General features: G+C 40.8%; 1 protein-coding gene across 1 annotated transcript; it reads left to right on the top strand.

Annotated features, from left to right (window-relative positions):
- The first annotated feature begins 29,561 nt into the window (after positions 1 to 29,561).
- LOC122557554 (ADP-ribosylation factor-like protein 6) lies at positions 29,562 to 57,948 on the top strand. Its single transcript, XM_043705301.1, has 7 exons — positions 29,562 to 29,684; positions 36,863 to 36,924; positions 37,359 to 37,427; positions 45,638 to 45,732; positions 46,397 to 46,526; positions 57,784 to 57,839; positions 57,911 to 57,948. Exons 1-7 carry the CDS (start codon positions 29,562 to 29,564, stop codon positions 57,946 to 57,948), a joined length of 573 nt encoding a protein of 190 aa, XP_043561236.1.
- Positions 57,949 to 72,089: the final 14,141 nt, after the last annotated feature.

The following is a 72,089-nucleotide window of genomic DNA, read 5'->3' as shown; positions in this document are numbered from 1 at the left end:
TCCAGCATCTGCAGTCATTGTTTTTACTCCATTTATCTGCATTTGCTTTTTCAGCCTCACAAATAACCAATGCAAACACTGCAAAGGCCACATGGCTATCATTTATGAAAAAGCATGGTGTCTCTTATATTAGTTCCTGTCAACAGAAAGTTTTCTTTTCCATTCAAAAGTGGAAAACACCATTATATAATCCTTCAGCTTCTTAGCCCAACCACTGGGCAGCTGTGGATTTGGGAAAGGTTCCTGGTATCCAATAGTTCTTGAATTCTGTTAATTTGGTTCTGAAACTGGTCAGTTTTAGGATGCTGCTGATTTTCAGCGTTGAAGACAGCCTAATCCTGACCTGTTGCTGATACATGTTCAGAAGTGCAAAGTGGTGACTTCCTCCTGTTTGCTCTTGAGTTTCATGTCATCATACTCACTGATGTGGACATGGTCTTCCGTTAATGGGAGAGTAGCAGAGAATAGCATGGGAACATTTACTGGGTTCATGCATAGAAATCATTTATGAAATTCACCAAAATTGACACAATCAATTTCCAGTAAAATCCAGCCCAGGTGTCAATGTTTTAAAAATAAAGGTTCAGCCATTTATGATAGAGAAAGAAAGATTTTTTTTTCTTAGAGGGTTATGAGTCTTTAGAATGCTCATCTTCCAAAAGATAATGGCAGCAAAATCTTGAATATTTTTAAGGCAGACATAGGAAAATTCTTCATAACTAAGGGGTGAAAATTTTTCATGGGTAGGTGGGAATGAGTAATCAGATTAAGCAGAGCAAGTTCAAGGATCTGACTGGCCTACTGCTGTTCCTAATTCATGTGTTTGTTGACAAATAATTTGGAATACTTCCAACTCCATTTTGATTTAGACCCCCACCCCCTCTTACCACCTCTCCCTCACCTTTTATGGTTTGTATTGCCCTTAAAAGGCTTTACACATACATTATTCAATTGGAAAATAAGTGATTTACTGGTGATGGTTAATAGATGGATAAAAATGCCACTAATGATTGGTGATGGGGAAAACTGTTCAGTCATGTAAGACCATTTCTATATAAATGAAAAAAATAAAGAGCACGGTGGCTCAGTGGTTAGCACTGCTGCCTCACAGCACCAGAGACCCAGGTTCAATTCCCACCTCGGGCAACTGTCTGTGTGGAGCTTGCACATTCTCCCCATGTCTGCATGGGTTTCCTCCGGGTGCTCTGGTTTCCTCCCACACTCCAAAGATGTGCAGGTTAGGTGAATTGGCCATGCGAAATTGCCCTTTGTGTTAGGTGAAGGGGTAAATGTAGGGGGATGGGTCTGGGCGGGTTGCTCTTCGGAGGGTCAGGGACTTGATGGGCCGAAGGGCCTGTTTCCACACTGTAAGTAATCTAATCTAATCTTTAAAAAAAAGTTACATGGCCTCCACCTCAAATGGAGCCAGAGGACTCAAAGCTGCTGCTCCCCATCAATTTGCTGATATCTACCCACTATTACATCTCCTCCTATTACAATTCTTAATTGTGACCGACAGTATGAAATCTTCCTACTCCCATGTGTTGTGAATAATCAATGAATGGTGCAGCCTTTTACAAAAGGAAGTGAAGCTGGCAAAATGTAAAATACTGTTGTGGGAACCAATGGTATTTCGGGAAGGAAATCTGTCATCCTTACCCAGTCTGGTCGATAGATAACTCCAAACTCAAAGCAATGTGCTGACTCTTTTTAAACTGTCCTTTGAAATAACCGAGTTAAGATCCTTTTGCTCATACTGAAAAGGTAAAAAGGAAAATAAAAGTGCACAGACCACCTGATCAGAAATGTTATTACACATCTATAAAGCAGGCAGGCTTGGACACATGCCTCCTGGTGTAGAGGTAAGGACACTACCACTGCACTACAAGAATTCAACATTTCTCAGGGCAATGTTCTAGTCTGATAATCTTCAGCTGCTTTATTAATGATTTTCCTTCCCATAGGATAGAAGTTTGCACCTGATTTGTAGATTCCAATGTAATCTATGACCAGACTTTCAACATTTCAGATGTAAATTGCATATTGACAAATAGCATTCATTCTACACAAGTATAAGGGTACTGCCATTTCAAACAAGGGACAATGTAACTATCAACCGTTGACATAATGGCAATACTGAATCACCCAAAACATCCTGGGTGTCATCATTGACAAGAAACTTAAGCCAACTAGCTTATGTACGCTGCCTACAAGTGCAGGTCAAAGGGTAAGATATTCTATGGCAAGTGATTTGATTCTTAACTCTCAAAAACATCATCCACAAGAAGCAAATCATGAGTGTGATAGAATACCGCTCACTTATCTAGATGAGTACAGCTCCAAGGACATTCAAGAAGCTTGACACCATCCAGGACAAGCAGCCCATATGATTGGTGTATATTCACAAACAATCAATCCCTGATGTTCTGTAGTAGCAGTAGTACCACCTACAGGATGCACTGCAGATTAACACCTAAGCACATTATACAGCATCTTCCAAAGCCATGACCAATTCTATCTAAAAGGGCAAGAATAGCAAACACATGGAAACACCACCACTCGCAAGCTCCCCTCTAAAACCCTCACCAACCTGATTTGGAAGTTGTAGTGATTGGGACCTGGTGGACCTTGTTGACATTGAGGTTTTTGATTGGGGCTGTTAACCTGGGCCAATCAGGAAAACCCTGGCTAACCAAAATAACCAGGAGGCTCCCTCATTCACCGCCCAGACATGTCTTGGCATGCCCATTTGCCACCGGATGATGGAGACCCCCAACAGAGGAGTGGAGGGTGCTGCACACAGTGGTCCTGCAACTGCAGTTGGGCTGGGAGTCACGGACCCCCAGCCCAACCGCTTATTCTATGGTGCTGTGGAGTCCGTGGACCACATATATATTGGGTGTGGGCGTTTGCACTGCCTTTTTGATTTCCTGAAAAACCTTCTCCTCTGTTTTTGGCTGCACTTCAGTCCCACGCTCCTGATCTTTGGGCACCCGGTACGGAGGAAGGAGGGCAGGTCTGAAGACCTCCTCGTGGGTCTGCTCCTGGGCCTGGCCAAACTGGCCACCAACAGGTCCAGGCAGCGGGCCGTGGAGGAGGTCGTTAAGGCCGACTGCCTGCCCCTCTTCCGCGGTTACGCTAGAGCCCGGGTGTCCTTGGAGAAGGAGCACGCGGCGTCGACCAACACCCTGGAGTTGTTCAGGGAGGTCTTTCACTGTGTCTCACACCTGCACACACACACCATGGGTGCTGGGGATAAAATAAGCACAAAGGAAATACAAAAAAATAAAAATAAGAAAAAAAAAATAACCAGGAGGCTCCCTCATTCACCGCCCAGACATGTCTTGGCATGCCCATTTGCCACCGGATGATGGAGACCCCCAACGGAGGGGTGGAGGGTGCTGCACACAGTGGTCCTGCAACTGCAGTTGGGCTGGGAGTCACGGACTCCCAGCCCAACCGCTTGTTCTATGGTGCTGTGGAGTCCGTGGACCATGTTATATTGGGTGTGGGCGTTTGCACTCCCTTTTTGATTTCCTGAAAAACCTTCTCCTCTGTTTTTGGCTGCACTTCAGTCCCACGCTCCTGATCTTTGGGCACCCGATACGGAGGAAGGAGGGCAGGTTTGAAGACCTCCTCGTGGGTCTGCTCCTGGGCCTGGCCAAACTGGCCATCAACAGGTCGAGGCAGCGGACCGTGGAGGGGGTCGTTAGGGCCGACTGCCTGCCCCTCTTCTGCGGCTATGTTAGGGCCCGGGTATCCTTGGAGAAGGAGCACGCGGTGTCGACCAACACCCTGGAGTTGTTCAGGGAGAGTTCGGCGCCGCAGGGAGTGGAGTGCATCATTTCTCCCTCCAATTCTATTTTGATTTAGTCCCTACCCTCCCCTTCACTGTTTTGATCACACAGCACTAACCTTTGATGTGAAGGGCAGTGCTTGTCACTGGCCACCCGGGTGTTTTCCTATCTTCCTGGTGGTGGAAATTGAATAAAGATTTGTGCACTTTGTGTCTTTCACTGTGTCTCACACCTGCACGCACACACCATGGGTGCTGGGGAAAAAAATAAGCACTACCGCACTTAGGTGGTAGTGTGGGGGTTTTAAAAAAGGGGGAAAAAAAAAACTGGCTAAATAATTCAGCCAGTTCAGGAATCAGGTTTCCCCCACACAAAAAACAAGCAGAAACCAACAGTAACACACTAACTGTGACCCAGCCAGCACAGAGTCAGTTCCCTAAATTGAGAAGACCGCTGAATCTCCTGTTTATAAATTTTATTAAACAGTTACAAAATAGTTTACAAAAACAGTTAACAAAAAGAAAAAAAAAACCAGGAGGCTCCCTCATTCACCGCCCAGACATGTCTTGGCATGCCCATTTGCCACCGGATGATGGAGACCCCCAACGGAGGGGTGGAGGGTGCTGCACACAGTGGTCCTGCAACTGCAGTTGGGCTGGGAGTCACGGACTCCCAGCCCAACTGCTTGTTCTATGGTGCTGTGGAGTCCGTGGACCATGTATATATTGGGTGTGGGCGCTTGCATTCCCTTTTTGATTTTCTTAAAAACCTCCTTCTCTGATTTTGGTTGCACTTCAGTCCCATGCTCCTGATCTTTGGGCACCCGGTACGGAGGAAGGAGAGCAGGTCTGAAGACCTCCTCGTGGGTCTGCTCCTGGGCCTGGCCAAACTGGCCATCAACAGGTCGAGGCAGCGGGCCGTGGAGGGGGTCGTTAGGACCGACTGCCTGCCCCTCTTCCGCGGTTACGTTAGAGCCCGGGTGTCCTTGGAGAAGGAGCACGCGGTGTCCACCAACACCCTGGAGTTGTTCAGGGAGAGGTGGGCGCCGCAGGGAGTGGAGTGCATCATTTCTCCCTCCAACTCTATTTTGATTTAGTCCCGACCCTCCCCTTACTGTTTTTGATCACACAGCACTGCCCTTTGATGTGAAGAACAGTGTTTGTCACTGGCCACTCAGGTGTTTTCCTGTTTTCCTGGTGGTGGAATTCGAATAAAGATTCGTGCACTTTGTGTCTTTCACTGTGTCACACACCTGCACACACACAGCATGGGTGCTGGGGATAAAATAAGCACTACCGCACTTAGGTGGTAGTGTGGGGGTTAAATTTAAAAAAGGAAAAAAAAAATAACCAGGAGGCTCCCTCATTCACCGCCCAGACATGCCTTGGCATGCCCAATTGCCACTGGATGATGGAGAACCCCAACAGAGGGGTGGAGGGTGCTGCACACAGTGGTCCGGCAACTGCAGATTGCAGTGGTTCATGGACTCCCAGCCCAACTGCTTGTTGTATGGTGCTGTGGAGTCCGTGGACCATGTATATATTGGGTGTGGGCGCTTGCATTCCCTTTTTGATTTTCTTAAAAACCTCCTTCTCTGATTTTGGTTGCACTTCAGTCCCATGCTCCTGATCTTTGGGCACCCGGTACGGAGGAAGGAGGGCAGGTCTGAAGACCTCCTCGTGGGTCTGCTCCTGGGCCTGGCCAAACTGTCCATTAACAGGTCCAGGCAGCGGGCTCGTGGAGGGGGTCGTTAGGGCCGACTGCCTGCCCCTCTTCCGCGGTTACGTTAGAGCCTGGGTATCCTTGGAGAAGGAGCACGCGGTGTCGACCAACACCCTGGAGTTGTTCAGGGAGAGTTCGGCGCCGCAGGGAGTGGAGTGCATCATTTCTCCCTCCAACTCTATTTCGATTTAGTCCCTACCCTCCCCTTCACTGTTTTTGATCACACAGCACTGCCCTTTGATGTGAAGGGCAGTGTTTGTCACTTGCCACCCGGGTGTTTTCCTATCTTCCTGGTGGTGGAATTTGAATAAAGATTCGTGCACTTTTTGTCTTTCATTGTGTCTCACACCTATACACACAGACCATGGGTGCTGGGGTAAAATAAGCACTACCGCAGTTAGGCGGTAGTGTAGGGAAAAAAAAAGAAGAAAAAAAAGAATAACCAGGAGGCTCCCTCATTCACTGCCCAGACATGCCTTGGCATGCCCATTTGCCACCGGATGATGGAGACCCCCAACGGAGGGGTGGAGGGTGCTGCACACGGTGGTCCTGCAACTGCAGATTGCAGTGGTTCATGGACTCCCAGCCCAACTGCTTGTTGTATGGTGCTGTGGAGTCCGTGGACCATGTATATATTGGGTGTGGGCGCTTGCATTCCCTTTTTGATTTTCTTAAAAACCTCCTTCTCTGATTTTGGTTGCACTTCAGTCCCATGCTCCTGATCTTTGGGCACCCGGTATGGAGGGGGAAGGGCAGGTCTGAGGACCTCCTCGTGGGCCTGCTCCTGGGCCTGGCCAAACTGGCCATCAACAGGTCCAGGCAGCGGGCCATGGAGGGGGTCGTTAGGGCCGACTGCCTGCCCCTCTTCCATGGTTACGTTAGGGCCCGGGTATCCTTGGAAAAGGAGCACGCGGTGTCCACCAACACCCTGGAGTTGTTCAGGGAGAGGTGGGCGCCGCAGGGAGTGGAGTGCATTATTTCCCCCTCCAACTCTATTTTGATTTACTCCCTCTCCTCCCCTTCACTGTTTGATCACACAGCATTGCCCTTTGAGGTGAAGGGCACTGCTTGTCACTGGCCACTCAGGTGTTTTCCTATCTTCCTGGTGGTGGAAATTGAATAAAGATTCGTACACCTTGTGTCTCTCACTTTGTCTCACACCTGCACGCTCACACCATGGGTGCTGGGGAAAAAATAAGCTCTACCGCAGTTAGGGGGTAGTATGGGGGTTAAAAAATAAATAAACAAATAAATAAATAAATAAAAATAACCAGGAGACTTCCTCATTCACCACCCAGACATGCCTTGGCATGCGCATTTGCCACCGGATGATGGAGACCCCCAACGGAGGGCTCTGTACATGGGAGCCCTCCCCCTTTCTTTCAGGGATCTGGGGTGGAGGGTGCTGCACACGGTGGTCCTGCAACTGCAGATTGCTGTGGTTCACGGACTCCCAGCCCAACTGCTTGTTCTATGGTGCTGTGGAGTCCGTGGACCATGTATATATTGGGTGTGGGCGCTTGCATTCCCTTTTTGATTTTCTTAAAAACCTCCTTCTCTGATTTTGGTTGCACTTCAGTCCCATGCTCCTGATCTTTGGGCACCCGGTATGGAGGGGGAAGGGCAGGTCTGAGGACCTCCTCGTGGGCCTGCTCCTGGGCCTGGCCAAACTGGCCATCAACAGGTCCAGGCAGTGGGCCGTGGAGGGGGTTGTTAGGGCCGATTGCCTGCCCCTCTTCCGCAGTTACGTTAGAGCCCGTGTGTCTCTGGAGAAGGAGCATGCGGTGTCCACCAACACCCTTGAGCTGTTTAGGGAGTGATAGGCACCGCAGGGAGTGGAGTGCATTATTTCCCCCTCCAACTCTATTTTGATTTAATCCCTGCCCTCCCCTTCACTGTTTGATCACACAGCATTGCCCTTTGATGTGAAGGGCACTGCTTGTCATTGGCCACTTGGGTGTTTCCTTTCTTCTTGATGGTGGAAACTGAATAAAGATTCATGCACCTTGTGTCTTTCACTGTGTCAAAGAATAAAAAAGAAAAAAGAAAAAAGGAAAAAGAAATAACCAGGAGGCTCCCTCATTCACCGCCCAGACACACTTGGCATGTCCATTTGCCACCGGACGATGGAGACTCCCAAAGGAGGGTTCTGTACGTGGGAGTCCTCTCCCTTTCGCTCGGGGATCTGGGGTGGAGGGTGCTGCACGCAACGGTCCCCTGCAGCTGCAGATTGCACTGGTTCACAGACTCCCAGCTCAACTGCTTATTCTATGGTGCTGTAGAGTCTGTGAACTATGTATATATTGGGTGCGGGCATTTGAACTCCCTGATTGATTTCTTTAAAGATCTTCTCCTCTGTTTTTGGTTGCACTTCAGTCCCATGCTCTTGATCTTTGGGCACACGGTGTGGAGGAGTGAGGGTAGATCAGTGGACCTCCTCATGGGTCTGCTCCTGGGCCTGGCCAAACTGGCCATAAACGAGTCCAGGCAGTGGGCTGTGGAGGGCTCATTATGGCTGACTGCCTGTCCCTCTTCCATGGTTATGTCAGAGCCCGGGTGTCTCTGGAGAAGGAGCACGCAGTGTCCACCGACACCCTTGAGCTGTTCAGGGAGAGGTGGGCACCGCAGGAAGTGGAGTGTATTATTTCCCCCTCCAACTCTATTTTGATTTGATCCCTGCCCTCCCCCTCACTGTTTGATCACACAGCATTGCCCTCTGAGAAGGGCACTGCTTGTCACTGGCCACTTGGGTGTTTCCTTTCTTCCTGGTGGTGGGAATTGAATAAAGATTTGTACACCTGCTGTTCTTCACTGTGTTCTACACCTGCACACACACAACATGGGGCTGCGGAAAATATAAGCACTACCGCAGTTACATGGTAGTGTGGGGAATTTAAAAAGAGAGAAAAAAAACATATATCCTCAGTCAAAAAAATTAAAACTCGGAGACATCTCTTTTATCCACTGCCCAGACACACTTTGGCATGCCCATTTGCCACCTGGTAGTGGGGATCCCCAGTGGCGGGTTCAATATGTGGGGTCCTCTGCCTTTCTCTCGGGGATCTGAGGTGGAGGGTGCTGCCCCTGCAACCTCAGATTGCGGCAGTTCATGGGCTCCCAGCCCAACTGCTTGTTCGGTGGTGCTGTGGACCATGTACATATCGAGTGTGAGCATTTGCACTCCTTTTTGATTTTCTTAAAAACTTTCTCCTTTGCTTTTGGTTGCACTTCAGCCCCATGCTCCTGATCTTAGGTCACCCGGTGCGGAGGAGGGGGTGATGCTAGGTCAGAGGACCTCCTCGTGGGTCTGCTCCTGGGCTTGGCCAAACTGACCATAAACAGGTCCAGGCAGCGGGCCGTGGAGGGGGTCGTTAGGGCCGATTGCCTGCCCCTCTTCCGTGGTTGCGTTAGAGCCTGGGTGTACCTCGAGAAGCACGTGGTGTATTCCAACACCCTTGAGCTGTTCAGGGAGAGGTGGGCACTGCAAGGAGTGGAGTGTTTTATTTCCCCCTCCAATTCTATTTTGATTGAATCCCAGCCCTCCCCTTCACCTTTTGATCACACAGCATTGCCCTTTGTTGAGAAGGGCACTGCTTGTCACTAGCCATGCTATTGTTTCCTTTCTTCCTGATGGTAGAATAAAATAAAGATTTATGCACTTGTTGTTCTTCACTGTGAAAAAGGATATAACCAGGAGACATCTCTTCTCTTTTATCCACCGCCCAGACATGCCTTGGCACTCCCATTTGCCACCTGGTGGTGGGGATCCCCAGTGGAGGGCTCTCTATGCAGAGGTCCTCCCTCTTTCACACAGGGATCTGGGGTGGATCAATGCAGACTATGGGATTCGCAACAACGCAGAGTGAACAAACAGAGGCTGATAGCCAAGTTTGGTAGCCGAAGATGGCCTCAACCGGAACCTTAGGTTCATGTCACACTACAGGTGACCCCATTACAGTATACATACTCACACTTACATACTCTCACACTCATGCAGACCCTCTCTCATATACATGCTCTCCCTCAGACAGACACACACACCCCCCAAACTGTCACCCACACACACCCTCTCACTGACATATACTCCGTCACACTCATGCACACACTCTATCAAGCATGCACACATTCATACACATACACACACAACATACACACCCTCACATGCACGCACACACACATAGAAGTCTATGGGGTGAATTTGCATTTGCAGAAACATTCTATTTGTGTGCTTTTTGAACAAATCTGTATACAGTCAATCTGATATTTTATAAATTCCCACTTTGGAAATACAACCAGTCTGACTCAAGATTGGAATACAGACAGATTCTAACCACACACCTTTAATACATCGCCTGAGCTGAGATGTCTTTTTTTTAATAAAACCTAATGTTATCTCAAGAATGTGACTTTAAAGAAGTTCAGGGTTTACATACTAATGAATTGAAACCTGCAACCTATTCTAAAAGATGAAAGATTTAACAGCAAACTAGGTTTGTTCAATATATCACATCAATTGTATGACACTATGATCTTTTGCTATAAATTCTGTGTTCTGTGACCTATCCCACTAGCTACCTGAAGGAGCAATGCTATGAAAGTTTTTACTTCCAGATAAACCTGTTGGACTATAACCTGGTGTGGTGTGATTTTTAATTTCCTATGATTGTTGCTCCTAGATTCTCACTATCACTCCTTCTTCCACCCCCCCATCAGATGCTTCTTACATGCCCCTGAATGTGTCTCTGGTCACAAGCCTCTTACTAACTAACTCTGGATAATTTGATCAAACCACTTCTTGATCTAATTACCTACCTAAAGAGTATTGTGTATTTCTTCATCTAATCACCGGCCTGTTAGGAGTATTGTAGTACATCATCTTGTAGTTGCAGCTGGAACCTTGTTTTATGTCTGTAGGACAGTTCCTCATTCTGGTCTAGGTTGAGCTAAGCTATTAAGTTAAATTCTTGGTTCCTCTATTGCATGCTGGTTAGTTTGGTCAAGCTAGAACTATTCCTTCCAATTGGTGCCCTGCAGTCGCCATGTCTACCATGGCTGCCATGGATTGCTACATGTGATAGGTAGATTGGTGAGCACCACGCTTGGTAGGATTTCCTTTTTATAGAGGCATACAACACAGAAACAGACCTGTTAATCCAATCAGTCCATGACTAAACATAATCCCAAACTAACTAGTTCTACTTGCCTGCTCCTGGCCCATATCCATCCAAACCTTTCCTATTCATGTACAATTCCAAATGTCTTTTAAACATTGTAATTGTACCCACATCTACCACTTCCTCAGGAAGTCCTTACCAATATGGACCACCCTCCTTGTGAAAAAAAGCCTTTTTAAAATCTCTCTCCTCTCACCTTAAAAATGTGCCCCCCTTGTCTTAAAATCCCCCATCCTGGGGAGGAAGCAACTACCATTAACTCCATCTATACTGCTCACTATTTTAATAAACTGCAGGGTCACCTCTCAACTTCCTAAGCTCCAGCGAAATAAGTCCCAGCCTATCCAGCCACTCTTTATAACCCAAACCTTCTAAACCTGGCAACATCCTGGTAAATCTATTCTGAACTCTCTCCAGCTTAATAATATCCTTCCTGTAACTGGACAACCAGAACTGGACACAAAATTCCAGAAGCGGCCTCACCAATGTCCTGTCCAACCTCAACATGACTTACCAACTCCTATACTCAAATGACTGAGCAATGAAGGCAAGTGTGCCAAATACATTTTTAATCTGTCCCTCAATCATTTGCTGCAGTCTGACAACTATGTTCTTCATAATTTGGCCAATTGGAATAGAGCAGGTGTTACAGCACCATGACCAGTGATAAACAATGAAGGCACTTTCCATGTTTCCTCCACATGGTGTTTAACATGGAGGACTACTGATTCATCAGCTGAGACAGAATGGCAGGAAGTAATCAATAAGAAATTTCTTCAGTATATTTGATCTAATGTGATGAGATTTCACAGTGTCCAGAGTTGTGTTTGCAGAACAAGACTCAAATGAGGCGAAGTACAGTAATTATAGATTTCATTCAAAAACATGTACTGCGTAACAAACTTTGCCTTGGATATTTTTTCCACAAATACAAAAGTTTCAGCACTGTTTATAATTCTGAACTTAATGCATGGACACCCTCTTATGTCAATCTCAGACTTGGGTTTGTTGGTTTTCATGCAACTCAACATGCAATTTCCTCTTATCTCCATGGTCTGTGTAGCAATGGATGATTAATAAAACTTACAGTCTTAATTAGTTTCCCCACAGGAATGGAAACACATCCTATTTTTCCTACAATTTTGGTTACATTTCCTATCAAGCATGAAGAAACTAATCAGTTACATTGTCTTCTGTAAGATGTTAAAGTGTATTTGAAAATCAAGCTTAATCAATTGTCCATCAGTACAGTCAAGTTGAAGACTTCAAGAGCAATTCTGTTCATAAGTATATAACTCTACCCCATCTTAGATGGGTCTGTTCCATCAGCGGGACAGGTGGAGTTGTGAGAAATTTTCTGACATTTGTATGGAGAAATTTGCAGCAACGAGAGAGTTGGGTATGCCCCATTTTACTTCCAATTCTTACTGAGCGAGGGTCTGAGAGCTAATAATTTAAACACCCAAAAAGAGCAATTTGCCTCATAATCTGTTAAAAAGTGTGGTTAAACAAAAGGAATCCTTGATACTCATTTTATAAACAAGCAACAATTTACTTATTTTACCCCAACAGTGAACAAATTAACAGAATTGCTAACAAACCAGACAATTCTCCCCTAATTACTAACTATTCCCTTACTGACTAAATTCTACGGGGTATGCTGTTTCAATAAACACAAATCCCACTTAAATCCAAAGAATAAGAAAACAATAAATTAAAACTTAGTCTCTCAAAACTCATACAGAATGTATCTTCCAGAATGCTCTGCCTTCTCCTTTTCTCTGGGAATTCTTCTGTTCTGAACATCTGTCTATCTAACAGAACCATGTACCTTTATGAATAGGTAAGTTTTTTAAGAGCATGTGGAGATTTCTGCAAGAGCAAAATGGCATGTGCTCTCTCTTCAGATGGCTATTGGTTCTCCCTGATTTTCCAAAAGACCCTCATCTTTATACCCTTGATATCCAATTTTGTTTTACAATCAGATTGGTTCAAGATTGTCAACACCATCAGATTTAAATTTGATATGCTTTTAGTATCTAAGGGCTTGGTTTAAATTGATTAGCTAAATTTGAAAAGCCTTGTTGCCTTGGTAAAAATGTTGCTTGGAAGTTCGGTACAAAATGTTTCAATTTGGACACTCTCTGTATCTGCACTTTGAACTGTTGTTCAGACATTCATCCTTTTCAAATCGCTAAGCATGGAAAAAAAAACATCTTTTATAGGGACCACACATTATTCCTCCATTTTACAATTTTACACACAAATTCTAGCTTCCTGCCTTCCACTTCATGAGTACACCACACAACTCTAACACAATGCTAATTTGGTGTCACCTAGTCCATCCATTGGATTTTAAAAAAGGGAACAGCTTGGTATAACTCAATGGCTTGCCTGAGGCACTTAGAAGACAGCCACAGTGCTGTGGGTCTGCTATTTTCAATGCTATTTGTCACCTCTTGTACTTTTTTTTACTCCTTGCTAAGAAGCCCAATAGCTGTCATGGGACAATACTTCACAAAATGCATATCCTCCAACAAAATCTCTATTGCATTACCAAAAAATGGAGTGAAGACCAAAATACTGTGGATGCCAGAAATCTGAAATGTAAACAGAAAATGGTGAAGAAATTCAGTAGGTCTGGCAGCATCTGTGGAGAGATAACAATTAACATTGAGGTCAATATGACTTAGTTGTACAGTCAGAGATATACAGCACAGAAACAGACCCCTTCGGTTGAACTCCATGCAGACCAGATATCCTAACCTAATCTCATCCCATTTGCCAGCACTTGGCCCATATCCCTCTAAACCCTTCCTCTTCATATATCCATTCAGATGCCTTTTAAATGCTGCAATTGTACCAACTTCACCACTTCCTCTGGTAGCTCATTCCATACAGACACCATTCTCTACGTGAAAAGTTGACCCTTAGGTCCCTTTTATAGCTTTCCCCTCTCACTCTAAACCTATGTTCTCTAGTTCTTCAGAATTTTAAAATATGAAACTCTGCTTCAGATATCTCTGCTAAGTAACAATGCATATTTAATTGTTGCAAACGGCCCATCAATGTTGTCCCTTTGTTAGTTATACACTCAGACTCCAGTGGTACTATACACAGTATGATGTTGAAAAATTTCTCATCATTAAAAAAATGATTTTGAGAGAGCTGCTTTTAGCTCCAAGTTTTAACTCTTACTGACAGAGAGTGAGAAAGAGAAAGGCAGAGCATGCTCCAGAAAAACATCTCCAGCAATTGCTCACAGCTTTAAGGTGAGCTTTGAAAAAAATACCCATCAGCTCAGTCCAGATGCTGATGCTAGTTGACAGTAGCACAGATACATTCACGTTTTCAGATCTGTTTATTAACAAGCAATAAAATTCTACTTTTATCTTATATCCCATAAATGTACATGTTTAGTTGTATAATCTGTTGTGGGTGCATATTTCAAATAAAACATTTTTTCCGAAGGTGAGAAAAATAACCTCAGAAAAATAAAAGAGAATATAAATGATTTGCTGTACAAATCTACTTTCAAAATGTAACTGGAAATTCTACAACTCAAAAATCACAGGCATTTATTTAAACACTGGTATCAGCAAATAGTTCAGAATGGAAGGCCACTTGGCTACAATGATGTAAAGTCAAGCCTTCTGCAAATAAATTCTTGGGTTCATAAATGTTCCCTCAAGTGGTCTGAGATCCTTTAGATTCAGAATGCCAGGATGCAAGATTAGCACCCTCTTTTGTTCAGGACTAGATTCTCACCTCTTTCACATGTGAATTTCTTCTGTAAACTCACCATCACCAAGTGGTGAGACAATGCTTGGTTTGTATCATAAAATATACCTTCTTTACAATAAGATAATGATATTAGGCATTCATTCACAAACTCCATCAACAAACACATCGACCTGGACCCAATATACCAAACACTACAGCGGACAGCTGAAACTGACAACCGGAAGTGGCAGGGACAGACCACTATAAACACCGGAGGAAACATCAAAAAAGCGCTTCGCAGGAGGCTCCCAAGCACTGATGATGTCGCCTCGCCAGGGGACGAAACGTTTGCAACAAAAACTTCCAGCTCAGCGAACAGAACCACAACAACGAGCACCTGAGCTACAAATCTTCGCACAAACTTTGATATTAGTTCTATTCAAGCTGTAGGTTCTATTCAAATTTGTCTATTTCCATCAAAGAACTTGTCTGAACAACACAGCACAAAAACAGTAAAAGCATTTAAAAAATACACTGAACTGGGGCAGTATAATTTGTCCAAAGGACATATGTCACTAACAAGGCCAGTATTTATTGTCAATCCTTGTTTATTTTTCATGGCACGTGGGCTATATTGACAGTATTAGCATTTATTGCCCATCCCTAGTTGTCCTTGACAAGGTATTAATGATCTGCCTTCTTGGATCATTGCAGTCCGTGCACTGCAGGTAGATGCACAATGCTACTTTGGAGTAAGTTCCAGGATTTTGGCCTGGCAACACCGGACAGGTGCCGATATATTTCCAAGTCAGGATGTTGAGTGGCTTGGAGAGGAACTTGCAGGTAGTGATGTTATCATGTATCTGCTGCCCCTGTCCTTCTTGATGGAAGTAGTTGTGTGGTGCGAGATGCTGTCTATGGAGCCTTGATGAATTTCTGCAGTTCATCTTGTAGACAGTATTCACTGCTGCTGTGGAGCATCAGTGGTGGAGGAAGTGGATGCTTATGGATGTGCTGCTAATCATGTGGGCTGCTTTGTTTTGGATGGTGTCGAATTTATTGAATGTTGTTGGAGCTGGTCTCATCCAGGCAAGTGGAAGATATTCCATCACACTCCTGACTTGTGTTTTGTAGATGACCATCAGGCTTTGGGGAGTTAATGAGTCATTTGCCATAGCATTTCCATCCTTTGACTTGCTCTTGTAGCCACCGCATTTATGTGGCTGGTTCAATTAGGCCGCCTCTAGACAAGTGCTTCTGATATGTTTCTCCTTTACCTTAACTTCACTTCACCATAGCAAGCATCTCTGTTGACCATATCTTCTCAATTTATTGCACTTTTAGAATTCAGTTCTTCCCCTTTCTCCTGGAACCATGACAGAACTCTTGCCATTATTTTCCATGCCACAAACCTCCATGAATTATTTACTACTACCTCCAACATGATTTTACTAACGTTTGCTTCCAATCCCTTTCAGCACTCTGCAGGGACCATACATTCTGTAACAATTTGTTTCATTCCTATGTCTTCCTACAGCATTTTCCCATGCAAGCACAAGAGATGCAGAAGCTGCCATTTTATTACCTCCCTCTTCACCATCCAGACCTTAAACTCTTCTAGCAGTGAGGCAATGATTTTCTTGAACTTTTTTCAACTTAGTACACTGTATTCACTGCAGATGATGCAGTCTCCTCAAAACTGGTGAGATCAAACAGAGAATGGCTGTTTGGCTGCTTTGTTACAATCAATCCACAAGTGTCACTCTAAGCTTCCACGTGTCAGTCATTCTCAGTGTCAGTTCCACTCAGTCTGATCTCTTTCAACCTCCTATACTCTTCCCAAGAAACTCAATGTAAGCTTGAACAGCACATAATTTTTCCACTAGGCATGTCATACAATTAATATTCAATGATTTCAGCTGATAATTGCTGACCCTATTTTTTCAGATCGTAGCTGTTGCTGATAACGTTGCTTTAAAAATTATACCTCCTCTGCAGCTCTAGGATTTTCTTTGTTTGGTCCAAGACTACTTCTTTCAGTTTGCAGCATCAATTTTGTAATTTCAACCTGCCTGCCTTCATCCTATCACAGACATTTCATTTTGGCTTTTCTACCTTTCTTGCACTTGTTAAGAAGTTGAAGTGGGCACTGGTGTACTGTAGCTTTGAGAAAGAATGCTTTTCTGAACGGAGAGATTACAAGCACCTGTGTCAACGACTAAATGGTAGTCCCAGAGTGTACCGGAAATTTGAAAATGTATAACATTTGGCTGTGAAATGGATACCTGAGTTTTGGTTGCTGTTTTGACAACAATTTGAATTTAACCAATCAGTTTAAATTCTGCCCCAGTATACTAAAACCCAATCGGGTTTGAATTTATTGTTTTGCCAACATTGAACCAATGTGACAATCCTGTGCTGGGGAAAAAGAATGTGGACATCTTGAAAATTGGTCAGAGAGCAACTGTCGTAGAGCCAGAGAGCTAACTGCTAATATAATATCTTGCTCTCAAAGAAATTAGAAAACACTCTCTATCAAAGGTATCTTTTCACATGAAACATACTTGCAGTAAAAATAAACACAATGACCTGGGGAGATCAGCTGGAAGACTGAAGACACAGAAGAAGATTTTGAGATTAAGTTAATGTAACTTTAATAAGTGTCATATTGGAACAGCCTATTCTTACAGAGTTGGAGTCAGATAGTAAGCAGTTAAGACTGCCAATTCCAGCCTTGGGTGACTGTTGGTGTGGAGCTTGCACATTCTCCCCATGTCTGCGTGGGTTTCCTCCCACAGTCCAAAGATGTGCAGGTCAGGTGAATTGGCCATGCTAAATTGCCCATAGTGTTAGTGCATTAGTCAGGGGGGAATGGGTCTGGGTGAGTTACTCTTCGGAGGGCCGGTGTGGAGTGGTTGGGCCGAAGGGCCTGTTTCCACACTGTAAGGGAATCTAATCTATCTAATCTAATCTAAAACTTGTTACAGGTCTTACATTTCCGTTTCTGAAGGGTGAAACATCAACTTTTTCTCTCTCCATAGTTGTTACTTAATCTGAGTATTTCTAATCATTTCCTAGTTTATTTCAGATTGGGCTTGCATTTCTATAGCACTGTTAATAATCACCAGATATAAATGCCAATTAACTCCTTTTTGGGAATCCTTGCAGTAATACAGAAAACACAACAGCCATTGTGTACATAAATTTCCACAAGATTCGAATGACCAGATCATCTGCATTTTCTGATGTGATCGAGGGGCAGCCCAGTATTTTTTTTAAAATCACTGAGACTACCTGACTTTCAGGCAAGCCTAGAATTGGATGGCCAGCATTCTCACCAGAAATAGGAGAAGCCTACTTAATGACAACTTTCAGCATCAATGGATAGTGTATGCCAGTATATATTTCACAAATTGCTATGAGGCATCAAGTGACTTACCTTTAAGGTTAGAGGTTGTTTCAATAGATTTTGAAATACTGGGAAATAGTGGGATATGGGAATAGTGCAGGTAAGTAGTATTAAAAGGTGGATCAGCTAAAATCTTGTTGAATGATGGAGCAAGCTTGACAGGTCAAATGGTTGATTCTTGCTCTTATTCATTATGTTCACAACATGGTCACTGAAAATGAATGCATATCAGGACAGAAAACTCTCCACAAAACACAAAAGTATCATTATCCACAACTGACCATTTAGTGAGTTGTCCTGGCAGGCCTCTCTCCCTTGTCTTTTAAAGTTTTCTTCTGGCTTGGCTTTAATGTGGTATTGCCAAACTTTTTGTTCTCTTAATTCAGTGAATTGTCCATAACATCATTCAGTATTCTTGACAATATATTTTGCAAATTATGTCCGAAGTCCAAAATGATTTATGTTTCTTGTTACTGTGGATGGTCCACCATCACTTCCTGAAGCTTTCCTATGGATCCCTGACCTGGATCCCAATATTTCTAAAGATTTCCCAGGGCAGAAATGACTAACACGAGGGGTCATAGTTTTAAGCTGGTTGGAGGAAAATATAGAGGGGATGTCAGAGGTGGGTTCTTTACACAGAGAGTTGTGAGAGCATGGAATGCGTTGCCAGCAGCAGTTGTGGAGGCAGGGTAATTAGGGACATTTAAGAGACTCCTGGACATGCATATGGTCACAGAAATTTAAGGGTGCATACATGAGGATCAGTGGTCGGCACAACATCGTGGGCTGAAGGGCCTGGTCTGTGCTGTACTGTTCTATGTTCTATGTTCTGTTCTATTTATTTGCGCCAGTCTTTCTTGACTGAGGAGATTTACAGCAAACATTCTTTTCCCACAATTAACAAGATCATCTGCATCCTGTGCCCATCCAAGTGAATGTTGTACTGTTAATGGATCCTTTTATCATTCAGTGAAAAGTATTGTCGATTGAATGTCATTATAAAATTTTCCAAGTTTATACTATGAGATAAATATACCATAAAAGTCTACTGTTAGAATGCAGGAAGTTTAGGAAGTTCCAACGGAATAGATGATGTCATTCTGAAAACTTACAAATTCATCTTACTGCTGATATTCTTTTCAGCTTCTATGCAGATGGAAGGGTGACATCATCTGCAGTGGTAGATAATTTATTCTTCTAAATTAATTGTTATATCAGGAAGTGCCTTGATGGTCATTCAGAATTTGACAATGATATTTAGTAGTTAATCACTGAAAAGTAGTTCAAATAATTAATGTTTACATGCTGACTGCAAAGAGCTTTTAGATTTTAGAGCTCATTAACTATCCCGCAAAATGCTTACAACAGATGGTGGGTAGTTAGAACTGATTTTAGATGAAGGTTAGAGGAGGAGGGTTGTGAACAGACTGTTTTGTGCATTTCACTGATCAGGAGCAAGGAAGACTTCTGAACATAGCTGGCAGTCTTACCAATTAAGAAAGACCAGACCGTGTAATATCATTAGAATTATTAAAATTCAGATCAGGGAAGCCATGTGAAAGCTGTTCGAAATAATGCTGTGTCAATGGCTCTACTATTTTCAACTCTCAGCAAGGCAAAAACTATCCTATGAAATTATTGTGTTGTTTCCCTAAATTTTCAACTGAAAGATTTTTCATATCATTAAAGGAACTTAACCAATTTTACTAACAATAGACTGGGTAGCCCCCAGGACTTCACAGATTAGCAAAATCATTTCAAGATAGAATACATCTATAGCTTCATTATAGCAGAAACAATATGCCTAAGTTTATTATTATCATCACTTAGAATTCCAATTTAAGAATTTTTGGATATTGTTATCCATATGTGGGCTTGTAAAGGTTTAATAATGAGATGACAATCTTATAATTACTCTCTTTACAATGAGTTTCTAGCGGGGGTCCTGAATTTGTTATGATGCCAAATGGGATAGCCCCTGAATGGTTATGTTGGGGTAGAGGACAGACAAATTCTTTACTCAGTCCTTTCCCCCCAGTTAATCACAACAAGGAAAGGATCCCTTCCTCTGACTTAATTATATTGGTCTGGGAAAGAGTATGTTTTAAAAGGAGCTCATTTAATCTAACTTTCTTGGGTTAAAGAAAGGTGAGTTTATCAGCCACTAAATTATGCAAAAAGATAGCAAAGAACAACACACAAACACATAGATTAGAAATGAGAGGCCAGTCCAAAAAGTAAAAACAAGTCTTTGGTTTGTCCATTATGAATAAGTTGTGAAACGTATTGGCCATTAAAGTGGATGATTCCAGTAGCACTAATTTAGACAGTTGAGTGGTTGTTTGCACATTCTTGGCCTGCTGTTGGCAGAATGTTTTTCTAGTTTCCTTCTTCAGCAGCTTAGCCATATAGTTCCCAAACTTTCAATAAGGCATACTTTAATGAGACAAACAATTCCATGGCAGACCCATTTTTGCTCAGCAAACTGATTTCTCGTAAACATCACATTTACTTGCATTTACTATGCTATGGTAAAAATGAAGACAGAGTGATTGATGAGGAATCCCTGTGTCCTTCTCACTCCCTGCCCACCATCCATGCATCCATCACCCAGTTACCTCTCACAACTTGCATTCATCTTGCAGAGGTCAACAAGTGAGCCAGTCACAGAAAGGAAGCCCAGCAGCTGCCTCCCAACATGTGTGCTTTTAGGTGAGGCAATGATCTGAAGCTCCCTCCTTTATACTCAGCTCCAACAAATCACTGGGTCTTGCACTGCAGGTCCAGTACTCACCATTTTCTCAGCTCTGTTCTGGCACAATTCTGACACACTAGCAGTGGTGAACAATCTGACTATCTAAGCCCAACAAAAGGGACAAAAGCTAAAGGTGACAGACTCACTGGCCCTGCACACTATGTGACAGTGCTATGCACCAATCAGATGTTGGAAGCTGCTCCCTTCTATACCTGTGATAGTGATGTTATGGAAGAGAACAGACCCCCTCAAAATATTTTATGATGATAGCCTGGACCCACCTTCTTATTTTTAAAGGCAAATGTGAAATGCTTATTCCAGATGCAATGCGACTGGTCAAACTACTTGATGTTAAGCAAAACAACTTATTTAAACGCATAGTTAAAATACAATCAAAGAAAGAGGAACTTAGAATAACTTGACTCGATTGGAAAACTTAACAGAATAATAGATACAGTAACTATTACTAATTAACTGTTCCAATATAGTAACATCCCATAAACATAACTCTCAGCAAAAAAAGGAAAATACAGACATTCTCACATGCAATTCTCCCATTCAGGAGGAAAAAAAAAACAAGAAAAAAATTCAAAGGGAGTTGCAGCCAGGAGACATTTACTAAAGCTTCCAAATCTGTCGAGACACCAACAGCTTCTCATGCTACTGAAAAAAAGCCAAAACCCACACCATTCAGGCTATTAAAATAAAACACAAGGTCTCCCAAGCTCTTTATTCAAGGGCTATTAACTAGCCAACTTGGTACCTCTGCCTTACAACCTCTCTTCAAAACAAAATCAAATTACTTCTTAAAGTCATACCATTGTCACAGTGACACCTTGTGTCAGCAGATGAAACAGTATTGTTTCCTGAACATTTTCCAGCACACTTTTCACCTTGTCATGGGATAATGACTGAAAACCACTGGCTTACTTGTTTTCAGAATTACAGAGAGACATTTCACCCCCCTCTTCTTCCTTGAACAGTGTGAATAATGGTGAGAAATGTGGGGAAAAATGGTGAGTTCAAAAAAATACAGAATCTCAACATCCAGAAAAACACTATAGATATTTGATTTAAAGTTTTAAAGGCAGGTTCTGAATCTCACTAACGAGTGGCAACCACTTTATTTTCATACATTTGCACCTCATTAATTAATCTCCCCTAATTTATATGCAACTTTCAATTTTCCAAGCCACTGCTAGGAAACTAGACAGCACTAATGCCTAATATGAAAATCAGATTATCTGGCAAATGCAGCTCAATAATTGCTGCTTCGATCTTCTATTTTAAGGTGAATTCATCAATACTGCATGGCAGGCTCAATGGACAGTGTCTGCCTCCACCTTTCGTTCATGTAATTTGACATCAGCAAATCACGAGTTTCACATCATAATGGCTGACTTTGAATTAATTCATAATACACTTCAGTGTTTTACCATTAAAGTTGGGAGCTCATGGACATCTTACATTTCAATGCTGCTGCCAGGTCACTTTGTGTACAGAAACACATGTGCATCTACTCACGATGCACTGTATTGGCTCTTAGTTTACTTTATTAACTCTTACATCAAATCACAGCATCTCCAGCTTGCTTTGCTTTTAAGTGCATTGGCACTTCAATTCTCAGCTTGCATCGATTTTTAGTGCTGACAGAATGTCGACATGGTTGGCAGTACTACATAAACATGTCATAGAATCCCTCCAGTGCATAAATGACCATTTGGCCCAACAGGTCTGCACCAACCCTCCCAGGAGCTTCCTACCCAGAACGCTGCATTTACTTTGGCTAATCCACTCAACCTGTACATCCCTAAATGCTACGGGGCAATTTAGCTTGGCCAATCCACTTAAGTTGCACATCTATGAACTGTGGAAGGAAACGAAAGGAAACCCATGCAGACATGGGAAGAATGTGCAAACTCCACACAACAGTCACCTAAAGCTAGATTTGAACACGGGTCCCTGGTGCTGTGAGGTAGCTGTGCTAACCACTGAGCCACCGTGCCACCCCGAATCAAAGAGTGGACAGGCTGCTGTGTGACACCAGGCTACAGTAATATCACACAATGTGCCAGCAGCTTATGCAACAAACACACTTCATTTCTTCAATCAAATGGCCATGACTAAAAGTAAAAGGCAACCAGTCTTTGATGGAATGCCAACACAATCAGTCAAGGGACTTGCATGGTCTCAGTCCAAAGGGTTCGCCACAAACAGTCAAGCACTTGGTCTGATCACGGTACAACTAGTTTTTGGATTACAGATAGTTCAGTCTGGGTGCAATGGTGACATCAGTTTGGAGGTTGGGCTGTCCTTACAAGTCAGTCAGTCTGGAAGGTGTGCTATGGTCATTGCTGGAGGTTTGAAAATTAACAATCTGAAGGCTAATTTGGGGACCATCTGTTTAACCTTGGGGAAAAAGGGAAAGTTGAAGTCTGGCTTGGGATTCATTTGACTGTGTAGCTGAGGGAATTATTACTATGAAGGGGACATGCAAGATAGAGAGGTGGGACTTTATAGGGCATAGGAGGGGACAGATTGATGTGGCTGAGGATATTCTCACAAGTCACTGTTGCTCTTGCTTCAAAATGAGAAGAGTGGCTCGCTAACAAGGGCTTGGCAATTTGCAAAGTCTTAGGCTCATGGGCTAAATGCATAACATTCTCAGTAAAAAAGGTTGACTGGAAATGAGGAGGCAGAAAAGTCATGGGGAACACAGAGATAGTAACAAAAAAAAGGGAAAATGAAGGATAAAAGAATAATTGTTAGTCTCAGAGGACTCTGCAGGTTACAAGTTAAGGACATGGGGCTGAAATGTTGTCATCTTTGCCTCAAATTTACCTGCACTTTAAAGGGACAAAATAGTTGTCAATGCATACACCATGGATGATGTAAGTTACTGTTTTTCACTTTAGCAGTGCAGTGCATTGCTTTGCATGTGTGGCCCTGCTATGGGTAACTGAATTAATCATCTGTACACTGAACCTATAATGACATCCATCTGGCATGAAATTAGATTTCACTGAAGAGTCAACATTTTGGGAACAATAAATACTACAAATTATGGTTTGAAGGAGTCAAGACCATGACAAATGTTGCTTACATTGGGTCCCTGTCATGTCAGATTTGTAAATCCATGAAGATTTCAACTAAACTGTCTTATCTGGCTTTGCCATTTCTACATTACTTTTCATGCCTGATACTGGACACACAATGTTTTGGAGCTGCCACATTCTCATAATTATTTATTTTATTGCAATAACATGGGCTGAGAGATTCAAGGGCAGCATTTTTTTTAGGAGAGGGATCTGTAGTGTATATCTGCATAAACTTACCCACCTTACAGCTCCATATGGAGCCATGACATTGGCCTCCTTACAAAGGTGAAACCTCCTTGTTACATTGTGTGAGGCCAACATTTCTCAATTCATTATGATTAATGAGAGGATCAGGAATACTATTACTGAAATATTGTCCTAATTCCAACATTCCCAAAAGAATATCTGATCACTCGTAGGAGATTTGAAAGTTTTTGTCTATGAGATGACAGTGTTGCACAAGACATCAATTACGTTTTCATAAAACCAAGCAACATCCAGCAAATGCCATGCAGTCTCTGGAGGAAAAAGCACAAGGTGAAGATCCATAAAGGAGATGGTACAAAATGACCAGACTTCAAATTGACCAGTTTCCCTGACATTATCTATAGCTGTTGGAAAACGAGTGCAGGTAGAGATTAAAGATGTTCTTAGCCATCATCACCGAAGTGTCACCAGTGCTGTTTATGTGCCTTCAATGAGATGTTCTGAGGAGCTGGCATAGCAGTAGCACTCTTGCGAGATGAAAATTAGTTCATTGACTGGAAGGAACATCACAGACCACGGCAGGTCATGGGGGGAATAAGATAAGCAAAGCTTCATTGATATCTGTTTCCAAGATGTTTGAACTGGATGAAGACATGACTCAGATTTGTACATTTTCGTTGCTGCAGAGGCAAGCAGCCTCTGTTTATTGACAAAAGCAAATGCAGCATTTGGATTTGGTTTGTCTTTACCTTTCTCATTCTTCAGTAAAAGTTTCTTTATTATCTGCTTGAATTGGTTAAATCATCTGCTGTTCCCACATTCAAAAGTGTACTTTCTGATGACTGTTTGGGAAGTAGTAGCAGTCATTCAGACAGGATCATAATATTGAATTACACTCAGCAAAGTTAGCTCTTGAAGTTTCATTAATGATCCTGCATCTGGGAGCTGCCTCATGAATCATGAATTGTTCTATTGTCAGTTTCAGCTTGAGGAACATCCTAAAGGACGTCCTTTTGATATTCCCATCATCATTCAGACTTCAGCATCTGCGATTTCTCAAACAAAACTGAATGAGCATGCAATACTTCAGTATACTTCACTCCAAAGTCTAAACTAACAGAGACAAAGTTGTCCTCATTAAAGTGTGAAGCCTTGGTTGCATTCATGAATGTAAGGTTAAAAGGAACCCTGACAGCTGCTACTATACAGGATGCTTCCAGAGATGAGCTATGCTTCACCAATATAACTTCTATCAATCTTGAGATAGAGAGACTTCTTAACACTGACATGGTAGCCACTTTACCAAGTCCTGGAGCTAAAATAACAATCAAACAAACTTGATGATTGAAAATGCACATATATTAACAGATGTGAAAGTGTCTTTACAATGATGTGCCACCCATGCTACCAATATGCACTCAGAGCACGTTTTCCCTTTCTGTTCCCACTAGGTCAATGTTTAATCCAGAGTCTGCAGCTGGGGAATTTGGGGGTGGAGCCTTTTGTTATGGAGCCTGTTGACTTAGAAGATCTGGGCAAGTGAGCCGGGGTTCTTTTGTGGATATTTGACCCAGATTTACTAAGAATGTCCTTTCCGGGTGCAGGTTCATCCTCTGAAGCTGCAATTTCTACAGGTTTGTGAATCACAGGCAGGGTGGAGGTGGAGGTGAAGGGGCCTGGTGCCTGCTGCCTGGTGTTTTCTGACAGGAAAGTTCTGGGTGCCAGTATGTGGTTTCTCCTCATTCTGGGTGCCTGCTAGCATCATCCTGTCTCTTTGAAGGAAAGGATACTTGAACTGAGGTTGAGGTCCTTGGTCCCTCTTTTGCCTTGTGGTGATGCTGAGTAGGATGGCTAAAGCAATAGAATGCAGGTCTGTGTGCATTTCCGACAGCCACTGAACATTCTGCTGGACTTGGCTTTCCATCATGGCTAACTTTTCCATGGAGATTGAGACACACATATGATAGCTCCAGCATGTTACTGATAATGTTGATCAAGTCCTTCAACCTTAGATCCAGCTAAATAAGTGTCTCTGACAAACCTGCCTGCTGCTCCTCTGACTATGCATCTGCATGAAAATATTAATGATGGCCGACATCATGCGATCATCTTCTACCTGAACACAAGTAGGTAACTGGTTTCTGGCTGTCCTCTGAGGGCCAGTGACCTGGGTATTTCTTCTTCCACCATAAATGGAGATGTGCCAGTGATGTGCAGGTCATGTGAATTGGCCATGCTAACTTGCCCATAGTGTTAGGTGCATTAGTCAGAAGGAAATGGGTCTGGGTGGGTTACTTTTTGGAGGGTCGGTGTGGACTTGTTGGGCCGAAGGGCCTGTTTCCACACTATAGGGAATCTAATCTAATCTAATCTGTTATTTTCTGCAGTCTTTCTCTATTTAAATAATATTCAGCGTTGCTACTCTTCCTGTAAAAATGCATTACTCCACATTTTCTAACACTATCCACTAGGTTTTTGCCGATCACAGCATATCAATATCTCTCTGTCAACCCTTTGAGTCATCCTCACCACTTGCCTTCTCATCTAATTTTGTTATCTGCAAACTCAATGATAGTAAATTCACTTTCCTTATCCAGGTCATTAGTACATGTTCATAAATAATTGTAGTCCCAGCACTGTTCCCTGTGGCAGTCCACTAATTAAAAGTTGCCTTCCTGAAAATGCCCTTTTATTCCAATTCTCTGTCTTCTCATAGTGAGTGAATCCTCAATCCATTCTAACATACTATCCACAACACTATAGGTTCTTATTAAGTAGCCTTTTGTGATACCTTATTGGATGCCTTTTGGAAACCTAAATATGGTATATCTGCTGCTTCTCTTTTATCTGCTATGCTTGTTATCTTCTCTAAGTATTCTAATAAATTTGTCAGGATTGATTTTGTGAAAACATGCTGACTCGGTTTGACGATATTGTGCTTTTTTAATACTCTGCTATTACATATTGATGAGAGTTTGCACATTCAGCCAATGACAGATGTTGAGCTAACTGGCCTATTTTTGCCTCCTTCCCTTTTTGAAACTTTTGGAGCTTTACCAGAATGAATGGATTTCCATGCATCCACTCGCTCTGTTGCTACTTCCTTTAATATCCTATGATGCAAGCCATCAGTCCTTGGGACTTAATCAGCCTTGAGCCCCACTGGCTTCCTTAATACTTTTTAATCTTGTGATAGTTGTCGTATTTAATTCCTCACCTGCTCTAATCCCTTGGTTTAGAGTTCTTGGAATGCTATTAGTGTCTTCAGAAGGATATCGTGAAACTTAAAAGGGTTCTGAAAAGATTTACAAGGATGTTGCCAAGGTTGGAGGGTTTGAGCTGGAGGGAGAGGCTGAACAGATTGGGGCTGTTTTCCTTGCAGCATCAGAGGTGGAGGAGTGACCTGATAGAGATTCATAAAATCATGACAGGCATGGATAGGGTAAACATACAAGGTTTTCTCCCTGGGGTGGGGGAGTCTAGAACTAGAGGGCAAAGGTTTAGGGTGAGAGAGGAAAATTTAAAAGGGACCTAAGGGGCAACTTTTTCATGCAGAGGGTGGTGCATGTATGGAGGGAGTTGCCAGAGGATATAGTGAGGCTAGACTTGCAAGTAATATCAAGATAGACAGACAGAGTGTTTTTAGATTTATAACAGGAAGATAGAGCCAAAATGAACATTGGTCCCATTGAGAATGAGGCTGATGAAATATTAATGGGGAATCAAGAGATGGCAAAGGAAGTGAACAAATAAAATAAAGAGCTGCAGATGCTCACAATCAGAAACAAAAGCAAAAACTGCTGGCTAAACTCAGCAGGTCTGGCAGCATCTGTGGAAAGAAAGCAAAGTTAACATTTTGAGTATGGTGATTTGTCACCAGAACTGACAGCAGCTAGGAAAAATGTTTATGCTGAAGACAAGGTTGGGTGAGAGGGGTGTGTGGATAGGTGTAAAGAAGCCCAGAAAGAGAGAGCTATGAAAGGGGTAAGTAAATGAGTGGATTATGGATGACAGGCCAGGACAGAAGAGAAGCTGAATTAGTGGTAGTGAGATCTCAGGATAGCAGAGAATGAGTAGTATGTACTGAAAGCAACCATGTCATAACAGGACTGGGCATGGGGGGAGGGTAGAAAATATGACAGAATGGAATCAGGCTTTGAAGTTATTGAACTGGGTTCTGATAAGTACCAGAGGTTGGCAAGATATCAATGTAACACCCACTTTTTGAAATAAAGGAAACGAGACAAAAAAACTATAAACCAATTAGCTTAACACCTGTTATTTGGAAAATGTTAGAGTCTATTCTAAAAAGGTGCATTGCTGGCATTTGGGAATACATAATATGAATACATAATACATATCATCCGTCGTGGCTGATGGAATTTAACGTGAGCAAGTGCGAGGTCTTGCACTTTGGCAAAAAGAATAAAAGCATAGACTACTTTCTAAATGGTGAGAAAATTAATAAAGCCAAAGCACAAAGGGATCTGGGAGTGCTAGTCGAGGATTCTCTAAAGGTAAACATGCAGGTTGAGTCCGTGATTAAGAAAGCGAATGCAATGTTGTCTCTTATCTCAAGAGGGTTGGAATATAAAAGCAGAGATGTACTACTAAGACTTTATAAAGCTCTGGTTAGGCCCCATTTGGAGTACTGTGTCCAATTTTGGTCCCCACACCTCAGGAAGGACATACTAGCACTGGAACGTGTCCAGCGGAGATTCACACGGATGATCCCTGGAATGACAGGTCTAACATATGAGGAACGGCTGAGGATACTAGGATTGTATTCGTTGGAGTTTAGAAGATTAAGGGGAGACTTAATAGAGACGCACAAAATAATACATGGCTTGGAAAAGGTGGATGCTAGGAAATTGTTTCAGCTAAACGAGGAGACTAGGACCCGTGGACACAGCCTTAGAATTAGAGGGGGTCATTTCAGAACAGAAATGCGGAGACATTTCTTCAGCCAGAGAGTGGTGGGCCTGTGGAATTCATTGCCACGGAGTGCAGTGGAAGCCGGGACGCTAAATGTCTTCAAGGCCGAGATTGATAGATTCTTGTTGTCTAGAGGAATTAAGGGCTACGGGGAGAACGCTGGTAAGTGGAGCTGAAATGCGCATCAGCCATGATTGAATGGCGAGTGGACTCGATGGGCCGAATGGCCTTACTTCCACTCCTATGTCTTATGGTCTTATGGTCTTATTATGAATACGAATTGTGATAATGGGGTGACCCAGTGGTTAGATTAAGAGTCAAACTTGTCGAACGACAATACAATACTGAGAATGTGAATGTAAACCAAGTCAATTACTATCTGGATTTATAATCGTTCATCAAGACTCTGTTCTACTGCTGAGACGGTAATTGTGCAGTTGTACAACAAGTTTGAAAGTATCGATCTTTTATTGCCATTACATATTCTTCCTTTACAGGGGCAGTATGAAATGTTTAGAATCAGATTGGAGCATTGGCATATCGTGCTCCCTCCCGCACTCTGCTTTTGTGTTTAGGATAAATATCTCAACGCAGGAAGAAATAAATTTGGTGTCCGGCTACTAAATGCATGTACAATGAGGTTGAGATTTGCAATTGCGTCACTGTAGGCACACACAAGCCAGAACAGCGGGATTTGGTAACAAGAGGAGACCCGAGTCACTGCTGCCCAATCCAGCTATGGACTTTTTCAATAAGTTGGCTGTTTGGCTGAGGCTGAAGCGCAGGGACGTGAATGTCCTTTGTTTGGGGCTGGACAATAGCGGGAAGAGTACGATCATCAACTGCCTGAAGCCTACTAGTGTGAGTATGGAAGACAATCCCCACTAATCTACTCATTATTATGAATAAACCCTGTACCTGCCGATTAAAGATGGATAATTTATCCTGCCGCATGTATAATTACAAATGTATTTTGCAGAACTAGCACTAAAATTTCCGCAATCCTCTTCATCTAAGAACTCCAAAATTCTTTAGTTTAATGTCTGATATACTGCACTTCAGAGAAAGAACCTGAGCACGCGTGTATTTCGCTTTTGTGCATTTTTTTCAAACAACCCAGCTTTAGAATACGCCTGGCCCCGGCAGACAAGTGTCAATATTTCCTCTCTCCATGTTTTCATCAAGCCAGCTGCACAGCAATTACGAATGGAAAAACTGTGGAAACTCCACTATCTGTCCCCACACCCTTTTGGTGTCAGAGTTCTTCAAATGCTTCTGTGATCTTCCAGCCATTATATAATTTCCTTCCCTTCCAATGATAATTCAGTTTTCAGCCCCTTTTTCATTGTGGGGAAGGAACCCTTTAGGGAACTGCTAAGTTTCTCCTGCTGTCTGCTCAGATATGGGGTTGTCACATTCCCACAGAAGCCAGCAGCTCTCTGGCGTGAGAGAAATAATATGAGTGAATTGGTACAGGTGGTGAATGCCTACAATACAGAGTTACTGACATTATCAGGTCCAACCTTTGAGAGACAAGGCCAATCAGCAACTTCAAGGTGAACTATTTTTGCCTCTCACACCTCATTTACAGATCTCAGACAAGTAAGATTAGTGCAACACATGAGAAGTGTTCACCTCTGGGGAAAAGTCTGCCCAGATGATGTCCTGTTTGGGGATCTTTCAGTTAAGTCCTGAATGTGGCAGAACTACAAGGAACAACAGCTGTTTCTTAATCCTGATGACAAAGCAGATAATACTGCCAACGCTTTCTTTTTAAAAGTTCCCAAGATCTCTTATGCAGACAAGTGTCTCCCTGTAAAAGCCTAAAGTAAATCAGAATAAAGTGGTCAAGTCTACAGGGCTCTGACAATCACATTTTTTGATTTTATAAAAAATATGAACAAATATAGAATAATCAAGAGATTTACACTGGCTGGGAGTCTGGATCTCTACATCCAGATTTATCCTAGGTTGCTCCAGGAAGCGAGAAAGGAAGTTGCTAAGCCATTGGTGAAGATCTTTGCTTTCTCACTCTCCACAGGAGTCATAATGAAGGATTGAAAGGAGGATAATGTTGTTCCCCTTTTCAAGAAAGGTAAAAGGGAAATCCCTGACAATTAACAGACCAGACAGTCTTAAGTCTGTAGTCTGCAAGGTTTTGGAAAGAATTCTGAGGGATAGGATTTATAACTACTTGGAAAAGCGTAGTGTGATTAATGGCAGTCATCATGGCTTTGTGACGGACAGGCCGTGCCTAACTAATCTTATTGAGTTCCTCGAGGAGGTGACAAGACAGGTCGATGAAGGTGGAGCAGTGGATGTGATGTATATGGACTTCAGCAAGGCATTTGATAAGGTTCTCCATGGTAGGCTCATTCATAAAATCAGGAGCTATGGGATAAAGGGAGATTTGACTATCTGGATTCAGAATTGGTTGGCTGACAGAAGGCAGAGAGTGGTTGTAGATGGAAAGTATTCAGCCTGGAGGTCAGTGTTGAGTGTCCCATAGGGCTTTGTTCTTGGGCCTCTGCTCTTTGCAGTTTTTAGAGATGACTTGGGTGAGGAGGTTGAGGGGTGGGCTAGTAAATTTGCAAAGAATTACACAGGTTGGAGGTGCCGTTGATAGTATTGAGGGCCATTGCAGGCTACAACCTGGATAAATGCGAAGTAATGCATTTTGGAAGGTCAAACTCGAATGCTGAATATCAGGTTAAAGACAGGATTCTTGGCAGTGTGGAGGAACAGAGGGATCTTGGTGTTCAAGTACATAAATTTCTCAAAGTTGCCACCCAAGTGGATTGGGTTGTTGAGAAAGCATATGGTGTTTTGGCTTTCATTAACAGGGGGATCGAGTTTAAGAGCTGCAAGGTTTTGCTACAGCTACAGCTTTGCTACACCAGTCCCTGGTGAGACCACACTTGAAATATTGTGTCCAGTTCTGGTCTTCCTACTATAGGAAAGATACAGGGGCTTTGGAGAGGGTGCAAAGAAGGTTTACCAGGATGCTGCCTGGACTGGAGGGCTTGTCTTTCGAAGAGAGGTTGACTAAGCTTGGACTTACCTCTCTTCCTCCAGAGAGAAGACCGGATTGAGGTATACAAAATAATGAGAGACATGGTTAGAGTCAATTGCCAGAGACTTTTCCCAGGCAGGATTGACTGGGATGAAGGATCATAGTTATAAGATTTTGGAGGAAGGTATAGAGGAGATGTCGGACGTAGGATCTTTACGCAGAGTTGTGAATGCATTGCCAGTGGCGGTGGTGGAAGCAGAGTCGTTAGGGACATTTAAGCGTCTGCTGGACATACACATGGACAGCAGTGAATTGAGGGGTGCGTAAGTAAGGTTATTTTCTTTTACATTAGGATTAATCCTCGGCACAACATTGTAGGCTGAAGGGCCTGTTCTGTGCTGTACTTTTCTATGTTCTCTGTTTTATGTTCTTTTTGCCTTGTGACAGGCACTGACTTCTCTTTGTATTTGCTTCCACTTTTAGTCTGTTGTGTTCACTGGTATTCTGCTTTTTTTCAGTTTTCTATTCCCTTAGAAATCTATTTGCCTTTTCCTTATGCTGCTTATGGATTTTTGGTTTACTTCTGCACTCTCCTTGGATTAGGACATAGACTAATCTCTGAACATCCTCATTCTTGAGCTTCTTATGGAAGGAAGGTCATTGGGGAAGTAGCTCAAGACAGTTGGAACAAGGACAGAACACTGTTCTGAAGAACTCCTGCAGAGATGACCTGAAGCTGTGAACTGACCTTGAACAACACAACTATTTTCCTTTGTGATGGGTATGACTCAAACCAGCACTTTTCCCCTTGATTCACATTGTCTCCAGTTTTGCAAGGGTTCTTTGATGCACAAAAATTGAGTTCCTCTACAGATTCTGTTCCTCTTTTTCTTATGAAAATCAGAATCCAATTAAGGAATCCATCTAAAAGAAAGTCAACTTGGTTAATCCTGTTTTCTGCAAGTGTGAGGTCCAGACAATTGATTGCCAGTTGTGGGATGAAAGACCTGGTACACAAGTCTTAATCTTGTGTTGGGGTGTTCCATCATAGAAGAAAGTTACAGAAAAGGACAAAATTATGTGGTGGAGAGTCTAGAACTAGCATAGTCTCAGAATAAAGGGCTGATCATATTGGAATGACTTGAGAAACTTTTCCTCCACTCAGGCCTGTAAATAATTGGAATTTCCTACCCTAAAAGGCTATAGATGCTCGGTCATTGACTAAGATCAAGGCTTAAATTGATTGATTTTTGGACTCTTAAGGGAAAGTAGTGATAATGAAGGAAAAAACGTTTGAAGAATAGATAGATATCATCTTATTAAATGGTGGAACAGGCTTCAGGGACTGTATGACATACTCTAACTGCAATTTCCATCCTTAACATAGAAGCTGAGCATCCAAAAGTACATCACTACGACTCTCTGGAAATGATCAGCGCCATATAGAAAATAAGATATTGATAGCTATACCTATTCAAACAAAAGCACAAGTAAGTGTGAAATTTATGCCCGAAACGTCGATTCTCCTGTTCCCTGGATGCTGCCTGACCTGCTGCGCTTTTCCAGCAACACATTTTCAGCTCTGATCTCCAGCATCTGCAGACCTCACTTTCTCCTGAAACTATTCAAAGGCAGCCACCTGAAGCTGGATCAAACAGTGCTGAAGGAGGGTAGTGTGTCAAAAACTGCAAGCTGAGGAGAATGAAGAGGGATAATATACAAATTAGGAGCAGAAATCGGCCATTTGATTCCTCAAGCCAGCTCCGCTATTCAATAAGATCATGGCTGATTTCTCACATTCCACATTGCCATCTACATCTTATTACCTTTAACTTCCTTGCCGAACAAAATCCATCTCTGCTTTAAAAATATTCAACAGCACCATCTGCACCATCTTCTGAGGCAGAGTTCCAAAGTTGTAAAACCTGAGAGAAAAAAAAACACAATTGCTGTCCTAAAGGATTGATTCCTAATTTTACAACAGTGCCCCTTAGTCCTGGACTTACCCACAAGAGGAAACATCATTTTCACAACCACCTTAAGACCCTTCGTATATACTTTTGTGAAGTCAAACCTCACCTTTTATAAATTCCAGTGGAAATAAGCCCAGTCTATCCAATCTTTCCTTATAAGACAGCCTGCTTATTCCAGATATCAATCTAGTAAACCTTCTCTGAACTGCATCCAGCAAATTGTACATTTTTCTATAAATAAGACTAAAACTACACATAGCATTCAAGATGTTGTCTCACCAATGCCTTTATAACTGAAGCATAACATTGTTACTTTCATTATCAATTCCCCTTGGAATAAAATATAGCATTGTGGTCCTGATTAATTGTTGTATTTATATACTATATTTGAATAACTCTGGATTCCTCTGCACTGTAGTATTTCGTAATTTTTAAAAAAATCATCCGACTAAAACAACCAATTTCATGTTTTTCCATATTTCATTGCCACATTTTTGCCAACTCTATATGTTGAATTGAACTAAATCAGCTTTATTGTCACATACTCAAATGAATACAATGAAAACTCTATAAGTCGCCATTTACAGCGCCATCTTAGATACCGAGATACAGCTTTTTCAGTTACAGATTAGTTACAGTGTGAAAATGTCAGCAACACACAGAGCTACCTTACTTACAGAGTACCTAGGTACAGGTTGAGAGTTTGCTCACTGAGCTGGACGGTGTCTTCAGATTTTTGTCACCATACTAGGTAATATTATCAGTGAGCCTCTGGTGAAGGGCTGGTGTTATGTCCCTCTTTCTATTTATGTATTTTGGTTTCTAAATGTGGGTGATATTTGTTCTGTTTTATGATATATGTGTGGGTCTGCGACGTGGATGACACCTTTGTCATCACAAAACTGAACAAATTAGAGGAAGCCTACAACACCATCAACAGCGTCCTTATTGGCCTAAATTTCACAAAAGAGGAGGAGAACAATGACAAACTCCCATTCCTACATGTCACAGTAGAACAAACAGTTAGTGGAGAACTTCAAACCAATGTCTGTATGTGTTGTTTTCCTGTAGACCAAATTCTTAACTACAGAAGCAATCATCCCAACACACATAAACAGAGCAGCATCACAACATTATTTCAACAAGCTACAATATACTGCAGTATCCAGGAACTACGGACAGCAGAAGAAAAATACCGCTACAGCATATTCAAGAGTAATGGGAACCCAACAAACAGTCCTCCAATTCTTAAAACGACAAACTCAGCACGCCCAGAAACTCTAGCCACAGTATCTTCCATCAAAGCCACCTCTGAAATGGCTTCCAGATGACTCAGACCCCTTGGCATCATGGTAGCTCACAAACCTACCAACACACTTCAAGACTAATTAACCTAAAAGGACCCAAAACAAACAACCAGCGAAACAAATGTCATTTACAAAATACCATGCAAGGACTGTAACAAACACTACATCGGACAAACAGGCAGGAAACTGCCACCATGATACATGAACATCAACGAGCCACAACAGGACAAGACCCACTATCACTAGTACCCTTACACACAGGCGAAGGAGGACAATATATCCACCTTAGGACAAGCTAAACAGAGACATGCACGAGAATTCCTAGAGGCCTGGCATTCTAACCGGAACTCCATCAATAAACATCGATTTGGACCCATCTGCCATCCTCGGAGAAAAAAAACTGAAAATAATATCACCCACCCTAAGAAACCAAGACACAAATCAAAAGTGGGACTTAACACCAGCCCTTAACTGGAGGCTCACTGACCTTAGTTACCTAGTAAGGTGACGAAACATCTGAAAACAAATCTTCCAACTCTGCGAGCAAACTTACAATCAGAACCTCAACCTGAGCTACAAATCTTCCCTGAGTTACAGAATAGAAAAATGAAGAAAAAAGTTTCATTACAAGCAAACATAGGTCAGAAAAAAACAAGCAGCAAGTTAAAAGATAAACATCGCAGTTTCTCTGGAAGAAAGATAGTGACTGCAGATGCTGGAGATCAGAGTGAAAAAGTGTGGCGCTGGAAATGCTCAGCAGGTCAGGCAGCACCTGAGGAGCAGGATACTCGACAGTTTGGACATAAGCCCTTCATCAGGAATGTGTTGGGTATCGAAATGTTGGGAGAAAGGGGGCTGAGAGATAAATAGGAAGGGGGGTGGAAGGTAGCTAGGAAAGTGATAGGTAGATGCAGGTAGGGAGTGATGGGGTGATAGGTCGGAGGGGAGGGTGGAGCAGATAGATGGGAAGAAAAATGGATATAGGTGGACAGTGCCAAGTTGGAGGGTTGGATCTAGAATGAAGTAGGGGAGGGGAGATGAGGAAACTGATGAAATCAACATTGATAGTATGTGGTTGGAGTGTCCCAAGACAGAAGATGAGGCATTCTTTCTCCACCCCGCAGAAGACTAGCACAGGTTGGCCTCTGCGTGGTCTGGTCACTGGCTGCTGCCACACTCCACACCGGGCTGCTGCCGCCGCCATGCTCCACGCAGGGCTGCTGATAACCCCACTCAGGATTACATGGCACTGGTGTCTCCGCTTTGGGCTGCTGATTGCAAACCGTGGTTTGGAGGCTGGGAGTCGGAGGCTGGGGCCAGGTGTCCAAGGACATCAGAGTGACAGCAGGGAGGAAAAGAGGGAGAAAAATAGAAAAGTGAATGGGTGGAGTAGATAAGCTCTATTCTAGTTTCCTTTGGAAAGGCAAAAGGACGGGATCTCAAACTGCAGGTTTTCAGAAAAGGTGAATACAGTGGAATCTAGAGAAAATGATCAGAAATGAAAACCAAACCTAATTTTCCTTCTCCTTTCCAAAAAACACATCCATACTTTAGGCAGAGAGGATTTGTACTGACTGAGAAATCAATCTGGTTTACATTTCAGGAAATTATTAATATAACAAAGTAAGTTTGGTGTCCATTAAATGGCTTTGTGATACCTGGCATGAGAAAGAATGGATAGCTAAATCAAATCTCAATACTGTACACTGTTTTGAATTGGTCACAATTTTCCCCTTGATTCTTCAGGCACAAGCCAAGGACCTATTTCCAACAATTGGATTCAGTGTGGAGAAATTCACTACATCTAGGTATAGTAAATATATATGTAAATTATTGTCTTTCCTTTCCCACATTCCTGACTCCTTTTCTTTTCATTGTCCATGCAGCTTTGAGAATGAAATATTCCCATTCGTGACCTTTTAAAGTGTTGAGTTTTGATGATTTTGCCAAAGACTTGTACAATTGCATCAAGACTACCCAAATCTATTTTAGTTGGAATAGATCTGGGCAGCCAGAGAATTCAAGCTCAAGCCCAAAAGATAAAAAGAACAATATACTAAAGATAAAAGAACAATATACTCAACCAAAGGCAACACAAACTTCTGGTTTACCACTACTAGCATTTGCTGTCTGGTCTTACTGACACATAGCTAGATGGAGAACAGAAAAACAAGCATTCACTAACCTACAGTAAGCATGCATTCTCTCCTGTGTTTATTTGTATTACTTTGTACAATTTCAGGTTGTCCTTCACTGTGTTTGATATGTCTGGCCAGGGAAGATACCGAAACCTGTGGGAAAAATACTATGAGTAAGTGAGATGACAGAAAATAAAAAGCCATGTAAAACATAAGTTAAATTGTATGTTTGCACAGAATCTTTCATTCAATGTATTTGCTCTGACTTGTAGATATCTTGTTGATATTCCTGAGTATGAAGTAATGAGTTGCAACAAGAAAAGGATACTGATTGGAGAAATAGATTGCAATCATGGCAAACAAAAAAAAACAAAAATAAAGAGGGGGATATGCTGGGAGTTCTGCTTCGTGTGGGAGAAATAGGGAAGATTTTGGTTTGAATGCTCTGTGGAAGAATAAACAAAATGATAGAGAGAATGAGAAAGGGTTACAAATTAGGATTACTGTGGATACATTCTCGAGCTCAGTGTATCTAGTTACTTGCTTGAGTTGGGTAGAATAAGAATACAAGTAGTTGGAGTATTCTGTTTCTGAGGGACTACTGTCTACTTTTGCTCCTCTCTATTTTATAAAATTCTAACATGTGTTGGGGAAAATGTTGCAGTCTGTGCAATCAATGATGATGTAACTGAACACCTTGAAAATTTTCAGTTAATCAGGGAGAACCAGCATGAATTCATAGCAGGTAGGTCATGCTTGACAAACCTCATTGATTTTTTTTGAAGATTTGACTAAGGTAGTGGACAGGGAATGTCTATGGAATTTATCAACTTCCAGAAGGCATTTGATAAATCCCATATAAGAAACTATTAAGAAAGGTAGAAGCCCAAGGAAATAAGGGCAAATTATTGACATGGCTGGGAAACTGGTTGTGTGGCAGGCAACAGAAAGTAGGGGTAATGAGTCGGTACTCAAATTGGCAGAACATGACCAGTGGTGTCCAAAAGGATCTGGTTAAGGCCTCAATTTCTCACATTATTTATGAACAACTTGGATAATGGTATTGAAAATCATATGTCAAAATTTGTTGATGACAATGTTAGGCAGCTTTGTAGGCACTGTAGTTGATAGCATAAAATTACAAAAGGGATATTGATAGGCAAAGTGAACGGCAAAATTGTGGCAGATGGAGTTCAACGTACACAAGTATGAAGTTATACATTTTTACTGAAAAAAGGATAGATTAGAGTACTTTCTAGGTGATACTAAGTTAAATACAGTGACCATCCAAAGAGATTTGGGGGTTTAGATGCATATGCTTTGAAATGTCACAAAAAAGTTAGAGTCAGAGTATTACAGATGAAAACAGACCTTTCGGTCCAACCAGTCCAAACTGACAAAATCCCAAACTAAACTAGGCTCACCTAACAGTACTTGGCCCACATCTGTCTAAATATTTCCTATTCATACACTTACCTAAAATGTTTTTTAAACATTAAGTGTACTCACTTCCTTAGGAAGTTCATTCCAAACATGAACCACTGTGTAAAAAAAAATTAATTTTTCTCCTCTCAACTTAAAATAAAATCCCTCACCATAGAGAAAAGGCACTTGCCGTTTACTCTATCCATTCACTTTATGATTTTATAAACCTCTAACTTCCTACACTTCAGTGGAAAAAGAAACTCCCAGCCTATCCAACCTCTCCCTATAACTCAAAACCCTCCATTCCTGGTAACATTCTGGTGAATCTCTTCTGAACTCTTTCTAGCTTAATAATAATCTTCCATAACACGGCGACCAGAACTGGGTAGAGTACTTCAGAAGTGGTCTCACTAATATCTTGTAAAACCTCAACAAGATGTCCCAACTCTTCTACTCAATAGTCTGAGCAATAAAGGCAAGCACGCTAAATGCCTTCTTAATCACAATATCTGTATGTGACACACACTTCAAAGAATTACGTATCTGAAACCCTAGGTGTCATAGTCATAGAGATGTACAGCACGGAAACAGACCCTTTGGTTCAACACTATCCAAGGCTCTACTTTTAAATAAGTCCTGACTTGTCTGTTTTACTAAGTGCAATACCTTGTTTATATTCAAATTAAACTCCATCTACCACTCTTGAGCTCATTGACTCAATTGATCAAGATCTCTTTGTAGCTGAAGAAAGTTGATAGAATGCTGGCCTTTATATCGTGAGGACTGGAGTACAAGAATGTGGATGTTATGGTGTAGATACACAAAACCCTGGTTTGACTCCACTTGGTATAGTGAGCAAGTCTTGGTATCACACCTTCAGAAGGGCATGTTAGCCTTGCAAGAAGTACAAGGCTAGTTTACAAGAATGATACCTGGACTTTAGGAGCTATGAGGAGAGATTATATAAATTAGGCCTAATTTTCTCTTGAACTTAAGGGGTGATCTGATTGAAGTCTTCAAGATATTAACAGGAAAAGGTGGGGTAGTTAAAGATAAGCTATTTTCACCTGTAGGGGATTCTAGAATGAGGGATCATAGTCTGAGAATTAGGGCCAGATCATGTCACAAGGATCTATCAAAATCAAATACCAAAGAAGATCATTTCTGCATTTAAATCTTTGAAAAAAAAAGGTTTTACAGTTAAAAAATAAATCTTGCTTCTGATTTCAATCTATCTGCTGATATAGGATTGATCCTGCACATATGATTTCATGATCATAAGAACATAATAATAGTAGTAGGCCTTTGTCCTTTGTACCTGCTCCACCATTCAATAAAAATCATGGTTGATCAGATTGTGGTTGCAGCTGCACTTTTCTGTCTGCACTACTCAGCCATTCACTACCTTATTTATCAAACACATGATCAAGGAAGAGGAATAGGCCAATCAGCCATTTGAGCCAGCTCTGCCATTTAATAAGATCATGGTTGATCTCATTGTAACCCAAATCCATATTCCAATCTACTACTGATTATCATTCCCTATCAGCTGTATGATTGCTTAGCTACTCCAAGGTTTCACGCACAGTGGCTGATGTCCCAATGTGCAGCATTGTAGTTACAGTTGTTGCTGCTATACAAGGACTTTGGATGTCCATCCAGATGAAAATAATATTAATATGACCACTATCCCTGCTAATTTTTCATCCCTTTGTTAAGTAAGAAATCTTAAAAAAGAACATAGAATAGTACAGCACAGGAACAGGGCCTTCAGGACCCACAACGTATGTGCTGATTATGGTGCCATTCTAAACTAACCTCATTTGCCTATACATATCCCTGTATTCCCTGGTTGCTCACATATCTGTCTAAATACATCTAAAACACTGCAATTGTCTCCCAGAGAAGAATCTTTGAACCTAAATCATTAACTGTTTCTCTATCCACAGATGCTGCCAGACCTTTTGGGTTTCTCCAGCATTTTCTGTTTTTATTTCAGATTTCCAGCATCTGCAGAATTTTGCTTTTCAAACAAACAATCTATCCACCTCTTAAAAATATTCTGAAGTTCTGCTTCCACTGCCTTTTCAGGAAGAAAGTTCCAACGACTGTCAACCTTTTGGGAAAAAAAACATTATTTTTAAATGGACAACCCCTTATTTTTAAGCAATGATCCCTAGCTTTATATTCTTCCATCAGACCACTTCCACATCTATCCTATGAAGACACCTCAAAACCTACATGCTTAATCAAATTGTCTCTTAACATAAACTCCAGAGTATACAAGCCTTGCCTGTCCAAAATTTTGTCAAAAGCCTATACCGGGTAATAGTCTGGTAACTTTCTCTGAACTGCTTTCAATGTTTTTACATTCTTCATTTAATAAGGTAATCTTACTGAAATAACTCCATGAAGGCCAGTATCTCCTCACAAAGTCATCCTTTACCTAAGCAAGTATAGTACATGACACTGACACAGGTACATCAGATGGCTCCTCCAGTGAATAGAATCCTGTTTTTTTTCTCCAGAATCAGTCCCCCTTTTCCTGAAACAATCAAGAGGAGAGTCCTTCACACACACTGGTCCAACTCCCTCAAGAGCCAGCTCTCAGAGTGAGTAGAATCTCTGACACTCCGGTTTATGTATTTTTTTCTTTTTATTTCCAGAGTGAATAGAATCCCCGACCCTCCTGTTTCTCTTTTTTTCTTTTTTCTCCCACACTACTGCCTAACTGCGGTTAACACTTACTTCCACATTGAAACCTTTCAGTCTGTGCTGCTGTCACTGTTCCTGGGTGAATCTGCCGAATCTCACCATCAGAACATTCAAACCACTTGGAGCATTCAGATACTGTGGTTTAGAATCCTGTTTTTATCTGTCAGCCAGGACTCCCTGATTGGACTGGATTAACAGCCCCAACCAGGGAACATATTCTGTGAAGTCCATCTGGCTAACCTTGTTACTATCACTACAAATTGGGTCATTTCTCCGAACGTAAAAGAATGATGGTTGGCAGAGGGGAAAAAGTATAATCAGCTAAGATTTATATTGCTTATCACCATCTACAAATTCATGTTGGAACAAACCTAGAATAGAATTTGAATTTACCTCATAACCCAATCATTGAATGGCTTATTAATGCTAGCATTCTAGCGTTGTATGAAAAATGGACATAGGACATCTTCCTGCAGAAATCTGTTGAAAAGAAAGTTCACGTCATTGACGAAACAATTAAAAAATCTGGTTAAAACTGAGATTCTTCACTCAAACATGCGGTTGTGTTATTTAGTTTCTAATTATTATTGTAAATATCTAGTTCATAGTTTATCTATTTTAGAAACTGTTAGGAATAAAAGTTTTAACTGGATAAATGGGGCCATTTAGTTGAGAAACTGTTAAACGCAATGGTGATGTAAATGCAACTCAAACAAGCCTGGGTTTATTTCATTTAGAAGGTATTTATCTTGAAGGGTGTATTTATCTTGAAATATCATATTTGATGGTGGAAAGACTTATATGGTGCTCTCTAAGCTAGTAATGACTTAGGCATTCAATAAGAATGTACAATATTTATATGCATTATAGAATCAAATGCTTCTGTTGAGGTAAAGTAATTTTCATTTCTGTTTGAGGTCATCCCAAAGTATGCCACATTGAAAACAGAAGTATGGAAATTAGTGTGACAATTTCATTCACAATAAAGATAGCACACTTGCTGTACCTGCATACTAGCCTTTTGTGATTCATTCACTAGGACACCCAGACCTCTCAGTATCTCAAGAGTTAATGCAATCACTGACCATTTAGATAAATATGCTTATTTTTAATTCTTTCTGCCAAAATAGGCAATTTCACATTATTCCACATTATATTTAATTTGCCAGATCTTTGCCACTCACTTCACCTTTCAATCTTTTCGTAGCCTATGTTCTTCACAACTTAGTTTCCTACCTTTGTCATCAACAAATGTGGCAAGTATTCTTCGTACCTTCGCCCAAAATCAAGAATCTATCCAACTCAGCCTTGAATAAATTTTTCAACCCAGCCTCCAGAAGAGAATTGTAGGATGTAATGACCCACAGAAAAAAAATTCTCACCATCTCTATTAAATGAGAGCTCTCAAATTCTTAAATCATGTCCCCTAGTTATAGTCTCCATTGCAAGTAGAAAATTCCTACTGTTATCCACCCTTTCCAGTCCCTTTCAAGATGTTATATGTTTTGATAATATGATCTCTCATTTTGCTGAACTCCAGTGGATATAGTGAACCCGTTCAATCTTTCTTCACAAAATAGCCCCTTCTTCCCAATCTGATGAGTGAACGTTTTTTGAACTGCTTCTAGTGCAATTACATTCTTTTTTTTAAAAAAGGACACCAAAACTGTACACAACTCCAGATGCAACTTCAGCAACACCATATACAGCTTCAGTAAAGTTACTGCAGTATTTCACTTATTAAAAATTCCATTCCCCTTTCAATAAATGATAACATTCCATTTGCCTTCCAAATCACTTGCTGTACCCTTCTCCCAACTTCTTGTGATTCATGTACTAGATGTCTCTGTACCACTGAGTCCTGCAATCGTTTTCTAATTAAATGGAATACTGTTTTACAATTCTGCCTGCTAAAATGGACAGGTTCATATTTAACCACCTCAATCTGCCAAATTAGTGCAACCTATTTATCTGTCAATATCAGTCTCTCTTCCTGCTCTTGACAATGCCCTGCTTACCTATTTTGGTGTCATCAACAAATTTAGCTAACATACATGTCATCCCATCTCTAAATTATTGTAAATAGTTGAACATGAAGCGCTGATCTCTCTGGCACTCCACTAGTTACAGTTTGCCAGAGTTATCCATTTACCCCATTCTGTGTTTCCTGTTGCTAACTAATTCTTCATCAATGCTAATATTTATTGGTTTCACAATGTGTTCTTATTTTGTGATCCATTATAGCAATGGAAGCCTACTATTTTAACTTAATTAACAGTAACAAATGTTAACATATGCTTTGAAGTGGAACTATGACTTCCTGATAAAGGGCTTATGCCCGAAACATCAGTTCTCCTGCTCCTTGGATGCTGTCTGACCTGCTGTGCTTTTCCAGCACCACACTTTCAACTATGACTTTGATACTTGTTATTATGAGGGACTGTACATTTGAATGAAATATCTGTTGGTGTGATACTTTAAGTAGTTGAACAATTGTTGGTATAACAAATTAGTTTTTATGAATGAGAATTATTTCAGTATAGTGAAGCCTGAAATAGTCACTCAAAACATTATTTTGTACAGCTTAAATCATCTCAACTCTGCACAGGGTACGTAATTGGTGAATTGACATGATGGGGTCAAAAGCAAAACGCGACTGATGGGGCACATGAGTTAGCCCTAAATAAACATGAGACTATAAAGTGCCAAGATGGCATAGGCAAAGGGTTATGTGCTGGCATAGGGGCTGTAAGGGACCATGGGGAATTGAGATATCGTTCCTCAAGCTTACAATCGGCTTCACTGGAATAGTTGAGATTTGAAGAATGAAAACCCCTTTAGTAGGCAGCTCCACAAATTTTGTTTGATTTACAAAGCTACTGATATAGAAAAATATAAAAACAAAAAAACAGAGTACAAGAAGGCCATGCAGGCCACCTGTCTGCCATTCAATATAATGATGGTTGATCCTATATCTTAATTGCAGTTCCTTTACTGTTGTTGGGTCAACTTCCTGGAATTCCCTCCCTAAGGGCATTGTGGGTCAACCTTCAGTATGTGGGCTACAATGACTCAAGGCAGCAGCTCACCATCACCTTCAAGGGCAGCTAGGGATGGGTAATAAATGCTGGCCAGCCAACAACGTCCACATCCTATGATTAAATTCTAAAATTCAATTTTCTTGTTTTCTTCCCATACCCCTTGATGCCTTTTTTAATATTTAAAAATGTAACTCTTTATTGACTATATTCAATGTCTTGGCCTTCACAGTCTTCTGTGGTTGAGAATTCCACAATTTCACTACCCTTGAGTGAAGACACTTTTTTCTCATTTCAGTCCTGAATGGTCTCCCAGTATCCTGAGACTGTGTCCCCTGATTATAGACTCCCCAACCAAGGAAAACAAGATGCAGAGAGGATGTATGACCAACCCTGTTAGAATTCTAAACTCGAGTGAATAAAGGCCCAATTGAACTAATCTCTTCTCATAAGACTGTCCTGCTACCCCCAGTATCAGCCATGTGAAACTCTGCTGCATTCCATCAATGTCAAGTATATTCTTTGCGATGTAGGGATGCCGAAACTACATATAGTGCCTAGGGTTGGTCTCAAAGCCCTATCCAATTGCAATAAGACATCCCCACTTTTGAACTCAACTTCTTTTGCCACGAAGGTCAATATACCATTTACCTTTCTAATTGCTTGCTACACCTTCTCTCTGCTTTCATTGGCTGATGTACAAAAACACTAGATCCCATTGTACACACACACTGTCCATTGTATCATTCTCTAAATATTACTCTTACTTTCCTGTTTTTCACATTGGTGTGTAACTTCACATTTCGTCACATTGTACTGCCTCTGTCATGTGTTTGCCCACACAACTTGTCTCAATCACCTTGAAGCCCTCTTGCATCCTTTGAACAACTCATAGTCCCACCTAGTTTTGTGTTCTTAGTAAACTTGGAAATGTTACATTTGGTTCCCTCATTCAGGACTGAAATATGTTGTGAATAGCTGGGGCCCAAGTACTGATCGTTGAGGTACCCAAATAGTTAGTGCCTCAGAAAATGAGCCATTTATTCCTACTGTTTCCTGTCTGTCAACCAATTCTCAATCTATGCCAATATATTGCCATTGATATAAGGGACATGCAGGTATCTGACTGAAATGAAGGTTCGATTTTTCTGAAAATTTGTATAATTCTTTTCCCTAAATTTTTTTTAACATTTCATTCATTGCAGGGGTGCCGATGCCATTATTTTTGTCATTGATTCTGCAGACAAATTAAGAATTATTGTGGCTCGACAAGAATTAGATGCCCTTCTCATTCATCCAGGTAATGTAGGGCTCAACATCTGCAATCTGGTTTCAGCAATGGACTCACTTGGAGAGATTTGAGTTTGGATAAAAAGTACAGATTTCCATGTCAGATTATGTTTGCACCTTTTAATATCCTTTTGAATGTACTATTCTTTCCGCTCTGGCAAAATCTTGAGATGTGTTTTGCGTACTCTGACTGATAGAAGGGTGCTTGATTTTAGTCAAGGAGTCATAATGCTATGCTACAACCCATTATAGAAGATCTACTGTTTTCCTTTAACATAACTGTTCTGTTGGGCCCTCTAGCTCCACTTCACTTTGGGGCTAAATGGTCTGAGATGTGTCACTCCTGCCTTTATTTTCTCCAAGAAGTGCAATTGTTGACATCAATTGGAAAATCAACAATTGAGGACATCATCACTCAAATTGTTTAACAGCTTGAAATTTCTTACTGTCTAGATTTGAACATGATGAATACCTACTCGAGCAAATGACTAATGGCTTACTATGCTCTCATACTACCACACTTTTACATGTGAATGTTGTCAGGTGAAAACAGCGGAACATTTTAAAAGAAATATGTGCTAATATGGTATGAGAAACTGGATACTGTGATTTTGGGTTCAGACTTAAACTCCTTTTGCACAGACACTAAAAGAATGTCACATTTACGTTTGCAGATATTATGCAGAGACAAATCCCTATTCTCTTTTTCGCAAATAAAATGGACCTGAGCGACGCTTTGCCATCAGTTGTGGTGTCCCAGATATTGGGGCTTAATAACATCAAAGACAAACCTTGGCATATATGGTAGGTTAATATGGACTGGAGGAACATGTCATGTAGTTAGCCTTGGTAGATGTAATTAATTGACCTTTGGTTTTTTTTACTGACCTTCACTTAAAAAATTGTAGGGTTGTTCCCAGTTTTAAACCTGGTTTGGACAGGTTTAGCTGACCTCTGCTGGGTAACGTTTGGAATAATATAAAGGCATACAGCATGAAAACAGCCCCTTTTGGACAACTAGTCCTTGCCGAACATAATCCCAAACTAAAGTAGTCCCACCTGCCTGCTCTTGGCCCATATCCCTCTAAACCTTTCATGTACTTATCTGAATGTCTTGTAACTGTGTCACATCCAGCACTTCCTCAGGAACTTTATTCCACATGAGAACCAGCTTCAGTGTAGCACATGTGCCCTTCATATCTTTAAAATCACTCTCAGTCTAGTCTTGAATTCACCCGTCCTAGGGAAAGGATACTCACCATTAACCCTATCTATACCTGTCACAATTTCAATAACTTCTATAAGGTCACCTCTCAACCTCCTATGTTCAGGTGAAAAAGGTCCCGGCCTACCCAACCTTTCTTTACAACTCAAAACTTTCATACTCGGAACATGCTGGTAAGTCTCTGCTGCTGAACTCTCCAGCTTAATAATATCTTTCTATAACTGGACACTGTACTCCATAAGAGGCCTCACCAATGTCCTGTAAAAACCTCAACATGACGTCCCACTCCTACACTCAAAGGACTGAACGATGAAGGGAAGTGTGCTAAACGTCTTATTAACCACTCTATTTGGGATGCAAATTTCAAATAATTCTGTACCTGCACTCCTAGATCCCTCTGTTCTACAACACTATCCAAGGCCCTACCATTAACTGTCTAAGCCCGACCCTTGTTTGTTGTATGAAAGTACAATACCTCACATTTATTCAGATTGAACTCCATCTGCCATTTTACAACCCATTGACCCATTCCATCAAGATCCCTTTGTAACCTTGAAAATCTTCTTCACTGTCTATTATGCTACCAATTTTGGTTGACTGCAAACCTACTAACAATTCCTTTATATTCTCATTCAATCATTTCCATAAGTGACAAACAAAAGAGGGCCCACAACTAATTCACGTGGAACACCGTTGGTAACAGGCCTCCAGTCTGAAAAACAACTTTTCCCCCACCACTTTGTCAACTGCTGTTGAGCCAATTATGTATCCAATTGGCAAGTTCATCCTGAATCTCATGTGATCTAACTTTACCAATTAGTCAACCACATGGAACCTTGTCAAAGGTTTTACTAAAGTCCAAGTAAACAACGTCTGTTGCTCTGCCCTCAATCAACTTCCTCAAAAAACTCAAATTCGAAAGGCACAATTTTCCTTACACAAAACCATGCTTACTATTCCTAATCAATTATTGCCAATCTAAAATGTCCATAAATCCTATCTTTTAAAATCACCCCCAACAATTTATCCACAGCTGAAGTCACTCTCACAGGACTACTTTTGGACTGGTCAAGCCTGGACTATCAGAGAAGAAAAATTGACCTGGGTTTCTTTGCCAGTAAAAAGGTGAATGGAATGTTGGTCTTTTGTCTTAAATTAATGGCAATATAAAAGTGAGGAAGTGATCCTTTAGCTGTATAAAGATTTGTCAGATCTCATCTGGAATATTGTAATTTTTTTTAATCCTGGTTTCATGAAACGTATGTTGGTCTTGAAGGGAATTTTTAAAAAAAAATTGTTTCTGCAGGAGGAGGCTAATTCACAAGATATGGGATTTGCTGACTGGGCAAGCATGTATTGTCCAGCAATGGCTGCCCTTGATAAAGTGATAGTGAGCTACGTTTCTCAGGTGTTACAGTCCATTTTGGGTGATAATTGATTTGCTATAGTTTTGTATTCATTCAAACAAATGGAGAGTATTCCATTCCAAACTTGTGCAGAGTAGGGGGTGGACATGCTTTGGGGTGTTAAGAGGCAAATTACTTGCAGAATTCCCAGCTTCAAACCCAATATTCCAAAAACATTTATATGGCTAGCCTAGTTCAGTTTCTGGTCATTGATAAGTCTGAGAATGATAGTTGGGGATTCAGCATTATAATGCCATTGAGTATCAAGAGTGACTTGTTGGAAATGGCCATTGCCTCACATTTTGTGATGTGAATGCTGCTTGCCACTTGTTAGTTCAAGACTATCTATTGATATACTATATTTGTGACAGACTGCTTCAGCAACTGAGGAATCACAAATGACGCTGAAGCAATTATCTGTGAACCTCTTCACTTCTGATCGTTTGATAAAGGGAAGATCACTGAAATAGGTGATGATGGTTTGGCCTAGGACACTACGTGGATGAACTCCTGCAGGGGTGTCCTGAAGTAAAATCAGAATCACCAGTAAAATGCCAAGTTGACAGTCGGCACAACCTTGGTTTGTATTCCTCTGAATTTAGAAGGTGAAGGAACAAATTGTTTAAAATAACAAAGGAATCTGACAGTGTAGAAAAATCTGTTCCTCTGTGGGAAAGTCCAGAAAAAGGGGGATATTAGAGTTTGACCCACTATCTAATAAAATTGGGAACTATATTTTTTCAGATAAAGAGTAGAGGAAATCTGGAATTCCCTCTGCAAAAGGCTGTGTAATGCTGAGTCAAATATAATTTAAGCTGAAAATGTGTTGCTGGAAAAGCGCAGCAGGTCAGGCAGCATCCAGGGAACAGGATGTTCCCTGGATGCTGCCTGACCTGCTGCGCTTTTCCAGCAACACATTTTCAGCTCTGATCTCCAGCATCTGCAGTCCTCACTTTCTCCTCAAATATAATTTAAGACATGAATTGGTAATGATTTGGATAAGTGAAATGCATATATTGGGAATAGCTGGTAAATGAGGTCAGAAAAAACAGATTACTATCAACTAATAGAATGACAGTATGGTTTCAAGGGACTATGAATGGTCTATTCTTGTTTCTACATACTGAAAACTGTTCAGTGACTATAAAAAATGTAGGTATCAAATGATAACTGAATGGTGCTTTGCAATACTGAACACATCTGAAAAACAGGTTCACCCTCAACATCTGGACTTGTGTGGAATGAATACTGAAGACTGCCTAACAGCCTTTGAATCATAATCTGGCACAAAAAATTCTCAACAATGAAAGGTATTACATTACTATTACTTGAGAGGGTCAAAACAGTCATGGTAAAATGTTAGCAGGAGCCAGCTATTTTTTGAGAACTCCTTTTAAATGTATGTCTGAGAGGTGAATGAGAAACTTGTGTAGCTCTCTCATCTTGTCCATTCTCATCTCTGCAATTTCTCCACCCAACTGATCTAATACTATGTTCTTCAAAGGCAAAAGAAAACATCCTTAATAGCAAGAAAAAGACAAAACAAAGAAAGTGAAAAATAGTGAGACAAGAAAAAAGTCTAAATTGAGTGAATAGGAGAGTGGGGAATGAGAGGGTAGCAAGATTCTGTTTTATCAAGACAAGCTTAACTCCAAGAACATGAGATGCCTGTAAAATATCATACGCAATAGTCCCTAACAAATTGGTGGTGGGCAAGTTGTTGGAGGGAATCCGGAGGGAAAGGATGTACATGTATTTGGAAAGGCAAGGACTGATTAGGGATAGTCAACATGGCTTTGTGCATGGGAAATCATGGGGTGTAGGTTTGCTCGCTGAGCTGTAGGTTTGATATCCAGACGTTTCATTACCTGACTAGGTAACATCATCAGTGGCGATCTCCAAGTGAAGCGAAGCTGTTGTCTCCTGCTTTCTATTTATATGTTTGTCCTGGATGGAGTTCCTGGGGTTTGTGGTGATGTCATTTCCTGTTCATTTTCTGAGGGGTTGATAGATGGTATCTAGATCTATGTGTTTGTTTATGGCATTGTGGTTGGAATGCCAGGCCTCGGGGAATTCTCTGGCATGTCTTTACTTAGCCTGTCCCAGGATAGATGTGTTGTCCCAGTCGAAATGGAATTCCATGCAAGGACTGCCAGAAACACTACGTAAGACAAACAGGAAGAATGTTAGCCACCAGGATACACGAACACCAGCTAGCCACAAAAAGACACGACCCTCTCTCCCTCGTAGACCTACACACGGAGGAAAAAAACCACCATTTCGACTGGGACAACACATCTATCCTGGGACAGGCTAAACAAAGACATGCCAGAGAATTCCTAGAGGCCTGGCACTCCAACCACAACGCCATAAACAAACACATAGATCTAGATACCATCTATCAACCCCTCAGAAAATGAACAGGAAATGACATGACCACAAACCCCAGGAACCCCATCCAGGGCAAACACATAAATAGAAAGCAGGAGACAACAGCTTCGCTTCACTTGGAGGTCGCCTTTGATGATGTTACCTAGTCAGGTAATGAAACGTCTGGATATCAAATCTACAGCTCAGCGAGCAAACCTACACCCTAAACCCCAACCTGAGCTACAAACCTTACAAAAATGGGAAATCATGTCTCACAAACTTGATTGAGTTTTTTGAGGAAGTAGCAAAGAGAATTGATGAGAGCAGAGTGGTAGATGTGATCGATATAAACTTCAGTAAGGCGTTTGACAAGGTTCTCCACGGGAGACTGGTTAGCAAGGTTAGATCTCATGGAATACAGGGAGAACTAGCCATTTGGATGCAGAACTGGCTCAAAGGTAGAAGACAGAGAGTGGTGGCGGAGAGTTGTTTTTTTGGACTGGAGGCCTGTGACCAGTGGAGTGCCACAAGGATTGGTGGTGGGTCCACTGCTTTGCACCATTTATACAAATGATTTGAATGCAAACATAGAAGGTAGAGTTAGTAAGTTTGCAGATGACACCAAAATTGGAGGTGTAGTGGACAGCGAAGAAGGTTACCTCAGATTACAACAGGATCTTGACCAGATGGGCCAATGGACTGAGAAGTGGCAGATGGAGTTTAATTCAGATGGGTGCGAGGTGCTGCATTTTGGGAAAGCAAATCTTAGCAGGACTTATACTCTTAATGGTAAGGTCCTAGGGATGTTGCTGAACAAAGAGACTTTGGAGTACAGGTTCATAGCTCCTTAAAAGTGGAGTCGCAGGTAGATAGGATAGTGAAGGCGGCGTTTGGTATGCTTTCCTTTATTGGTCAGAGTATTGAGTACAGGAGGAAGGTCATGTTGCGGCTATACAGGACATTGGTTAGGCCACTGTTGGAATATTGTGTGCAATTCTGATCTTCCTATCGGAAAGATGTTGTGAAACTTGAAAGGGTTCAGAAAAGATTTACAAGGATGTTGCCAGGTTGGGGGATTTGAGCTATAGGGAGAGGCTTAACAGGCTGGGGCTGTTTTCCCTGGAGCGTCGGAGGCTGATGGGTGACCTTAGAGAGATTTGCAAAATTATGAGGGGCATGGATAGGGTAAATAGGCAAAGTCTTTTCCCTGGGGTCAGGGAATCCAGAACTAGCATAGGTTTAGGGTGAGAGGGGAAAGGTATAAAGGAGACCTAAGGGGCAAACCTTTCCACACAGAGTGGTACGTGTATGGAATGAGCTGCCAGAGGAAGTGATGGAGGGTGGTATAATTGCAACATTTAAGAGGCATTTGGATGGGTAGATGAATGGGAAGGGTTTGGAGGGATATGGGTCGGGTGCTGGCAGGTGGGACTAGATTTGGTTGGGATATCTGGTCGGCATGGACGGGTTGGACCGAAGGGTCTGTTTCCATGCTGTACATCTCTATGACTCTATGCTGACAAGAATAGTAATTGGCTTGAGAAAAGGAAATTGAGCAAATTTCGGATGGATTGAGGGATTGTGCTAACTCTACATTTTTTATGGAGACCTCCCAGTGGATAAAGAGAAACATCTGGGAGTGGGCTAACTGACTATTCGTGGAATCAAAAACAGAAGTTGCTGTAAAAATGCAGCCGGTCTGGCAGCATCTGTGAAGAGTTAACGTTTTGGGTCTGATTACCGTTCCTCAGAACAAGGACCCCCTTCCTCAGAATTTTCTTAGGTTTTGTTCTAAAGTGTGGCAAGTAGGAATTCGGCTACAAATAGATAGAAAGTAGAAGTACTTTAAATTGGTATGCCAATTTCATCTGGGCCTGACCGAATATCTTGTGGCTAATCAATTGTACATTTTTGCCTATATTGAATATAATATCACATGACTCCCAGTAAATATTTTAGGTATATATGAAATGTACCACCTTAAAATTCAGACATCTGTACAAATAAAATAATTTCTGATTCAAAATTTATATGTTCAGCAATCAGCATATTCAAATACTAGATTATATAGGACAATTGAACAACTTTGTTCTAGAACTAATACTTCAGAGTGAATTTTTCTAATGCATGTAATCGATACACCCAAAATCTATTGTACAGACTTGAATAAAAGGTCGAGAGAATCAAAAACAATAACTTAGAAATTTGTGACAGCAAGCCTAATGCAAGAATCTAAAGCCACTGGAAGAAAAGGACGGAGACCCTGGGTTTCATTCCAGATAAGTGCACTGCAGTAGGGGAAATCCCAGCTCCGTAAGCCTTAAAAATGGCCAATTGCACTTTCCATTTTTGGATTGGATCAGAAGTCAGGCGAGGCGACCCAGGAAAAGCAGAGGGGTTGAAGCTTCCTGGGGCGATTTAGTTAGAAAGGCTGCACAGGAACTTTGGCACTTTGTTCAAAATGAAGATTAAAACACAAAATATCCAGTTATTATTCATAGAACATTACAGCGCAGTACAGGCCCTTCGGCCCTTGATGTTCCGCCGACCTTCTCCCTGCCACCTAATACCCTTTTACCCTTTATAATCCCTGTAGACATGCCCATCGCCCCTTATATTCAGAATCAGCATATATGCTGTGCTATATTTCCCAAGGCATCTGATACTCCCATGCCAGTCTGTGCCTATCTTTTTATGCCCCATGGATGTTAATACCTCAATACCTATGACCATGTATGAATCTACCATGGACCCTGAAAACCTTTGTGCCATCCTGTGCTAATACATCTATCTCCCATGGCACCTGATAACCCCCATGGTACTCTATGCCCATCTACCCATGTCCGTGGACCCCAATCTCCAACTTCATACCAATGTTCCTCGTAAGGCCCAAGGCCAGTACAGCTCCTGTACAACATTGTGCCAGTGCTTACCCGCGTTTTGCCATCCTACTCCATGCAAAGACACTTAGTTGGTACAGACATACACCTCAGACAACATCCAGACAGAAAATAAAGTTGTCACTACTGAAAAAATTCTTGATGTAAAAATACATTTAATATATTGGAATTGCTTTAACTAATCTTTTGTAAAAACAAATAATCTTCTTAAGTGCTAACTCCCTTATGAAAAAAAAGTCACTGCACTTAGTGCTTAATTCCTCCTGTAAGTGAACATTTCCATTCAAGAAGGAATTAGAGTTGGTCATCAAAATGCTCATCTGACAGGCACCTCATTATGTAAATTATAGTTTGAGAAATCAGTTTTGCAGCATAAATGGCTGCAAATGGTTCCACAGTAACACAAACACTAGTTTTTAAAAACTGATCAGGACAATGAGTATTAGAAGGACACATAGAGCATTCAAGGCGGTTTAGACAAATTGGGTGAGTGGACAAGCATGGTAGATGCAATAGATTAGATTAGATTCCCTACAGTGTGGAAACAGGCCCTTCAAGTCCACACCAACCCTTTGAAGAGTAACCCACCCAGACCCATTCCCCTCTGACTAATGCACCTGACAGTATGGGCAATTTAGCATGGTCAATCCACCTGACCTGCACATCTTTGGACTGTGGTAGGAAACCCATTCAGACACCTGGGGAATGTGCAAACTCCAAACAGACAGGCTGGAATTGAACCCGGGACCCTGGTGCTGTGAGGCAGCAGTGCCAACCACTGAGCCACTGTGCCGCCCAACAAGGTGGCTAAATTTGAAGTTATATACTTTGATATGAAAAACAGTAAAGAAGAATATTATTTAAATGCCGATATTGGGAAGTGTGTATGAACAAAATGATCTGGGTTTCCTGTACACCAGCCAATCCAAACAGACAGGAAGATGCAGCAAGCAATTAGGAGGACAAATGATATATTGACCTTCATTGCAAGCGAATTTAAATTCCGAAGTAGAGATGTCTTACTGCAGTTAGTCAGAGCCTTAGTGAGACCACACCTGGGGTACTGCATACAGTTTTGGTCTCCCAACCTAAGAAAGGTTAGAGGAGTAAAGGCAAGAGGACAAAAGGAGTGCAGCAGAATTTTACTAGGCCTGTGCTGGAGATGGCAGCACAGTCTTATGGAGGAGAGCTTAGTTCAACTGGGCCTTTATTTGTTAGAGTTTAGAAGGATGAAAGGGGATCTGATTGAACTATATATTAACTAACAGAGCTGAACAGATTAAATGCAGGGAAAATATATTCTCTGGTTAGGTAGCCCAGAACCCGGGCAGACAGTCTCAGGTGGACCATCTAGGATTGGAGATAAGGAAAGATTTCTTCACTCAAAGCATAATGAACCTATGGAATTCTCTACCACAGCCAGAATACTGGAGAGGCTGTCACTTGCTATCAATCATGATCATTTTGAACAGCAAAGAAGCTTGAAGGGTTGAATGGATTATTTCTGCTTCTGTTTCTGTGTTTACTTACCCCCACTCCACAACCCTGTATGCCACTGGTAATTAGAAATATATCAATTTCTACCTTAGACATACTCAAATACTGAACTTGTACAGCACTCAGTGGTCGTGAATTCCTCTAATCACAACTGAGTTTAAAAAACAAAACTCTTCTCAGACCTATGTGGAATCCTCTTAAGTTGTGTCCTCTGGTTCTGGACTCCACAACCAAGGGAAACATCTTATTTCCATTTCCTCCTCTATTCAATTAAATATTTTATAAGTTTCAATGAGCTCACCTCTCATTCTTCAAAACTCTAGAAATAAAAGCCCAGTGTGCCCAACTTCTCTTCAGAGGACAATCCCACCATCCCGGCCACAAGTCTTTGTTGTTGCACTCCCTATATAGCAATATATTCGTTCATGAAATGAGGAGAACAAAACTGCACACATTAATCCAGATGGGGTCTAACCATGCTCCATACATCTGAAACAAGACTTCTGTGATATACTGACAATAGAGTAGGGCTGCTTAGCTCAGTTGGCTGGATGGCTGGTTTGCAATTTGGAGTAACTCCAACAGCACGGGTTCAATTCCCATTCTGAAGTTACCATGAAGGACCCTCCTTCTCGACCTTGTTCCTTACCTGGGGTGTGGTGACCTTGGGTTACACTGACCACCAGTCATCTCTAATGAAAGAGTAGCTCGATGGTTCTCTGCGGCAACAGTGATTTTACCTTACCTTTATTGATAAAGACACTAAGATCCCATTGTACAAATACACTTTCCAACCTCTTACCTCCTAAGAGAGTTGAACAGACTAAATGCACATCTGTTTGTCTTACCAAAGTGGATAACCATACATTTTGCTATGTTACATTTTATTTATATGGAATAAGAAATAATCTGCACATCTGTTTGTCTTGCCAAAAATGGATAACCTAATATTTTACCAAGTTATATTCTAATTGCTGTGTTTTTGCTCATTAATTCAGCCTATGCAAATTCTCCTAAAGCCACTTCACATCATCTTCATAATACACATTCCTAGTCACTTTGTATAATCCACAAATTTGGAAATATTACATTTGGCCTCTAATTCTAAATCTTGTTCAGAGATATTATTATATAATCACTGGAGAAAATAGGACTTGAACCAAGGCCATCTGGCTCAGAGATAGGAACACTACCACCCTGGCACAGAGGCCCTGAGTCGCCAATTCCAAATCATTGATATATAATAAAACAGCTGGTAATGAATCTTATGGTCATGTAATATTTATAACCTGCCAGCGCAAGAATGATTTCTAAACACTATTTACTGTCTTTTAGCTAAATCATTCATCCATGCCAATGTTTTACCTTCTATCCCATGTACTTTCATTTTTCTAACCAAGATAATGTACGGAAATTTATCAACAGCCTTCTGAAAATTTAAGTATGCAACATCCATTGGTTCTCCTTTTTATCAGTGTTGTTAGCAACATCTTCGAAAAACTCAAACAAGTTTGTTAAATATAGCTTCCCATTTGCAAATTCATGCTAACTGTGCCCAATCAGATCATTATCAACCAGATATCTGTTTCTCATCCTTTGTAGTAGACTCCAGCATTTTCCCTACTACAATGCAAGACCAATAGGTCTGTAGCTCCCTGTGTTCTTTCACCCTTACAGAAACCTGTCCTCCAGAGCTTTAGTGCCTAATTAGCTCATGCAGTTTACATACAGATTGAAGTTACCTACAATAACTGTGTTCTAATGCTATGCACTTATCTCGCCACTTGATTAATATCATGCCTAATACTATCACTACCATCTGGTGGCCTATAAATATTTCCAATAAATATCTACTTCTCTGTGCTGTTTCTTTCCACCAAAACAGATTACACAATTCGTTCTTCCGATTTGAGATCTTCCCATAAAAACGTACTGGGGCCCTCCAAGTCAAGCTCCTTTTCTTTCTTGTGTGTTGTTCCTAAAAGTTGAATATGTTTGAATATTCAGTAACCAGTCCTCATGCAGCCATGTTTTTGTGACAGTAATAAGATCATACCCATGTATCTCTATTTATGCCTTTTGATTGTCTACCTTGTTGTGAATGCTGCATGCATTCAGGTAGAATGCCCTTCCTTTTATCTTTTTGACATAATTCTGCTTTTGAAGCATACTTAATGCTCAACTTTATTTCACATGCTTTCTAGTCTCCAGAGTATCCTTTCACTTTCCTGGTACCAGCTATATTTCCTTCCATTTTGGGATTCCCCCAGATTTCCATCCCCGTGATTACAAGATGTGATCTGAATGAAGGCATTAGATGCAGAGTGGAATCTTCACCAAATGAATGAAAGCTTGGTGAGTGCAAAAGTAATATTTTCAACAACCAAAGAAAATGTCAAAACACAATTAGTGCCACATGTGAAAATTATAGTTCAGAGAGGAAATTCAATAGTCCGGATGTTCACTTGCCATGCCTAACTATGTTGTTGCTACGAGTATTTTCAAACCAAAATCAGATTTTTCTTAACGCATTTTGAGAGAATAGCGACTTCTTTTTAAAGCTGCTTTCATTCCCTAATTTTGGCATGCATTGTCACTTACAAATCAAGAAAAAGGTTTGTGAGCGTTATTCTCATTTTCATTCTGATGTCTTTTTCCCCTAGTGCCTGCAGTGCTCTGAATGGGGAAGGACTACAGGATGGAGTGGAGTGGCTACAAGGTAATATTTGAGATAACTTCTGTTGACCAAATTCTTTGTATTGTCTATTTTAATTATTTCCATTTTGACAGTTGGTCAAGCGATGCAGCAATCTAGTAACCAGGATTGAATTTTGGAAGTAGTAACTAGTATGCCCTGATTGTTCAATGTATAAATAGGTAGGATGGCAGCATTGTTCTTAAACCACAGTTTCCCTACCCAAGGTTGGTTTGGTAGTCACCAGAGATATCCCACTTAAATTATCTTTACAAAATTGAATATACTATCTAGCAAATAAACTGCTGAACAATGTTCCATAGATATTGAGTTCTATTCTCAATCAAGCATTTATAGGAAAATCAAAATTTCAACATTTCCAGAGAGACCAATAACTTTTAAAAATAAATTTCTCAATAACCTATGGGAAGAACTGAATGACAGTATTTCATACTTTATGCTGCTCCTCTAACAAGGTTATGTTGTCCCTGGCTTTTTTCTTCCAGAAAGGTACAAAAGAACAGACTGTGAAAAGTCTGGGGTTGAAGGGTTTTAGGGCCAATTTGATTATAGCTAACAGATATTGCCTGAAGCAGAAGGCTTTCAAGTAAAAAAAAAGAAGACACTTGTACAATCAAAGTTCTCCCAGCTCTGCTTTTCTCTGGTTTGGTTTGGTTTTTATGAGTAGTGGGGGAAAAGCTACTGGACCCAAAGAAGCAGGTCCAGGCTGGTACTCTCTCTCTGACTTCTCTCCTGGAAGAACCAGTGTTTGATTTTACCTTTTGTGCAAAGGCGTGTTTTTGGGAATTGTTCAAGTATTTGGGATAATCTATTGGGTTTTTGGATAGGTTAAGTCATTCAATATTGTGTTCTCTTTTGTTAAGGTTTCATTCAGTAATCTTGTGAATAATTTTTAAAAACTTAAGGTTGGCCAGACGCATCATTCCTGCAATATATTTGTTACACCTGCTTAAAACAACTAGCAAAGTTAGGGTCTGGGCTACTTTCTTGAAATGTTTTGAAGGGATCTGGCCTTGTCCATAACGTAAACTAAAATCAAAATAAATCAAACATGAATTAACATGCAATTAAATGAAACAAAAATCTACTTTCACTTTGACTAAAACAATATATATATAGTGAAAATGTTTGTGCAACATCACCCTTATGTCAGATTTGTAACAGTACAGGAACAGTTCGCACTGTCACTCCCAGTTGTCAAGCAAAAATTCACCTTGCTCCATGTATGTTCAAACTTCATGTGACCATCAACAGTTGTTCACTGAGCCAGAGTTTTCTCAGATATGACTGGCACCAACAAGTATTTAAAAAACATGCTAAGGTAAGGAAACCATTACAGGCCATTCTGGTATAACATGCATTTTGTCAAAGCGAATTGGCTATAGTGTGTTGATGAATTGTGGGCACTGTTTGGTTAATGCAAACTTTCTACTGAACAGTTATAGTGATTTTCTATAGCGACTTTCCATAGCGTGGGATCAAAGAGGAACACAACCATTGCGTTATACCAGAATGAGCTGTAGCTGTATTTAGGAAATATCTTACATGCTTCATCTTTTATGAGGCTAAAAGAGAGAGCAAGGTCATGTGGCAATACATAACTCCATATGATGATGTATGCTGTTTCATCATCCTGTCACAAGTAAAAAATAACCCCTTAATATACACTCTCCATTCCTTAAATCTATTCTGTTCTCTTTAATCTTGTTTTAAAAATCCTGAAAACCAACTCTTAATACCATCTTACTTTGGTATTAAAACTGTTCTTGCTGATTTCCCACAGCACTAGTCCTTTTGTTTTTACATCTTAAGCATCTACTTTCTGTGGAAGGTTGCCAAAATTGTTATAACTGTCACCATCTGAATGGGTCTCTTTTCAAGATTATTTCACCAGAATGGAGATATTTAAACTAAATTCTGTTTTACTCCGAGTTAGACATTTTGAATCAAAACATAGCCATATTGTAAAATTCAGCATTCATAATAAAAATAATCACAATGGGAGGGTCACCACAAGCTACTAACAAGCATCATCTACTAATTCAGAGTAGATAATTTCCCTATCTACTCTGTTCAGAGAGTAAATAATTTTCTCCATTCTTTCATGGAACTTGGGCATGACTGACAAGGTCTGAACTTATTGCCCTTCCCTATTGGTTTGCTAAGCTATTTCAGAGGGCAATTAAGGATCAGATTTAGGCCACATCAAGATGAAGGGAAACCAGAGAGGGCAAATAAGACAGGCAGACAAAAATGAAATATTAGAGAATCATTATGTGTGACAATGCTGTTAGTTTAACAAGGTTATTTTGTCTTTGGGTTTTTCAAGAGAGGTTGTAAAGGCAGAAGTGCTGAAATGTCTGGAAATGTCTACTTTAACAATGGCAGGACAGTGGCCAATTCTCCCAGTTCAGGTGTTTTCTAGTTTGATTTAGTTTTAGCAGGCAGTCAGAATCTGCTGCAGTGTAAAAAAGGTTCCATGCTTCAGCAGATGATTCTTGCCTGGCTTCTCTAAAATTTTTCCTGCCTGTAAGAACCTGCATTTGAATTCACCTTTTGCTAAAGGGTGTGTTTATGGGATGTTATGGGAGTTGGAACAGCTCCTTAGCTAAGTTGCAGTATCCAGTCAGTTGAGTTATCAAATAGTTGTTATTCACAATTCTGTTTTCTTTTGTTCCCGTTTCAACTGTAGGGTTTAAATACATACTGTTTTGTTTACAGTCGAGTGGTTTGACAAGCTACATCCCACCTGGACTATCCACTTCATCCTTGCCTTTAAAATAAGAGAAAGCTAGGGTCTAGGCTACCTTCTTGAAATATTTTGAGGGGTCTGGCCTGGTCCATAACAGATTAGGGCTTTTGTCGGGAATGGGTCTGGATGGGTTACTCTCTGGAAAGTCAGTGTATCTTGTTTCCACACTGTAGGGATTCTATAATTCTTTACTTGCAATGGTAAGGTTTACGCACATATGCCAGAAGGAGAAGATAAATAAATTATAATTTTAAGAGATACGGAGCCTGTCAATCATTGATATTTAGAGATAAGGAGATATATCATTAAGAAGGACTTTTGGGGGAATACGTGGAATTCATGATGAGACACAAAATGCTCCATTATATAAAAAGTGAGCTTGCAGCTTCCAGAAGAAAGTGAAGGAGTGGTGGTAGGAATCCTAGAGGAACTCTCGGCTCCAGGAATATAATTTATCTTTGGTAATGATATATCTGGATCACAGATAGGAGTGCTGCCTACTGTGGTTGAAAAGCCAGCGGAAAAATCAGGCAACTGAGGTATGACAGGAAGTACATCCTAGGATTTTTCTTGGTTGTGTGATAATAAGAACACAAAGCCACAGGTTGAAGCAGGAGGAGACATTAAAGAATAAAGATAAAGAAGTTGAAGTAGAATTATCGGAGAACGTGTTTAATCAAATGGTTGAGAAGAAACAGGAACAGATAGAGGACAAAGTAGATATTTCTAGTTCAGAGACCACACATTTGGGCGAAAGATTAAATTTTAGGGAAAGATTAAATAGAGCTGGTGAGTTGGCTAGATAACATTTCAAAGTAGCACAGTATATGATAAAAGTAGTATTTTTTTCTGCTTCAAATGCAAGTTTGATGAACAATGTTTTGGTTCTCTCAATCCAATGTATGTCAGCCTACACTGTAGCAAAATTGCCTGCTTTCTGAGGTATTGTAAACAAGTAAACCTTCAAGTTCCATAGCCATCAGTATAACAATGTAAAACAGAATCAGAAATAGAAATTATTTTACCTCAAGAGTTTGATTCTATAACCCATATAAATATTGTATATTCTTATTGAATGCCTAAGTCATTACTAGCTTAGAGAACACCATATAAGTCTTTCCACCATCGATTATAATCTTGCAAGATAAATACAGACTTGTAAGCTACCTTGTAAGTGGAATAAACCAAGGCTTGTCTGAGTTGCATTTACATCACCATTGTGTTTAACAGTTTCTCAAATAGATGCCCCCATTTATCCAGTTAAAAACTTCATCCCTTACACAAAGTTATATTCTAAAGCATATAGATCACAAATGAGTTATTTGCAAAAATTTTTAGAAATAACACATAACCGAATGTTTGAGTGAAGAATCAAAGTTTCAACCAGATTTTTAAATTGCCTTGTCAATGTGAACTTCCTTTCCAACAGATTTCTGCAGGAAGATGTCCCGTGTCCATTTTTCACACGTAACGCTAGAATGCTAGCATTAATAAGCCATTCCATTATGTGTTTGTGCACTAGATTCTAATTCTATTCTAGGTGCATTCCAACAAGAATTTGTAGGTAGTGATAAGAAATGTGAATCTTAGCTGATTCCAAACCACAAAGAAATGTTCTTTGAGGTACCTAAAAGCTTGGTCAATGATTTAGGTTTTACAGAGTCTTAAAAGAAGGCAAAGCAGAGAAGTTTGCAGGGGCATTCCAGAATATTGGGGCTTACTTATACAGCAATTGAAATTTGGTGACAAAAGGTCATAATTAGAGGAGTTCAGCTATTTCAGAAGGTTATGGGGCTGGAAAAGATTAAAAAGATAGGGAAGGGCAAAGTCGTGTAGAAAATTGAAAACAAGATTGAGAATTTAAGAATTTTGATGCTGCTTGACTGGGAGTCAATGTAATCAGCAAACACAGGTGTTAAAAGGGAATGGGACTTGTTAGGATTTAAGACATGGGCAGCAGACTTATCAATGACCTCAACGTTATGGATTGCAGATTGTGAGAGAACAGTCACGAATACATTAGGATAGTCAAATTTAATCGTAATAAAGCATGAATGAGGGATTCAGCAACAGATAAGCTAAGAAGGGACAAAGCCAAGCCATGTAAAAGGCTTGGAAATAGGAAGACTTGTTGATTCCATGAATATGGCGTCAGACTCATCTCAGAGGAACACTTTGGTGGCAAACAACTGGCTTCACATCAGCTCTAATGAAGAGTCATCCATACTATTAACATTGACTTGCTCTCTCTCTACGGACACTACCTGACCTGCTGTGATCTCCAGCATTTGTTGTTTTCGGCCTAGTCTTAAACTATTACAGGAAAAATATGGTCAGTAGGTAGAGAACGAATTGACAAGCAAGGATCGAAAGCATGACTTCAGTCTTCCCAATATTTATTTGGTCTGAATGATGCTTATCCAATACGAATTGGGAGATAAGCAGTATAGTTATTTATCAACAGTGGAGGATGGATTTTAGAATTGTCACTTTCTAGTCATTGCTTGTCAGTTATATTGCTGATAATGTATTGTGCTTGCAGAATTTTAGCTTACTGGTTACGTCTCAGCTGGAGTATCCTGGATACTTCACGGCACCATTGTTCAGAAAAAAAATGTAAGGAGGTGTTAGGTAGAGCACAGAGGATTTTTGTAAAAAATCTTTCATGGAGGAGGGAGGGGGTGGCATCACTGGCTAGGTGAATAATTATGGCATATTTCTAATCACCCTTAATCATGAACTACCTCTTTGAAACTCTAAAGTCCACGCGGTGTAGGTACACCCAGAGCACAATTCAGAAGGTAGTTCCAAGATGTTGAAAACAGCAGAGAAAAATGATCACGTAATATCATGTCAGGATGTGTGTGGTTATATTGATGCTTTTGGACTTATGTAGCATCTTGTTAGGCTTGACCGGCCATTTCAAAGGGCATTTACTAATGAGGTAAGGCTGTCAGAGGAATAAAGTGGATGATCTAATACAGATCAAGATTAGGAGTAGTTGATTAGAATGAATGAGATTAAATTACTAACAAAAGAATCAATCAATCGAGATCATGAAAATTATTGATATCACAAAAATCACTGGAAAGCATCTAAAAGGATGATGAAAAATGTTTTAGTTGAGTTATTGATATTTGCTTCATTTAAACCTATTTTACAGATTTCCACATATTGGATGAGGCAGCAAAGACTTTGAGATTTACAAGAGTTTTAATGTTTAACAAAAACTAAGTTCCACCATTCTCCTTCAGGATCCTTTCCCTGTGCAGAAGCCAAACCTGGACATTCCCTTTTTAACACCTGTGTTCGCTGATTAAACTGACTCCCAATCAAACAGCATCAAAATTCTTAAATTCTTATTTTCAATTTTCTATGTGACTTTGCCCTTCCCTATCTTTTTAACCTCGACAGGTGAAAACACAGCTTTTTCTTCCTTAGATAAACCAACCACCAGATAACAAATACTGTCCATCGGGGCGCAGAACCCCAATTTTCCCCCTTTTTTTCTGAACAGAAAAAATATGAACCTAGCTTTTTAAAATCAAAAGACCCTCACCACCAAAACACCCAATGATTAATTGAAAATAACAAATTACAAAACACTGCCCACTTCAGAGGCTAAACAAAAACAACAAAAGGTGGAGAAAACAAGAGGTAAAACTGAATTGGAACAGTGTTGTAGTGCACACCACACGGGCTGAAGTGCATTATCTCCAAAAACCTGAAGTATATTGGTGAGCAGCGTATGCTCCCTCTCCCCAAGGACATCCAAGCACAAATGTCACTGCACAAAATAGATAGGTAGGTAGACAGTCTGGAATTGCAATTTGCTGTATGACTTGCTGTCTGGGCCTATTGGTAAACACTTCAGCCTGACGCAGAAGTAGGTCCACAAGGAGGCGTTCCCAACTAGCTGCCCCCTCCCTCTACACTGGGTACCTAAAGATCAAGATCAAGAATCTAACGCTATTTTGAAAACCAATGATAAAATAATCAAGTGACCAGTCAGTAAATATCAAGCACTATTCACCAGGGGCAGAAGAACCCAGCTATTGGAGCAGCATGGTGGTTGAATGGTGGTTTAATGGTAATGTCACTGGACTAGCAATCTCAAGGCCCAGGCTAATGTTCTGAGGACATGGGTGCGGAATTTGAATTCAAACCTGGAATATAAAGAACCCAGCTATTTATTTTTCTATCCTGTGACACTTTTACATTCTTTTGATCATTTATCCTTGAAACAAGATCACCCTTGTTTCTAATTAAACAAATAAATTCATATTCATATCCATATTCACTGCCCTAGCCAGTGCATCAACAGAAATGAGAAAAGGGACTAAATTAAATGGAATTGGAAAATGAAAATAAGACATTCCACCTCTCTGAAAGCTTTGGGCCTACCAACGGACACAGCATGCTTCCTCTTTCAGAGGACACCCAGGCACAAGTGCTGACACAGACAAAGTACAGACAGTCTGGAACTATGACTCACCCAGCTCTTCAATACATTGTCCTTTGGGCTTCATCTCTCAACCTCTGAGCTTTTCTGTTTTATCCTTAAAGGGACCTCCAATTCTAACACTGACAAAAACCTGGAGCTAAAGTTGATACCATCAATAATTTTGAAAGGGAGGTAGTAGGTAATTAAGAATAACAAACTTGTCAGGGTTATCAATGAAGAGCAGGAAGTAAGTCTAAATAAGGTCACTCGCTGAAATAAGTAGCACATGCATCACTGTATTTTCACCTAATCATCTTCAGCTGCTTCATCAATGACCTTATCTCCATCATAAGGTCAGAAGTGGAGAAATTCACAAATGATTGTACCATGTACAGTATCATTTGTGATTCCTCAGATACAGAAGCAGTCAATTTCCAAATGCAACAATGTCCAGGCTTGGGCTGAGAATTGACAAGTAACGTTTGTGCCACACAAAATGACAGGCAATAACATCTCCAATTAGAGACAATCTAAACACTCCCCTTGACATTCAATGGCATTACAGTCATTGAATCCCCCACAACATTCTGAGTATTAACACTGATGAGAAACTGAACTGGACTCGCCATATAACTGCAGAGGCTATAACAGCAGGTCAGAGGCAAAGAATATTGCAGTGAGTCACTCATCTAATGACTCCCCAGAACCCAACCACATTTACAAAGTACAAATCAGGACTGTGATGGAATACCCCCTGCTTACCTGGACGGGTGCAGCTCCAACAATATTCAAGAAGCTTGACATAATGCAGGACAAAGCTACCCACTTCACTGGCACCACACCCACAAACTTAGTCACTCCACCAATGACACTCAACAGCAACAGTGTGTACCATCCACAAGGTGCTTTGCAGATATTTACCACAAAAGTTCTGAGATTGCACATTCTGAACCCACGATCATGACCATCTAGAAGGACAAGGGCAGCAGATACAAGGGAATACAAGGAATTACCTGTAATTTCTCCTCTAAGCCACTCACCAGCTGACTTTGAAATATATTGCCTTTCCTTCTCTGCTGGATCAAAATACTGAAATTCCCTCCATAAGATTATTGTGGATCTACCAACAGCACACAAACTGGAGCAGTTCAAGAAGGCAGCTCACCACCACCTTCTCAAGGGTAATAAATGCCAGCCCAGCCAGTGATGCCAAGTCCCAGGATGATTAAAGAAAAGGATAGCCTTCTTGTATGTCATATGTTTTTTAAATTATATAGTATTTTCAGGTGTAACTGTACTACAAAATTCACAGATTCTTCAACAGTGCTGTCAATTTCCAGAGTTATATTTTCTATCTTCATAGATATACCGCAATACACACCTCAGACTCTTCAATTTTACACTAGCTACCATTAGTAACATCAATCACTTGCCAGGCTAATGTTGCCTTGTTGCGATCGTGAAAATAGTGCCTTTTTGCTATCATGTTAATGAAGCATGATATAAATAGAAAAAAAAAACCTCCTTTTTGTTTATATTGCAGGACTTTTGAAATGGTTACAGATCACATCAGTTACAAGTTGGCCCAAAAGTTCTTATAAGAGTGGATTACAGAAGGACAAAGCTAGATAGATCTTTGGGAAATGTCCCACCTATTAACTGCATAGACAATACAGAAACAAAGAGGGCCCAGACTCTTTGTCTCTAGCCTAGGTTGATAACAAAAAGGACATATCAAAACTCTATTTCTTAAAATGGACAGAAATCAACAACTTGTCTCTGGTCTGCAGATTTTGACCAGAGGAATAGAAACTGTTGACGACATTGATGGGCAATGTCACATGATCTATACTCCTCTGCATTTTAGAACATGTTCAGGCTAACACAAATATATGTCTAAATTAAGCAATAGGGCTCAAAGTAGAAGCCTCCTTGGCTTGTTTCTGGAAAGATTTTGTATTTGCTTGAAAAGCAAGCACCACCTCATCTCCAACTTTCAAGGAATCTTGCAATTCCTGTCTTCATGCATCTGGACTCACATGGGCTTCAACTTCTGAATACAAGAATCCTCTCTGATGAGAGGATTTCAGGTTTTTAAAATAGAAAGATGTAAAACTCCTTTCTTTCCTGTGTCTTTCACGCATGTGCATTTGTGTATTTGAAAGAGGGGGTAATCATGGAGGAAAGCTCCCAGATTGAATGTGTGAATAAATGAAAGTCCTGAACTAAATCTTAGAGTTTGCTGCATGGCATTTAAAATTGAGTTCAGAAATAGATGTTTGTGAACAAACCAAAAACCCTTCTAAATTAAATGATTCTGATTATGGCCAGTAAGTGAGGCGGTTAAAGGGGTCCAAGTCTCCTTTTACCCTGTCCATAAGATTGGGATAACTCAAGTTATCTGTGGGTACTTTAACTGTCTATAGGAATTTTGAAATATCTTCTGCTTCAACAGTGAAAGAAGAGGGAAAGGTGGTGGAGAAACATGACTATTATTGAGGGTGACACTTGCCTAATTACAATTCTATTTTCGTTACTTGATAATCACCACACTGGCAGTGTAAAAACTGTGTATGATAATTGCTTTACCCTAATCCCACACCTTGCTTATTCTACTATAGTATTTAGACCCAATGGTTATAATCTGTTAAGGAAGCAAACAAGCACACCTCAGCATGTATTCAATACATACATAATTTTCCAGATCAGATCAGAACCGCAAAGTAGTGAAGAATTACCCAACTGAAAAACTGAACATCCGAAACTGAGAAACAGGAATCTGAGCTAACTAAAGAAGCCTAAAGCAGTAATTTGAAACCTGTGAATAAAATCCAAATCATGGAAATAATGAATGAATTTATGCACTTATAAGGTTAGTTTAAGTATTTGTATTCATTATAAAATCTTGCACACATGCCTGTTACCAAAGTTTGAACAGGTGAGTAATGGGTCACAAGGATCTTTGCAAGAAAAAATGCTGAAGAGTAGCAACCACGGGCTGGCTTTTCTTATGACAGAGTCAACTCTAACTTAAATTATTGGGCTGGAATTTTTAATGGCCCTGAAATTCCAAAAGCCAGGTAGTCATTTCTACAGGGTAGATTGGAGTTGCGTTGCAGGAGGATGTAGAAATACTGACTCAGCTGACTTGACAAGAATTGTCTAAGAAAGTGAAATTCCTTGAAGCAATTACCTGACATTTCAAACACTCTGAAACAGATTTGGAGAGTTTGTAAGGTCCCAACTCGAATTTAATTAAGGATTAAGAACTCAAATTCCTGGGCAACTAGCTGCACAACTCAACAATGACTTGCCTTTGCCCATATAAGACCCATATATGATTCCTGAAGAAGGGCCTGTGCCCGAAACGTCGAATCTCCTGTTCCCTGGATGCTGCCTGACCTGCTGTGCTGTTCCAGCAATAAAGTTTCAACATATAAGACCTGTCCCTGATATACTCCAGTCCTCTCCCGAACCAATAACCACCTTGCTGGACCCAGCATGTCCTAAATCCCTCAACACTTAGCACTATATACTCCTCTCATTCATTTAGCACCTTACTGTCAAATTTTCTCACAACATTTAAACTGAAGAATTTCTGAAAAAAAAAGGGCTGCGATTTCCCTTTAATTGCCTCTGCTCCTGGCTGCTTATTCCTGGATTAGTCTGAACTGTTTTGTAACAGGATTTTCCTGTTCAGGAAATGTGAAGGCAGAACTATTCAAGTGTATTTTGTCTGACAGGGTTGGAAATTGCATTTCCAACTTTGATTGGGAAAATTGGGCCAATGCTCGAAAGAGGACTCATGCTCCTCTTCCTTATTTTGAGTTTTGAAAATAGTTAAAAGCACGATTTTGCATCTAAACTTCAGTTCATAAAAAGTTAATTGGGGAATCCAAGGCTGTTTTTCTGATTACCAGAAACTATGACATATTAAACTGATGATGCAGAGGAATGGTTCAAGAATCTGGAGAAGGTAGTTAAATCCCACCTGGGCAGCTGGGGAAACTAACCAGTTGATTATATGAATCATAATATTAAAAACAAAGCTCCTATCTGTAATGGTGACCATCTAACATAGAAACATAGAAAATGAGAGCAGGGTATTCAGCCCTTCGAGCCTGCTCCTTCATCCAATATGATCAAAGCTGATCATCTAACTCAGTACTCTATTTCCACTTTCTCCACATAATCTGGTTCCTTAAGCTCTAAGAACAATGTTGATCTCCTTGAAAACATTCAATGTTTTGGCCTCAACCACTTTCTTTGGCAGAAATTTCTACAGGCTCAACACTCTGAAGACATTTCTCCTCACCTCAGTCTTAACTGACCTACCCTGTAACCTTAGACTGTGACCCCTGGTTCTAGCCTCACTGTTCATCGGAAACATCATTTGTGTTTATGCTGTCTAGTCATGTTACAATTCTATAGATTTCTATGAGAACTCTCTCATTCTTCCACACTCCAGTAAAGAAAGTTCTAACTGATCCAATCTCTCTTCATCAGTGTTGCTATCCCAGGAATCAGTTTGGTAAATCTTTACTGCACCCCCTCCATAGTTAGAGCATCATTCCTCAGATAAGAAGTCCAATACTCCAGGTGTGGTCTCACCAAGGCCCTATACAACTGCAGCAAGGCATCCCTGCTCTTGTACGCAAATACTCACACTATGAAGGCCAACATACTATTTACATTCTCCACCATCAGTTACACCCGCATGCTTACTTTCAGCAACCAGAGTAGCATGACACCCAGGTCTCATTGAACTTTCCCCTTTCCGAATCTATCACCATTTGGGTAATAACATGCATTGCTGTTTTTGTTATCCAAGTAGATAACCTCACATTGATCCACATTATACGCCATCCGCCATGCATTTGCCCATTCCCTCAGCTTGTCCAAATCACACTGAAGAATCTCTGCATTTCTCTCACAGCTCATCCCTCCACAAAGCTTTGTGACATCTGCTAAGTTGGAGATATTACTTGGTTCCCTCATCTAAATCATTGTGAATAGCTTGGGTCCAAGTACTGATCCCTGTGGTACCAAACCTGTCACTGCCAGATATTCAGATGACCCATTTATTCCTACTCTGTCTCCAGTCTGCCAAACCATTCTCTATCCATATTAACAAATTACCCCCAATCCCATGTGCTTTAACTTTACATGCTAATCTCATCCATGGGACTTATCAAAAGCTTTCTGAAAGTCCAAGTGAATCAATTTCTCCCTTATCAACATGACAAGTTACACCTCAAAAAAGCCCAGTAGATTTGTCAAGCATGGTTTCCCTTAAATACTCTGAGATGTAGAATTTAGGGTCCTGGATTAAAGGTCCATTAGCCTTTAATCCAATTTATTTTCCTACTAATCCTTACTTCCTTCAGTTTGTTCCTCTCACTGGATCCTGTGTTTCCCAATATTTTTGGAATGTTATATATGTCCTCCTTTGTGAATAAGGAACCAAAATATATATTTAATTGGCATGCCTTTTTTTGTTCCATGTTATAACTTCCCAAGCTTTTGATTGTAAGGAACCTACATTTGTCTTCACTAATCTCTTTCTCTTCATATATCTGTAGAGGCTTTTGCAATCAGTATGTTGCCTCCAAGTTTATTCTTGCAATCCCTTTGTCCTCAAATGAAATCCAAACTGCTCCAAATTCACGTCTGCTGTTCTTTTGGCTAATTTGCATGCTTCTTCCTTAGATCTAATATGATTTCTAATTTCTTTTATTAGTCAAGTCCAGCCCTCCTCTCCCATTTTATTGTACCAGATAGGAATGAACAATTGATGCAGTTCCTCTGTGCAATCTAAACATTTTTCACTACCTATCCACCCTCATCCCTCAAAGTAACATTCCAAATTTATCATTTTCAGCTCATGCCTCACACCATTGTAGTATCCTTTATTTAGATTCAGAACCCTAGTCTCAGGATCAACTATGTCTCTTTGCATATTATAATAAATAAATCTACAATATTGTGGTTCTGTTCGCCGAGCTGGAAATTTTTGTTGCCTGTCTAGGTGACATCCTCAGTGCTTGGGAGCCTCCTGTGAAGCGTTTCTGTGGTGTTTCCTCCGGCATTTATAGTGGCCTGTCCCTGCCGCTTCCGGTTGTCAGTTTCAACTGTCCGCTGTAGTGGCCGGAAGCGGCAGGGACAGGCCACTATAAATGCTGGAGGAAACACCACAGAAGCGCTTCACAGGAGGCTCCCAAGCACTGAGGATGTCACCTAGACAGGGGACAAAACGTTTGCAACAAAAATTTCCAGCTCGGCGAACAGAACCACAACAACGAGCACCTGAGCTACAAATCTTCACCCAAACTTTGAAAATCTATCATATTACTTGTTCCCCAAAGTGTCCCATACAGCTAGATTGCCAATTATTCTTTTCTCATTACATAATATAGTTTAGATAACGTGTTCTTAATTTGGTTCCTCAATGTAGTGATTCAGAAGACCATCTTATACACACTCTAGGAATTCCTCATTGCGCAAATCACATCAGTAATCGATATGAAAATTAATTGCCCATAATTCACTTATACCTTTATAACTTGTGGCCCTAATTTCATGTTTAATTATTTCCTCAACATTACCAATACAGTTTGGGGGTCTATATCACACACACACACACACACAATCATTTTCTGTCTCTTGGAGTTTCAAAATTCTACCCATGTAGATTTCACTTGACCAGAGCTAATATTATTGCATTAAAACTATCATACTGATGTACTCTTCAACCAAAAATGCTACCCAAATCTCCTTTTCTTCGTCGTTCCTAAAAACTGAATATGCCTGGATATTCAGTCCCCATCCCATCACCCTACTGCAATATCATACATGTTCATATCTATTTGCATGACTGATTAATCAGCTTTATTGCAAATGCTGTGAGACAAGTCCTTAAGACTTACCTTCATAACACTCTTAGACCTGTGTGCATTATTTTACACTGTTGACATGTTTGATTATTGCCCTTGAATCCTTTGCCTATTATTTTTCTTATTTCACATTCTGTCTTTTGCTGTAACTGTTTTCCCCCCTT

Source organism: Chiloscyllium plagiosum, chromosome 15, assembly GCF_004010195.1.
Source record: "Chiloscyllium plagiosum isolate BGI_BamShark_2017 chromosome 15, ASM401019v2, whole genome shotgun sequence".
Taxonomy (NCBI): Eukaryota; Metazoa; Chordata; class Chondrichthyes; order Orectolobiformes; family Hemiscylliidae; genus Chiloscyllium; species Chiloscyllium plagiosum.
This window is presented reverse-complemented; position numbering and strand designations above follow the sequence as displayed.

Coding starts and splice junctions, on each gene's coding strand:
- LOC122557554 (XM_043705301.1), top strand. CDS start 29,562: ATGGACTTTTTCAATAAGTTGGCTGTTTGGCTGAGGCTGAAGCGCAGG. Junction 37,428..45,637: donor CTGTGGGAAAAATACTATGA/GTAAGTGAGATG, acceptor CATTCATTGCAG/GGGTGCCGATGCCATTATTT. Junction 57,840..57,910: donor TGGAGTGGAGTGGCTACAAG/GTAATATTTGAG, acceptor CCATTTTGACAG/TTGGTCAAGCGATGCAGCAA.